The 72,089-nt window shown below is 40.4% G+C and overlaps 2 protein-coding genes across 2 annotated transcripts; both read right to left on the bottom strand.

The window, feature by feature from the left end:
* Window positions 1-39,317: 39,317 nt before the first annotated feature.
* Window positions 39,318-70,672, bottom strand: MRPS6 (mitochondrial ribosomal protein S6). Its single transcript, XM_075197218.1, has 3 exons — window positions 70,533-70,672; window positions 46,339-46,478; window positions 39,318-39,565 (listed from the first exon to the last, which is right to left on the bottom strand). The coding sequence occupies exons 1-3, from the start codon at window positions 70,575-70,577 to the stop codon at window positions 39,373-39,375; spliced, it is 378 nt and encodes a 125-aa protein (XP_075053319.1). The 5' UTR covers window positions 70,578-70,672; the 3' UTR covers window positions 39,318-39,372.
* Window positions 61,120-70,668, bottom strand: SLC5A3 (solute carrier family 5 member 3). The gene is made up of 2 exons (XM_075197217.1): window positions 70,533-70,668; window positions 61,120-64,146 (listed from the first exon to the last, which is right to left on the bottom strand). Exon 2 carries the CDS (start codon window positions 63,941-63,943, stop codon window positions 61,787-61,789), a length of 2,157 nt encoding a protein of 718 aa, XP_075053318.1. The 5' UTR covers window positions 63,944-64,146; window positions 70,533-70,668; the 3' UTR covers window positions 61,120-61,786.
* Window positions 70,673-72,089: the final 1,417 nt, after the last annotated feature.

Raw genomic sequence — 72,089 nt, 5'->3', positions numbered from 1 at the left:
CTAGAATTAAAAAAATAATGGTAAAAAAAATCTTAAATTCCGGAAGCGCCCTTCCCGGGACCCAGCACCTCAGCTGCAGCCTGATTAGCCTATAGGTTGATCCTGCCCTGGGACACCCCAGTAATAAATGCTCTTTAGGACAGTGCTCCGCAACCTTTTCTCTCCCTCGGCACACCAAAGCCCTTCCCAGAATTCTGCGGCCAAAACCAAAAATATACAAAAAAAGCAGGAATTGCAAAGCGCATACATGAAAGATTTAGGGGTATATTTACTAAACTGTGGGTTTGAAAAAGTGGAGATTTTGCCTATAGCAACCAATCAGATTCTAGTTTTCAATTCTTTAGTACATTCTACGAAATGACAGCTAGAATCTGATTGGTTGCAATAGGCAACATCTCCACTTTTTCAAACCCGCATTTAGTAAATATACCCCTTAATGATATTCTACAGCTAGCATAAATACAGTACCTTCCAATTAGCTGGACACCAGATTATTTGTGCAGTATGAAGTAAAGTAAGACATGGTTCCCAAAAACAATAATAATCTATTGGTAGTTGATTATCTTAAAAGTGCCTAAATGATGATGATGAACTTCAGGGTCTATTTCAAACCACCTGTTTATGTGAGCTCTGATAAGTGTGCCAGTTTCATTGCACAATATGAAACGTTCTATTGGAAGTGACTACAGACGTCCCTGTTCCAAAGAACAAGCACTTTAAGCCCGGGGACAGAGAGCAGCTGCTTGCTGACATTGTTGTGCTGTTTACAGTTAATGTGGGAGAGAAAGGAAGAGAGAAAGTTATATGAACATAAACTCACCAAAACGGGATAACCACAGGGAATAACAGGGAAGGTGCAGTGCTAGCTCCATACCCAGGGTTAGGATAACTAGGGAGGAGGGCAGGACTTCTGGGTACAGTGGGAGTGGAAGTTAGGAAAAAAGAACATATGTGGGAGAGAGGAGGGCAGAAATTTAGGGTTGCCTCAGACTCTCCGGCAGGACCTAAAGCAAAGGCGAGAGACCTGTGCTTGACACGCGTGTAACCCGCAGCCCAAGCAATTTGAAAAAAAAACCAAGCCCAATTCTGCTTGTTAAATGCAGAATTGGCAACTATGGCAGTGACAGCAGCAGAGAGATAAGGAACACGCTTGTGGGAACGTCACACGTGCGCGATACATTCATAAGTGTTACCCCCATAACGTAATAATTATAATGACTAAAATATTTTACAAAGAAAAAACATATGGAACAAATGGTGAAATTATTTCCTTAAGGCAAGGTTCCAGTTAACCATAGTATGATGCATGTACCTCCGTTAATCTTGTGCTTCTTCTCCTGTTGGAGGCATTGCGCCGTGGCACTTAGCAACATCTCATGGCCCACCAGTGGGCTGTGGCACACTGTTTGAGGAGCACTGCTTTAGGAGATATAAAGCCGTTAGATTGCACAGTCCCAGTCTTGTGTATTATTGAAGAATAAGGCACCACTACAGTTTTCTGAGCTCCTATTGTAGCCCAATACTGTACAACCTTTCCTAAGCCCAAAAACAAAACAGGCATTGTTTTTCCTAATACGTCTCCCAACTTGTTTTCGCCTGTGAAAAATGTAACAATTATAGAAATGAACTGCAGACCTCTAGCTTAAAAACATGTGGGTATAATGGAGTGATACAGTTTTGGCACAGAACAGGCTAAGGAGCCGGAGAACAATCCCGCTGATATTATTCATCTACAGGGAGCTGACTGCATGGTTTAAAGTTCTGCAGAATGGAAATAGACAAACACACGAACAATCTGTACATTTTATTAAATTCAACTTTTTCAGTTTCTAAAACACTGCTCGGTTTAGCTCTCACTTATGGCTTTGATTAATCATAAGAGGGCACATTGGGGCTGTCATTATTACATGTTGAAATTTCCTGTTTCTAAAGCTTATAATTACATTGAGCAAAGAGCTCCTATAAATGTATTTCTCTAGCAAAATGAAAGCTATTAAATGGGTCCTATTAAAAGTATAGGATGAAACGCAATCTCCATCAGGTCAGAGCTGGTGAGAAATTTAAGTGCTCTCTCCATTCCTTTGTCTCATTGCAGTAATCTCGCTCCACACAATGAAGTTTCGCTTTTGCACTTCTCAAGTACTTAAACTGGAGTCCCAAGATTCCACCTAACTCCTCTCATCCTCTATGCTCCTTTGAAAATATTGCCATTCTACTCCACATACCCATGCGCTCTGGTGGAAATGCAGGAGCACCTATGAAGATGTAGGTGTTCAGCACCACAAAGCAAGGTTTTGCACTGAGACTCGCATTCTGCACATTGGAATTGAGGATTAGTGGAGATATAACGGGGCGAATGGCTGGCACCCTAAAAGTAGTGTAAGGAAGGATTCTACAGGCCCGGTGGTATGGTAGAGAGGCGAAGGTCCCCCAGTAGTGTTGGAATAAAACAAGGAACACAGGGCTAAACTGCATAAACTCGAGGGTTTATTCTTTTTTGCTTGTGGCATAAGGCTTTACTACAGTAGCAGATAAGCAGCGGTAGTGCAGGGAATACCACAATACCAACCACAATGCAATGTTATTCAACATGTCTAAAAATAATTAACATTTTAGGAATCTTGGTTCAACAATATGCAAACATAAATCGACACAACACATAGGTGACTGAATAAATATATCCCACTTTAAATTAAGGCACTGTGCTTCAGTGAAATGGATTTTAATGGATAGATACTTTAGGAGACAACCGGCTGCTACAAGTTAATTAGACCATTACACTAAATGCTGCGGCAGCAGATAATATAGACCAATCAATCACAATACTTTTAGTGCAATTATACTTAACACACAAAAATCAGTAGAGATGCAACAAGGAGTAATCCAGCTAGTTCAGGTTAGATGCTTTAGAAGAAATGACTGTAGACTAGAGTCACTTTATGATATACAAAACCCAAAGGGGTAAATTATAATCCGCAGGTTTAAGCGAAGTTTCAGCTGACACATGAAGCTTATTTACTTGTACAAGATGAAATCAGTAATCAACTTGATGCATGCGTGACTCCTTAGCTCCATAAACAACAGCAATTCTGCACAATAAATGATTTCTAGGGTAAAGGACAGTGTCCACTTAGCCATCCATCTAAAGGAATAAGCAGATCTCTCCCACAACTTCTTTGTGGGAAGATCCTTCAATAGCTCAGCCAGCAGTCATAGCCAGTCCATTTTTGGGTCCTCCACTTTTCCCCAATAATCTTCTGAAACCTTCTAGTTCATTCGATGCAGTTTGCCCATCCCAAAATGGCAAACACAATTTGCATTTACCTTCCCAGAGGCACTCTGGGAAACTGTACTCTTCTTAATGATTGCATACAGTAATATAACTGTAATTTGCAGGGTATTACAGGGGCAACTATTTGGAGGGCTGAAACAATATTTATGAGAATACAGCCTATCAAGTTGCTAGGAACCAGTGACATCACTAAGGCATTAGGCTGTATCCAAGTTTTGTTTTTATATTATGTCCATTCAGTGCCCGGGGAAGTGCTTTGCTTGACCTGCCAATTGTTCCACCCTGAGCCACCAGGGTAATTCAGGGTATTCCAGGGGGAGTAGATTGTGAATTAGAAAGCGGGGGTGGGGGTGAATGAATAGCAAGTGATAGATCTTTAATTACATTCACAAACAAAGTTGTTGGGACAATGGCCCCTCTGGCCCATCCAATTCCAGTACCTATGAATTGTAGCTTAGGACATTTCATTACCCATAAATGCACCTATATGTTCACCTATCGCATACCTAGGTGCTCGTCCATATTCTGCTTTTGGAAACTTCTCGAGGAAATACTCTGTGCGGGATTATGGATCCATGTGGCAAATGCAAGTGAATGAAAGAGAACAAAACATATCTGCAAAGTCCCTTCTATTATCTGACAGTATAAGATTGTATTACATTGCTAGAATTGCATTTATCGTCATCAGCTATTTATATAGCGCCACTAATTCCGCAGCGCTGTACAGAGAACTCACTCACATCAGTCACTGCTCCATTGGAGCTTACAGTCTAAATTCCCTAACATACACACACAAAGACTAAAATCAATTTTGATAGTAGACAATTAACCTACTAGTATGTTTTTGGAGTGTGGGAGGAAACCGGAGCACCCGGAGGAAACCCACGCAAACAAAGGGTGAACATACAAACTCCACACGGGTCAGCCATGGTCGGGAATTGAACTCATGACCCCCAGAAGTGCTAACCACTAAGCCCCTGTGCTGCCAATTTATAAATGTGTTTTATCGTCTAAAGTGCATTAGGAAGGTACAAAAAATGAATCCACTCAATATATAGGCCAAAACCCAATCTGTGCCACCTCCAAGGATGTAATAAAATCAAGTGCCCCACAGCCCCCACACTAACATTGAAACAGCCCCCAAAATTTGTACTCTTCACCCCTTTAATCTCATTTAAACATCTTGTCCCACAACACAAAATTATTTTTTGTGTCTGGGTGCAATGCAATCCTGTGACAGATATCAGACCTGTGCCAAGCCTATAGCAGCCCTCTGAGCTATACACCTCTGGATTAATACAAGAATAACTTCATTGAAATGACTACTCAATGGAGGCTTTGTAACTCAGCAGCTAAAGTCAGACCAGAGATGAAACACATGGCTCTGTTTATCCTTAGAACAAGTACAAATGTTTTAATAATGGAAAGATAATGAACATATTTATCTCATTATCACTTAAACCATGTCTCAGATATATAAGTAGATCCATTGTGATATAAAAGGAGAAATGCCAGCAAAAACAAGTGAATTTATTACCAATGCCCTTGAGAGCCATAGTTTAAACAGAGTATAAGAGTTAGAGTTAAATTACTAAGGCCCTTAACATGTATCCTATAACCTTGTAAAAAAAAACTTTTCAATATGTTAAACTTAAAGGGGTTGTATTGCACAAACATGAAAATCAACTATATCAAAGTTTGGGCCAATTGATTGCATTGTAATCTCAATTTTCTGCACAGGGAATAGTTCAATAAAGGTAAATGGAACAACAGAAAGCCTAAATAATGGGCTAGAAGTGATCATTAATGATATTCTAGTGCATGGGGTAGCAAGGGCTAAATATGATGCAAACCTCTTAGAACGCAGACAAAAATACCCCCAGATATAATGCTAACAAAATGCAGATAGGAATACCGGTGTCATATTTTGTACACATAATAGGCAGTGAGGCTATAAAACTAGAGCCAAAGAAAATAGAAGGTCATGGAGGTGTCCACTCCAACAAACCTGAAGAACCTTGAGACTGTGGCAAATTCTATTATATGGTTAATTTGGCTCTGGGATTAGCACTGTAAAAAAAGTAAGGGTGTGCACCGGCCACTTTTAGTGTTTTGGGTTTTGGGTTTTGGATTCTGATTAGCTTGAGGTTTTGGGTTCTGATTTGTTTTGCCAAAACACCTGACGAAAGGTTTTGGTTCTGATTTAGGGTTTTGGGTTCTGATTTATTTTTAAAAAAGCATTAAAAGGGTTAAAATCAAGTTTTTTGTTTATTTTTCACTCCTACGCTATTATTAACCTCAATAACATTCAATAACAATCATTTCCACTAATTTCCAGTCTATTCGGAACACCTCACACCTCACACCTCACAATATTGATTTTAGGTACAATATTTGATTTTTTTGGTACAGCAGCAACAGTGAACGTATTTTGAAAAAGCAGTACCTATTTTTGGGTACAGCAGCAACAGAGAATGTAGTTTAATATCTGATACGCATCTATGTGGACTGCGTAGTGGAGTGGCCCCGGTACCCAATTTGGTACCGGGGCCACAATATATCACCCTCAACTGGTCTGAAGACACTGTCCCTTTGAAAACCTCTGGATATGGGATTTTAACAGATTATCAGAAACTTTTAACCAAGCAAACAGGAACAATATTAAGTTTATCTGAGGTCAAAAAGGTGAAGTGATTCAAGTGGATGCATAACAGACAGGGCTAGATGCGGCAATCGTTGATGGAGGGAAGTCAGTAGCCTATGTGTCATGGGCCAGGACACAAACACAAATTAACTATACACAGAGAACGAAATGTGGGCCATAGCAGTGGGATGTGAGAAATGCCATGATTAGATTTATGGTCACAGAACAATGGATGAAGCAGACCACAAATCCCTTGTCACAGTGCTGGCAGCTCTCAGGAAAAGAACCACCTGGCTGAGGTAGCTATCAGAGACACACCACGTCTAGCCTAGCCACTTAGTCCTGAGAGGAGTGGTAGTGAGGTACAAGCTGAAGTCAATGGATTGTAGAATGTACGATAGTGATGGACAAAGGCAAGGGATTGGAGAAGGTAGAATAGTGGGGCACAAAGTAGAGGTTGAAGACTTGGAGAAAGTAGAATAGTGGGAGACAAAGTCGAGGTCGAAGGATTGCAGAAGGTAGAATAGTGGCAGATGAAGCCGAGGTCAAAGGATTGGAGAAGGTAGAATAGTGTCGGATGAAGCAGAGGTCAAAGGATTGGAGAAGGTAGCATAGTGGGGGGACGAAGTTAAGGTCGAAGGATTGGAGAAAGTGGAATAGCACGGACAAATTTGAGGAAAAAGGATTGGATAAGCTAGAATCGTGATGTACAGTCCAACAAAACAAGTCTTCTTCAAAGCACAAACAGAGAGATCCAAAACAAAACTTTAATCCTGCAAAGGTTTGGTAGAATTAAGGGACTTATAAAGGCTGCAACAGGTGAGATAATTGTTCTAATTGACTTGACCTTTTAACTGAAGGGCTGATTGCAGAGTAGGTAAAGCTGTGCAGTAGTCCAGGTGAGGTGACTAGCTAGATTGCTGCTCTTAGCAGAGTGCTGATTACAGGAATTGAGAAAAGGTGTTTGTAGCTGTCATTGTGAAGTTAGTGATCTGACGGCTGTCATCTGGGGCTAGAGTTGTGAATCCTCACATCACTGAAATAAATACTTCAAAAACCCTTGATGGCAGCTACACCATGCCGGCAAAGAATGATGTTGGGATTACAAAAATGGTGATTATAATACAACTAAACCAAGATATCCTAATGGCAGACTAATTATCCAGGGCATCCCCACAGGAAATAATGATCAGAAGGAACCAGTACATGGTATTATACAGGAGCATACCTTCTAGTGACAAATGCTAAATGGAATGCCATACAAAAGGTAAAAATTGAGGATGAAATTTGTAAATAAAATCGTAGACAATGTGTGGGGTTCACCTGTAAAGGAAAACAAAGGGCATTTCATAATTAAGAACTTTTACCATGTGCAGAAATTGTGTCAGGGGCAAACAGGTACATTATTATTATTATTATTATTATTATTATTATTATTATTATTATTATTATTATTATTATTACCCTTTATTTATATAGTGCCAACATATTACTCAATGTGCAATCTTCAATTATCAGTCCCTGCCCCAGTGGAGCTTACAATCTAAATTCTCTATAATACAATCACACACAGTCATTAGGGTTAGTTTTGGCAAAGGCCAATGACCCTACCATTATATTTTGGGAAAAAGTGTGGGAAGAAGACAAACATATATTATGGTCACCTGGGAACAGTGTTGACCAAAAGATGTAACAGCAAAGTCAAACATTTTAGGACTTGACTCTGATATGTCTTTGTAAATGGGCGTGCAGCAAATTTTGTTTGATTTTGAAGGTAGATATGTTTTTGGAGGTTTTTTTATTAAGTAGCAAAATAAATATATGCCAGGAAGTTCAAACCAAAAACGAATTACATTATTTTCCCCATCGACCAAAAATCGATCGAACTGGCTAAAATAGTTTGAGTGTCTCTATATATCCCCATATCTGTTGCCCAGTTTGTCACTAATTGTAGTTCTATCAGTCTGAGTAGTACTGAAAACAGCAAATCAGAGTCAAGTCCTTGATCCGGATCAGAAAAAGGTCCTTAAATATTATTAGCAAAGCCTGAAAATAAAACAGTAAATATAACAATATAATTGCATAAATCAATAGGGAACTCACATCTTGAATTGCAAACAAGCTGTGATTGAGAAATGCCGGTCAAAACAAGGAGCACGGAGGCCAGATATGATTAAGATGTACTGAGAGGTGGGGATGGTATAGGAAAAGGGAACATTTAATTTCTTAAGGGATACCTGGATGGAAAAGAAGAAGTAAAGGGATTCTCCACCTAAAAATAAAACATAACCAATAACAGAGGGCAGTACATAGTAAAGAAGTAATAAACGCCACCATGGGTGATCTGGTGAATAGCCAATGCTTTTATAACATACAGCCGGATGTACAACGGTGAAAAGCTGCTGTTGCTCCACAGGCTCCCCACATATCCGGCGTTCAGTTATCTCCAATCGTTAACGACGACGCTTCATATTTGTTTTCATGAGTGGATTCGGCAGCTGACCAAGAGCTCCAGAGTGAATGGGCCACAGTAACCAGAGCAGGTTTGCCAACAGACCATAAGGAAAAACAATTAAGGTCAGTAAAAATTAGACAGCTCCCCCCCTTTAAAAAGTTTGGAGAATGACACAAATATTATTTTTCACAAAGTCTGCAGCCTCAGTTTTTATGATGACAATTTGCATATACTCCTGAATGTCATGAAGAGTGATCAGATGAATTGCAATTAATCTCTTTGCCATCACAATGAACTTTATCCCAAAAAGAACATTTCCACTGCATTTCAGTCCTGCCACAAAAGGACTAGCTGACATCAGGTAAGTGATTCTCTCGTTAACACAGGTGAGAGTGTTGACAAGGACAAGGCTGGAGATCACTCTGTTATGCTGATTGAGTTAAAATAACAGACTAGAACCTTTAAAGAAAGGGTGGTGCTTGAACTAATTGTCCTCCCTTCGTTAACCATAATTACCTGCAAGGAAACATGTGCAGTGAATCATTGCTTTGCACAAAAGGGCTTCACAGGCAAGGATATTGCTGCTAGTAAGATTGCACCTAAATCAACCATTTATCGGATCATCAAGAACTTCAAGGTGAGAGGTTCAATAGTTGTAAAGAAGGCTTAAGGGCACCCAAGAACGCCCAGCAAGAGCCAGGTCTGCTTCCTAAAGTTGATTCAGCTGTAGGATTGTGGCACCACCAGTGTAGAGCTTGCTCAGGAATGGCAGCAGCAGGTGTGAGTGCATCTGCACGCACAGTGAGGTGAAGACTTTTGGAGGATGCCCTGGTTAATCGAAATATTGGGTCCATGGCCAGGAAACTCCCCAGACCTTAATCCCATTGAGAACTTGCGGTCAATCCTCAAGAGGCGGGTGGACAAACAAAAACCAACAAATTCTGACAAACGCCAAGCATTGATTAGGCAAGAATTGGAGACCATCAGTCAGTATGTGGCCCAGAAGTTGATTGACAGCCAGCCAGGGCGAATTGCAGAGGTCTTCAAACAGAAGGGTCAACACTGCAAATATTGACTTTTTGCATAAACTTAATGTAATTGTCAATAAAAGCCTTTGACACTTATGAAATGCTTGTAATTTTACTTCACTATACCATAGCAACATCTGACAAAAATGTCTAAAAACACTGAAGCAGCAAACTTTGCAAAAACCAATACTTGTGTCATTCTCAAAAGTTTTGGCCATGACGGTACAGAACATCACACCAATGGTTTGTCAGTATATTTTATTAATATAGTTCTAAAACATTCTACAGAGCAGTACAATCACAGAACATTTTAGAAGCACCTAAGAACCTTCCCCTGTAGAGCCTACAGTGGGCAACACAAGAGAGTGTCAGTTTGGTCAAAAGGTAATTAACCTACCAGTATGTCTTTGGACCATCAGAGATTCCGGTGGTAATCGGTGTCCCAATGCTTGGGATACTGACACCGAATACACCTACAAAAGAAACCCGAAACCCTTAAATCAACGACCTAAGTAAAATCTACACTTACCTTCTCACCGACGGAGGACATTACCAGATCAACTAGTATGTGACTGCTACAAAATCCAAAGATGCTGGATGCCGGCGCTTCATTGTGACATCACTGAAGACAGCGACATCTACATTTAAACAGGTATGTTAACATTAAAGGTTAGGGTTAGGGTTAGGGGTTAGGAGTTAGGGTTAGGGTTAGGGTTAGGGTTAGGGTTAGGGGTTAGGGTTAGGAGTTAGGCTGCGGTTGCGGGAAACGTTGCTGTCGTCGGTGACGTCACAATGAAGCGCCGGATTCCAGCATCTTCGGATTTTACAGCAGTCGCATACCAGTTGTTTTGGTAATTTCCTCGGTCAGTAAGAAGGATTTTATTAGGTCGTTGATTTAAGGGTTAAGGTTTCTTTTGTAGGTGTATTGGGTGTCGGTATTCCAAGCATCGGGATATCGTACCCAACCCCTCTGATCAGAGGATCCTGGAGGGGCCAGAGGAAACCCCTGAAAACAAATCTGCAACTATCACAGGAGACTACTTTCAGAATTCTAGCTGTCATGTGTATTATGTACTGGGTTATCCTCAATGCAGACAGTGACATCCAAGTATATTATTCAAGTTATAAGAGAAGCGCATCCATTTAGTGCTTCATCAGCAGTGTTATCGGTGCTTGCGGAGGGAAATCGGAAGCCCTTGGGATTGATACCACCGCGATTAATATTTATGATGAAACAACAAGCGGAAGCACTGCTTCTATGACAAGCGTGGGTTAGCACGGTGCCATCAGACCGTCCTTAACGCAAAGGGGAACTAGCTGCCATTGTAGTAGTGATTGACAGTAGGGGGAGGACAGGAACGTCACTTACACACAAGCCAGCAATGAAATCAGTTCTGAACGGCAAACAACTTTTATATATCCTAAGACGTATTTTCAATTGTTTTACTTGAACCAGTACCAGGATGTGTAAAACGAGAGACGATTCTAAAAACAAACAAAACTTCCCATAAAGGACAAAAGAAAACACAAAAGGCAATTTATAGTTGAGGACAGTGGGGTAGGGGAGGTGGGGGTTTGTGTTAAACAGTTTTTAGCAGCATATAAAATTATTGGCAGAACCTTTGCGGGTGTCTGTAAAAGGTGTCAGCAGCCACACACGCTTTAAACCTAACCAAGGTGTTGGTTTTATTGAGCAGTTCTAACAAAAGATTTATGCAGATGTGACAGCAGTCAAGCAGTATAACATATGGTATATGGATTATATTCAGGTTATAAACGTTTGACACACTGTTAGTTTGTGTGGAATACTGTTGTGTACAGGCTCCGGCTTTAATACACCTATATAGTGAGAGCCTCAGGTCACTTTTATATTTGACAGGACACAGAAATGACGCAGCTATTACTAATACATCTTTTCTCCTCAGGGGTCTCGGAGGGGACAGTGCGAAAGTCAAACTTCCAGTCCGCGCATGCGCAGTAGCGCTATGCGGATGGCCAGACTGTGCATCACTTCCTGTCCTCACTAGACCACCGGGGATAATATACAACAAGGAGACAGAGTGTAGCGCTCATAGTTAACACCACTCTCACCTGGTGATGTCTCCGGTCACAAGAAAAAACACATAACACTTTATCAAATGCATTCTGTAATAAAGTCTCGTCTAGGAATACCTCTGTTACTTCTCACAGAACTCCTGCTCTTTGATTGGGTATCCTCAATAACACCTTCAGGTTCAGACACGCTTTCCGCTGCCTGCATATCCAGTGTTACAAACTTTTGCTGTGGTTCTTGTTTCACCATTCCACTAGATGATGACTTTTCGTGAAACACCACATCCCTGGATTTTATGAGTCATTTGTTTTTGTAATGTCCCATAGTCTGTACCCTTCACTCTCTTGGCAGTAGACAAGACACATTCCACTGACTCGGGATTTAACTTTCGTCTCTTTTCTTTTGGTATATGTGCAAACACCTTACTGCCGAAGACACGGAGATGACTGACACTTTTCCCGGACCATGCCTCTAGTGACATTTTGCCTTATACAGCTACTATGGGCGCACGGTTTTTAAGATATACTGCAGTGGACACTCTTTTCCAGGCTTCCATCACGTAACATAGTCCATCCTTGTTCAACAATTGTGCGGATTACTCGCTCACTCACACCATTTTGCTCTGGCATGTGGGCAATTATTAGTTGGTGCTGTATGTCCCATCTTCTCAAGAATTTAGCTCCTGTTGTCATACTCTCCACCATTGTCGGATCTTAAGACTTTTCATTTTAGACCCGTTTGAGTCTCCACCAGGCTCTTGTATTGCCCAATTTTGTTGACAACTTTGCTTTTAGCTTTCATGAAGTACACGTGTATCATCCTTGTAGTGTCATCAATGAGTGTCATGAAATATCTGTAGTCACTAATCGATTTCATGTCTGTATGTACTAGAGCTAACGGTACTTCTGCCCTAGTTGTTGACTCTGGAAAGGGACAACGGGTTTGCTTTGCTTACCCTTTACGCAGCTCTCACATGCCGGTCTATCAGAAATGCTCACAGTGGTTCCTGTCACCATCCCATCAATAAGTTTCTGGATGTTGTCTTAGCCCAGATGACCCGATCTCCCTCTCTCTATTGACTTGTAACAGAAGCCGCCAGGGCCGGACTGGCCATCTGGCACTTCTGGCAAATGCCAGAAGGGCCGATGGCTATATGGGCCGGCCCAACTCCCCCTGTCTTCTTGGTGGCTGGAGGAACCAGCCACCTCTGCTGCGCGCTCCCCAGCTCCCTCCACCGTTATGCTGTGCAGCCAGTTACACTGGTGAGTTTCCTGTCTTTTTTAATTTGTTTTTTTTTTTTACTGAAGACGGGGGCGGGGGGTGCCGCGATTTTCGGGGGGGGGGGGTGCCCGCGATTTTCTGGGGGGGGGGGGGCGCGGGGGTGCCGCGATTTTCGGGCGGGGGTGCCCGCGATTTTCAGGGGGGGGGGGTCGCGGGGGTGCCGCGATTTTCGGGCGGGGGTGCCCGCAATTTTCAGGTGGTGAGAGCCAGGGAGTGCTGGGAAAGGGGGTGAGAGCCAGGGAGTGCTGGGAAAGGGGGTGAGAGCCAGGGGGTGCTGGGAAAGGGGGTGAGAGCTAGGGGGTGCTTGGAGAGGGGGTGAGAGAGCCGTAAGGGGGTGCTGGGAAAGGGGATGAGAGCCAGGGGTGCTGGGAGAGGGGGTGAGAGAGCCGAAGGGGGTGCTGGGAAAGGAGGTGAGAGAGCCGAAGGGGGTGCTGGGAAAGGGGGTGAGAGAGCCGAAGGGGGTGCTGGGAAAGCGGGTGAGAGCCAGGGGGTGCTGGGAGAGGGGGTGAGAGAGCCGAAGGGGGTGCTGGGAAAGGGGGTGAGAGAGCGGAAGGGGGTGCTGGGAAAGGGGTTGAGAGCCAGGGGGTGCTGGGAGAGGGGGTGAGAGAGCCGAAGGGGGTGCTGGGAGAGGGGGTGAGAGAGCGGAAGGGGGTGCTGGGAAAGGGGGTGAGAGAGCGGAAGGGGGTGCTGGGAAAGGGGTTGAGAGCCAGGGGGTGCTGGGAGAGGGGGTGAGAGAGCCGAAGGGGGTGCTGGGAGAGGGGGTGAGAGAGCCGAAGGGGGTGCTGGGAGAGGGGGTGAGAGAGCCAGGGGGTGCTGGGAGAGGGGGTGAGAGCCGAAGGGGGTAAGAGAGCGGAAGGGGGTGCTGGGAAAGGGGGTGCTGGGAGAGGGGGTGAGAGAGCCAGGGGGTGCTGGGAGAGGGGGTGTGAGAGCCGAAGGGGGTGAGAGAGCGGAAGGGGGTGCTGGGAAAGGGGGTGAGAGAGCTGAAGGGGGTGCTGGGAGAGGGGGTGAGAGAGCTGAAGGGGGTGCTGGGAGAGGGGGTGAGAGAGCGGAAGGGGGTGCTGGGAAAAAGGGTGAGAGCCAGGGGGTGCTGGGAGAGGGGGTGAGAGAGCCGAAGGGGTGCTGGGAAAGGAGGTGAGAGAGCCGAAGGGGGTGAGAGAGCCAGGGTGGTAGGGGGTGCAGGAAGAGGAGTGAGAGAGCCGGGGGGTAGAGGGTGCAGGAAGACGTGTGAGAGAGCCAGGGGAGTAGGTGGTACAGGAAGATGTGTGAGAGCCAGCGGAGAAGGTGGTGCAGGGGGTTAAGTGAGAGGGACAAAGGAGAAGATGGTGCAGGGGCATAGGTAAAAGAAAGTGTAAAGAGAGAGACATCTTAAGAATGGGAATGTCAGGGATGCAGCCATCATAAAACACAAGTAGTAATGAAGAATGGAAATGCACAGAGGGGACAAGTGTTAAAAAAAATAAAAAATCAAGCCTTCATACTCCATTCACTTATATTTTCTATACCCCCACTCCTAAATTTCTGCTTTGACCACTGCCCTCTATTCCTGCTCCCGACTGCCTGTGTGAGCTGACAGCTGCTGATCCCTCCTCGCCCAGCGCGCCCACTAGGAGAACAGAACACAGGATGCCATAATCAGGTAAGTTCATATATTTTCTCGTGTGCAATATGTTTTTAACCATCCTTTCTTGAACTGGGGACACTACAGCGTATCCAATAATGTTTAACACTATGTATTGCTCATTATTGCGCTGTAATGTTTTTTGCATATTTATCTGTACAGAGATTTTTAATTAAGAGGAAAAAACATTGCTTGTCATAAATTTTATCTGTAATTGTGTCAATATATCTATTTTTGTTTGCATTGTAAATGATGTATTAAGCTGCTCTTGGGACTCGCACTCAGTATCTGATATGCTGTAGCAATTTTTATTTGTGAATCAGTTTTTATCTGAGCTTTACTAATGATTTGGGGGCACTACTATGCCATAATATGATTTGTGGGCACTTCTGCATGACCAAATATGAATTGAGGGTAATACTATGTGGCATAATATGACCTTGGGGCACTACGATGTGGCATAATATGAACTGGGCACACTACGGTGTGGCATCATATGAACTTCTGCCAAAGGCAAGTCTTTCATTGTTGAATATGATGGGAGCCCAAAGAAGTTGCTGTATCGGGGCCCAAAATTCCTCTTGTCAGCCCTGCCTGTGAGTCAAGGGGGTAGACGCCTCCAGGTAAATAATCTAAATGTTTCCTATCTAATCAAACTGATGGATCACATCCAATTACTTCTCACCCACCTCCTCTATCCCCCTTAATTTATATACTGTGTTATTTAAAATGAATAGAAAAGACGCATATCCAATTACTGTAGTAAAACAAAAATATTTTTCTCTGTCATTTTGCTGTAGATGGAAATACTTTTAAGGCGGCCGTGTGGATTCAACTGATCATTCAATAGTTATGTTTTTTTTAGATATATGTTAGTTTTATTTCATGTGGAATGATTCATGAAAATTCTGCCATTACTATTTAATTGAGGGAAAAGGGTACCTGTTACCTATGTGTGTAAGTACTCTGTTCGTTGTTGCTATTTTGTGGGAGATTTGAAAAAAGCAAAACATTGTTTCCTACAGTGGCGTCTGTATAATTGGTGGTATTGCTGTAGTATGGGGGGGTGTGCTGATGGCAGTGTTGTAGTGTGTTTGGTGCTTAGTATTGCTAATAAGTAGGAGAGGGTATTGCTATAATGTGGGGGTGATGCCGGTTGCTGTAATGTGGGGGGTGATGCCGGTTGCTGTAATGTGGGGAGTGATGCCGGTTGATGTAATGTGGGGGGTGATGCCAGTTGCTGTAATGTGGGGGTAATGCTGGACGCTGTAATGTGGGGGGTGATGCTGGTTGCTGTAATGTGGGGGGTGATGCCGGTTGCTGTAATGTGTGGGGTGATGCCGGTTGCTGTAATGTGGGGATGATTGATGTAGTATGAGTGTGTGTGGGGGGTTATTTATTGCTGTAATTTGGGTACTAATAATGTATTGTCATGGTGTTTATTGATGTAATTGGGGTGCTAATAATGTAATGTTGAGGGTCATTAGGAGAAATAAATACCCCCCCCCCCACACACACACACACTCATACTACATCATGTTGTACTGCGCCAGCATCAGTGTGCAACAATATAGTGCATGGAGCCCACAACACGTGGGCCTGTGTGCTTTAAATGCCAGGGCTGATTTTTAGTCCCAGTCCGGCCCTGGAAGCCGCCATCACACAACACTTCTCGGTGTGTCTAGGACATATAGTCGGTTGCACAGAGTTGCTGTTGCAATTACAGTCCCTCTTTGTTTTTGCGAATTGGACTTTGTAAACTTTTCTTTCAAGAATGCTTATGGCAATAAGGTTGATTCCCAGATTTTGGTACATACAGGACGTCTTGGATGTTTGTGATGACAATCTCACCTTTTATGTTTAGGTGAACTGTGATTGTCCAGACTTTTGTGGCCGTAAGCAATTTGTCTCCAATCCCTTTTATACATATGGGATCCGGAGGCGGAAGTAGCGAGCTGTGGGCCCCAATGCAGGGAAGCAAGGAGGAGGGAACCGTGGCACACAGCTCGCTAGTTCCTAGTACAGCGGGCCCCATTATCTCCAGGGGCCCAGATGCACCGCACCTGTTGCACCAATGGTAGTTCTGCCACTGATGGGTTCAAATGATAAAAATTTGATTGCAGCTGAAGTGTCTAGTGGCCCCCAAGTCCATATACCAGTAGTCCTTCTTGTAACTGTTTGCAACATTCAATGCTGATCCGTTTGGATTGTCACGCTTCCTATGCACACCCCTTGAACCTCTCAGCCTACATTCAGATGCCTTGTGTCCCATTTTGTGACATATGAAGCACTTATACTTGGGATTTTTAGACTTGGTACCTTTAGTGAGTTGTGCAGAACTCTTAACATTTGTATTGATGGAGATTCGCTGTTGTAACTGCAGCAGATTGGCCCTCACGGTTTCCATTGTCAGCTTTGTATCGTTGGATTCCAATGCTACCACCAGGAAATCTATCTCTGGCTATGAGTCACAACTTCCTCATCGTCCACCTGTGCTATCACAGATGCCACATTGCTGGGCTATTCACAGCATTTTGTCTATATATTCATTTAGGTTCTCACAGGCACTTCACTTAGTCTCGTACAATGTACGCCTCAAGTTTATTCTTCTGATCAGACCTTTGTCCCCATAAGCTGTTTGCTTGGGGGTCCACATGTCTTGTGCTGACACCTGTCCGTTAATGACAGAATAAACATTGTGTTCTACAGCTAAGCCTCGGGTCCCCATAGCTCTATCCACTTCATCAGTGTTTGAAATTTAAAACCAAACTTTATTTTAAAAAAAAATGGCTAAAAATCTTTATACAATACAAGAATAAAGCATTTAAAATGTTTTTTATCTTTTATCGCCATCCTGAGAAGACAATAAGAGAACAGGTATTGTGGCGGCACAAGCACCCAAACAATGCCAGTTAAATTGGCATGGGTAAGCTTACCCTGGCAGGGTTATTGCTGTATAGGGCAAAACCAAAAAGCCCTATTGCCGGAGGAAATTTTAATATTAAGGCTTTTTGCTCTTTGATATATCTGATAATTTAGCGCGTGGGGCTTAGAGCTTGATGAACAGGACCATAATGTAATAAAAGTTTACTATTCAGTCGCTGAGTAAATCTTATTAAAAATGAGAAGATTGTGCTTACCTACAGTTCTGATCGGCAGCCCCCCCGGACTCCATCGTAAACTGCAGCAGAAGATAAGGAGGAAGGTAAGTGGGGAAGCGGGGAGACGTGAAAGAAGAAAAAGTGAGATAGAAGAAGGAGCAGGACAAGAGGAAAAATGGGTTGTGATGGGCACCAAGGGAAATGTTGGAGGATCGGTGAGGGGAAAGGTAGAAGGCAATTGGGGGATAGATATGAAAAGAGGGGTAAAGGAAGACAGACAGACACACAAAGAGGGAGAAAGAAAAGACAGCAGGACCAATAGGCAATCCTAAGCGGAAGGGGAGAGAGGAGACAGAGATAGATCAAGGGAAGGGGGACAAAGAGAGACAAATGTTAGACAGAGGTGCCCATACAAAATTACAGCCCGCACCCACAACATTTGCTGTGCATGCTAGTATTTTAAAAACAAAATAGTGGCTAAAACAGTGGCGCTGAAGGAGTTACTATGATTTATCTATGATGCATATAAGGCGCCTGCACAGAAGATAGCAAAGCCGCACTGGTGCCTCGCTAACTTCATCCTTCTTTAGTTCATGCATGCCAACTTTCAAAACTTCTCGGGGAGAAGTCATGCGATAGGGGGGTAGGAGGGGCGTGGAGACGTCGTTGCGTCACCATAGACCAGTCCCCACTGTAAAATGCCAAAATACAAGGCATTGAATAGCGGGGGCGGGGCTTGATGATGAAATTATGCCCCCCCCCCCCCCCACCATTAAATGCCGTGAATTTCTGTGAATCTGGGAGGTTTGCCAACTCTTACGGGAGTCCAGGAGGACTTCCTGAAATTCGGGAGCCTCCCAGGAATTCCGGGAGAGTAGGCAAGTATGCTTTAGTTTATTCACCAAAATATCAAGGCACGGTGACAGTGGTGACGCCCTCTGCATGTTGTGCCCCCAGGTACCCATGCAGTCTGACCATGCCTTTAGACGTTACTAACCACAATCATATCCAATGCTCCATTGCTGTAGGACAATAATGTTACCCATTCTGCCTCCTTGTTTGAGCCAGAGCTGAGCTTATATTCTACTGTCCAAATGCTTCTCATCCACAGAGTTCTGATCTGTCTCTAATAGCCTGGCTCTGTGACTAACATGCCAGAGGTATAAAGGCAAATGTGCAGACTAGGGGCCTGATTCATTAAGGAACTTAAATTAATAAGTTTCTTATTTAAGTCTCCTGGACAAAACCATGTTACAATGCAAGGGGTGCAAATTAGTTTTCTGTTTTGCACATAAGTTAAATACTGACTGTTTATTCATGTAGCACACAAATATCAACTTTAAATTTCAGTGTACAAATAAGCTATCAAGTATTTGTGTGCTACATGAAAAAACAGACAGTATTTAACTTATGTGCAAAACAGAAAACTAATTTTCACCCCTTGCATTGTAACATGGTTTTGTCCAGGAGACTTAAATAAGAAACTTCTTAATTTAAGTTCCTTAATGAACCAGGCCTTTAGATGTGCAGGTCAACCAATATTCACCCAATTAGTTAACTAGAAACTGGAGACATCACTGATATATGATGCTCTCTGGTGTTTTCCCACACTGTGTGTCAGAGACAGGCACATTTTAATTAACCACATCAGAGCACACATGCTGTCATTGGTTAGCATTGCTGCCTCACAGTGTTGGGGTCATGGGTTCAATTCCGACCAGGGCCTATGTCTGTGGCATTTGTATGTTCTCCCCGTATTGTGAAGACTGCCCCTGATGGGCGTAGCTGCAATTACATGCGGCACTTTTGCCCAGTTAGCTGGTGGGTATGGGCAACCAATACCAGAGGACTCCCTCAAATACACGGGTGTTTCACACAGTCATCTGTGGGAAGACTGTAGTACAGTGGTGTGGTGCAATGCCAATGAAATTGGGCACCAGGCCATCGCAGTTCAAAAGCAAAGAGTAAACTTTATTTTAACTCCTCTTCCTCCAGCACAGAAAAATATAACGATTGCAAATTATATACAATTCAATTGCTATCTCCTTATTCAGTCTCACTCCTGCGCTTTACATATAAACTGACAGCACTTCACATACCAGCCACTGCTGGGAGCAGTAGTTCCACAGATACAAACCACAGGTGCATCACACTGGAAGATATTTTATCTCACCCAGTCTCAGGTATACAGACCGACAATTACAGATCCTCAGGTCCTCCATCCCACTCTCCAGGGACTAGCCTGTCATGCAGCCTCCTTCTCTATACCAGCCACACTTCCCAATTAGCTAAGCTGCATCGTGCAGCAACCCCCCCCCCCCCTCACGGAATTGGGGTCTTTCCAAGGGGGCTACTCCATATGGAACCTAGTGGAAGGCACTATCAGACTCTCACTGCCTTTCTCCCTGTAGTACCAACCTGAATCTGCTGTTACCTCTGGGGTACCCTTGAAGGTGGGGATACCCCTGCTGGTACCTTGCTGTGACCATTTACCCTGGCTCTTATTACTGCCAGTTTAACATGTTGGACCAGCCCCAAGATACACTTCTCTCTGCTCATACTTCTAGTGGGCATCTTTGGGGGTACCCGTGATGGTGGGGATCCCCCTCTTGTGTCTGCCCAATATGTTACTGCTCCTACATAATGGGGCTCTCCTTAAGTAATGTCTCTACCACGCATCTCCCTTCTGTGGGTGCCTCTGTCAGAAAGTGGGGGTCTTCAGACTCCCTAATGGAGTCACAATTAATTGCCCAATAGAACAAAGTGTACAGTGACTGCGCGATAAATAAAGGATTAAAAGGGCACCGTCCAATCGCTATAACTCCAGGAGCTGTATAGTAGCTCCGCCCCCTGGAGTTATAACAATAAACAGCGCTCTTTTTAGCAAACTGAGGTGAATCCAAACAGAGACTGTTTTATTTCTGAATATACCATCAGACCAGGTCATATTTACTGCACTCCATTCCAGTAATTAACACTTTATATGGTTCATGCAATTGTGTTTCTTTTATCACGGTTTTTAAATCGAAATTTATCTGTATATATAAATTTTTAAGAATAAATCATTTATGGTTTATTGTGAATGGGAATGTGACTATTTATACTTAATACTTATTACTATCGCAGTCACTATACACTTTATCCTATTTGTCTATTTATTGAGATATTACCACTATCCTATGTGACAGCTGCTTCCAATAGGTATTTTATTTTCAACCTGCTTAGCGCCTATAGGGGTATTGTCTATGGTGTATGTGTGAGCCTGGTCTGTCACTCTCCAGGTGACACATAGGGCTAGATTTACTAAGCTGCGAGTTTGATAAATTGTGGATGTTGCCTATAGCAACCAATCAGATTCTAGCTGTCATTTATTTAGTACTTTCTACAAAATGAAAGCTACAATCTGATAGGTTGCTATAGGCAACATCCCCGCTTTATCAAACTCGCAGCTTAGTAAATCTAGCCCATAGACACTCTGGTCCCCCACGTGAGGTTCACTTAGCAAGCAGTGGCACATGTGCACCACTTGGCTGTGCTCGCCCACTCTTGGGCGCCATGTAAGGTGAGACACACCCCCTCCTGGTGACCTCGACTACCGAGTTTCCTCCCGGTGCTCTGGTTTCCTCCACAGTCCGGAAACATACTGCTAAGTATGACGGAAATGGACCCTAATGTGTGCGGTATTATTATTGTTATTATTATTATTATTATCATTTATTTGTTAGGCGCCACAAGGTATCCGCAGCGCCGCACACAGTACTAACAGTAGACTATACAGGGTGAAACCATACAGAACAATGAACAAAAAGTACCAATACTTCAGAAACTCCGGCTAGTCATATGCAGTAAAAACGGAGCGGAAGAACAGGTATGGAGACAGGAGGGGAGGGGGCCCTGCTCATACGAGCTTACATCCTAAGGGTGGTAGGGAATTTAGACTGTAAGCTCCAATGTCACAATGTTACATATTCTCTGCACAGCATAATATGGTTGGTGTTATTTAGAGTGTGATAATAATGACACAACCCCATGGTGGGGTCATTCACACTACAAAATAGCTAATTCCTATTAAATACAAGGCACACTTAGTTTAGCATCGCTTTATAACAGTTTATTTCACAGAACTCTCTGACGGCCTTCTATTGTCGCAGTGTATATGTGTTAATGAGGATCTCAGTAATATACTGCTATAAATGTGTCCATTGTGTTGTCTTGCTGCCTCCGTTACTGTTTTCTGACAGTCTCTGAGACAGTGGAAAATTCCACAATCCTGATAAGGAGAGGAGGGGGTGTTAGGGGAAAAGCTGATTCGCTGTAACCTTCATCGGCTCTAAATCTCCCTGCTGCTTCGATATACACAAGTACACATTATATCAGAGGTAGCTCCCCAGTTATTACAGAAATACAAGGCCAGTGCTGGGACTTGTAGTTCCACAACACCTGGAGAGCAGGATGTTGCCTAAGCCTGCATTATACGCGCATTCATTCAAGATGACTTTCTGGAATTAGCCTCAATTCTATAATTAAATATCTAATACATATAATCTGACACTGGCTGGAATTTGTTCAATTTACATTCCCCATGTCCCTATAATAACCGTACAGTTGACAGGGATGAAAATACCCAGTGTTCCTGCTTCATGGAGGGGAGAAGGATATTTATACTGCCTGCCTGCCACAGACAGTGGTGTCACTGAAATGCAATGCAGTAATATTCCACTCAATGTCTCCCAAATTCTGCAAATAGTTCTGTGGACGGGTCCCATTACAAACACTGTAGAAACACTGACTGCTTCTTATTCCCTCGGAATATCTCATTAACGCTAAACTGATGCTGAAAGTTCCGAATGTTTATCCTTTGTTTAGCCCGATGGTAATCACAGTGAGCAGAAGGTATTGGAGCAGAAAATGATAACATGCTCGATGTTCCTGGGCCCTGACACTGGGGTCTAAGCCCCATGTTTTTTCAAGCAAATTTTTATGACTATTCTTTTTTGTTGATTTATAACAATTTATTTGAAATGCTTTAACTGGTGCCTGATCCAAAAACAAGTATGGACGTAATAATAAATATGGTATAATGTCTCCACTGTTGCAAATAATTCCTATATTAGAAGTCAACAAGGATTTCCATAAAGTAATGTGTTTTGTTAAAAAAGAAAAAAAAAACACACGTACATTAGGTATACGCAGGGCCGGATTAAGGGAGCAGAGGCCCCTGGGCTAAGGGGGCCTCCATTCCCCCGTGAGGGCCCCCCCCCCATGATCCGTGCTGCCCGCGCCCCCCCCTGTGATCCGAGCTGCCCTTACTGAGTGAGACTCACGAGATCTCCTCAGTAAGGAGACTACAGCGCGCTGGGGAAGGACAGCAGTGAAAGTGCTCAGCAGCACTGATCGCCCCGGTGGTGCCCCCGCCCCGACCAATCGAATACTGCTGCTGAGCACTTTCAAGTGCCCCCTGGATGCCATAGGCCTCTGGGCTGTAGCCCAGTTAGCCCTATGGTTAATCCGGCCCTGGGCATACGCATGTCCGTATTCAACAAGGAGCGGATCTGAAGACACGTCTGGTTACTGAGTATGGGTCTAGGTCCGCTCTGCTCTAACAAACAATACACTGCAGGTTATGTCCAATACATATGTGGAATAAAAAGTCACAAAAGAACACACAGAAAAAAAGTATAATAAAAAAAATTATATTAACCAATAAAAAAAAGTTGTTTTGTTGTCATTGTTTTTATTATTATTATTGTTATTCTAGATTTGTAAGGCGCCACAGTGCTCCACAGCGCCGTACAGTAAGGAAAACAGGGCGTACATAAAACAGGGACATACAAGGTAGACAAAATAAATGCAGACATGAAAACAAAGGGTATGGAGGACCATGCTCATCAGAGAGCTTACATTCTAAGGGGAAGAGGGCACAGCTGAAACAAGAAGAGCGAGTGTGGCTTAGAGAGGGGATTGGGACAGTTGTGAGGGTGCATTAGTGTGAATAGTGTTATCGGGGATAAGGTCACCTCTAAAAAAGATGGGTTTTCAAAGAGTGATTTGAAGGCTGTGGGAAAGCCTGATTGAGCATGGTAGGGAATTCCATAAGTTGGAAGCAGCACAGGAGAAGTCTTGTAGGTGGGAGTGAGAGGTGGTTACCAGAGATGAGACAAGGTGCAGGTCAGAGGTAGATTTAAGAGGGTGGGAGGGAGAGTATTTTGATATGGGCTAAGGGGGCCTCCATTCCCTCGTGAGGCCCCCCTGTGAGCTGTTTCCCCCCCCCATGGAGCCTCCCCTGTGAGACATCCGACAGCCCCTCCCCTTCCCCCCCCAGCACTTACCTCTTTCTGTTTTCCTTTCGCTGTTGTAGTCCTTCTGCGGCGTGCACCTTACTGAGGAGATAACCTCAGTAAGGAGATTACTGAACACGGCGGAAGGACTACAGTGACAGGCTCAGCAGCATTAATCAGGCCAGGGGCGCCCCCGCCCTGATCAATAATGCCGCTGAGTACTTTCAAGGGCCCCCTGGATGCTTGAGGCTCCTGGGCTGTAGCCCAGTTAGACCTTGGGTTAATCCTACCCTGCAGCCCTCCCCTGACAGGAAGCCAGTGTAGGGATTTGTAAAGTGGTGCAGCAGATGTGGAGCAGTGAGAGAGAAAGATCAGTCTTACAGAAGCATTTAGGGGGGATTGAAGTGTGGATATATGGGTGTCAGGAATGCCAGATAGCAGGAGGTTGCAATAGTCAAGACGGGAAATGATGAGAGAATGGATAAGAGTTTTGCTAATATGTTGAATATGAAAGGGACATCTTCTGGCAATGTTTTTAAGGGGGAGTCGACAGGACTGGGAGAGAGTCTGGATGTGAGGAATAAAGTAGAGGGTGGAATCAAGTGTGACACCAAGGCAGCAGGCTTGGGAGACTGAGGAAATTGTGGTGTTATTTGCAGGAGGGAGATTTGAGGGCAGGTGGTGATTCTGGCAGGAGGGAAGATAATAAGCTCTGTTTTAGCTTTAGGTAGTGTTGGACATCCATGTGGAGATAGTAGAAAGACAGTTGGTTACACGAGATAGTACAGAAAGAGAGAAGTCAGGGGAAGAGATATAGATTTGAGTGTCATCAGCCTAGAGTTCGTATTGGAGGCTGAATGAGCGAATTAGTGCCCCAAGAGAAGGTGTACAATGAAAAAAGTAAAGGGCCAAGAACAGAACCTTGTGGGACCCCAACAGATAGGGGAGGGGAGGATGTGCCAGAGGCAAAAACACTAAAGGAGTGGTTGGATGGTTGGATAAGTAAGAAGTGAACCAGGAAAGGACTGTGTCACAAAGGCCAATGGAGTGAAGCGTGTATAGGAGAAGAGGGTGATCAACAGTGTCAAAAGCAGCAGAGAGGTCCAGGAGTATGAGCATGTAGAAATGACCCTTCAACTTTGCAGTAAGCAGACATTGGTCACTATTGTGAGAGCAGTTTCACTGTAATGTTGGGGGCAGAAGCCTGATTGCAGAGAGTGGAGAATGGAATGAGAGGAGAGAGAGTGAGACAAGTGTTTGTACACTAATCGCTCAAGTAGTTTGGAGGCAAAAAGTAGGAGGGAAATAGGGCGATATTTGGAGAGAGAGGCTGGATCGAGAGATGGTTTCTTTAGAATAGGCGAGATGAGCGCATGTTTAAAGGGAATAGAGTTTCCTTAGAGAATCAGATCTGCATCCTTTGTTCCTGACTTTCTAAACAATTAGTAAAAAAGATCTGTTTAACAAGTAGACCTAAAATATATTTAAGTTTATACTAGCTGCCCTTTAAGTCATCTTGCATTTATGCAAGAATAGTATGGTGATCCAGTGCAGGCTATCATCCGGCTATAAACATCTCTATATAAATAATCAGAAACTAGTCTGTAGTTGGGTAACCTACTTTTTCAATCCGTAACTGTACATTTTTCTTCTATCAGTTCACTCTGCTTCAGCAAGTCCTTAACATATTCCTATACATTGAGATGGGCGTGGAATGGATGCCATACAAAACCTTCATACTTGCAGCAGTGGAGTCAGATCTGTATTTGCATTTAATGCCAATAAATGCCACTCCCAATATATATATATATATATATCTCCCCATCCCTCATCCAAATACTGCTTTTACTAATTGGCTATAAGCCTTCTGCATTGATTCCACTGTACTGTCTGAGTGTCGCCCTTCATCCTGTGTTACAAATTTCATTACTAAACAAACATGTCCATTAAGTGGACAATAAGATAACTGACGTCTTAACTAGTTTATAGAATTTATTTGTTAGAGGCCTGAAAAACAATTTGGGCTGTAACAGAGCTGGCTTAGTGCAGCTTGAAAAACCTGTACGTAATACTGGAATGATCGGAGGTTTGAAAAAAATAAAAGAAAAGAATATAATAACATGAGGTGTTACCTAATTGTATGCAACAAGCTAATATAAATCTGTCAGCGCAATGAAAAAAAGGTTTCTGGGACACATTTTGACAGCTGGGATATTACCAAATTTTAAAAGCAAACATTTATTGCTGTGAATAATCTTGAAACTGGGCAAGGTGTGCCAGGGACTAGCTTATAGTAGTTTCTTTAATCAAACCAAAAACCTGGGTCAGTCTTTACAAGGTGGGAGTTATCTGTTGAACAGTGGGACACAAAAAATGTGTGTAGACCTGTTATGTGCGTATTGTCGCTAACCAATAACGATTGTCGAACCTTGATTTGTGTTTCCAACGCACAAAGATTTATTCACAATAAGTAGAATAATATGCTCAAGCGAAGTAATAATAAATACAGCCGTTACTTATCGCAGGCGCTCTGGATCCAGTGCAGTCATTCAATCCTGAAGTCTGGGGACAAGATGTCTGCCCTCTGAATCACAAGCCGCTGCTTATATACACACAGAAATACAGTAATACAATGAAGGTGGTATAGCTTGCATCTATTGGTCCAGGTTTCAGGAAGGTCTCAGGGGTCGTCATCATTGGCTAGTTCATACAAAGGAATCCAAAGGAGGGGGTCATCTCTGCAGGGGGTATGCTCTGCTTTTCCCGCCAAGATTCCTTAGTCTTAAGTAGTTCATAATTCCCTATCATTCATAACTTGTGTATGCACTCTGCGATTCCCTCGCAGAGTGAACCAAACAGTAGGATATGTAACGAGGTTCATTATGATACCACTCATAATGTGATTCCTTCAACCTGTTCCGTGTATTTCACTAATATGCATGTAACTCTGATATAACATATAAATACTACTATATTTCGACATAACTGATTATGTGTTGCAACTACCATTAATGTGTACTATTTTATAAGTATGCGTGTTTGTGCGAATGTATGGTAAAAGACCAATAATTGTTGCTGCCACGTGTAGTGGATGCGCACGCCCTTTCACGCCGTAGCGTGCCCTTGTACGCTGAAGCGTACCGTACGCATCTATTCAGACAAAGACAACCAAGTTTGCTCGACTTTAATTGAAATGACTTTATCCAATTTGCTGACTTCGACAGACCAGTGTTGGCTAACCTGTGACACTCCAGGTGTTGTGAAACTACAAGTCCCAGCATGCTTTGCCAATATATAGCAGCGCATTGCTGGAAGGGTATGCTGGGACTTGTAGTTTCACAACACCTGGAGTGTCACTGGTTAGCCAACACTGGTGTAGACTGTAGTTCTCCAGCTTTAAAGCTCCTGAATGCCAGGATTAAAGAGCACCAGTACCTTATATACAAAATATTGGCCATAAAGTGCCTCGGTGATGTCATTAGTTCCTAGTAAAGTCATTGGCTGCATTCTGATGCATATTTGCCCACTATGTGCAGATGACTGGTGCTCCTAAAATACCCTGGAAGGTCACTGTAGGAGAACTCATTATTAGATGTCTATGTTCAATAAATAGTTACAGTTCTCAGCATTCAGACACTTTGAATTCATAGATAGGAATCTCAGTTTATGCCATTGGCCTGAATATATTTATTTGTCAGGTTTTCAAAAGAATGGGAAAAATAAACTAAAGGTATTGAAACTGCTGGTGTGAGAAACTTATGTGCTAACCTGCTCAATTCTTTACATTAAAACGTGTTTCTAATATATAATGGTCAATATGTCATATTTTGGCTGCAATCCATAGGACACCTGGGGGTATATTTACTAAACTGCGGGTTTGAAAAAGTGGAGATGTTGCCTATAGCAACCAATCAGATTCTAGTGATCATTTATTTAGCACATTCTACAACATGACAGATAGAATCTGATTGGTTGCTATAGGAAACATCTCCACTTTTTCAAACCCGCAGTTTAGTAAATAGACCCCATGATCTCATTCACTAATATTTGTTGTTTGGATATCTGTTTAGAGTCAATAAATTGGCTGCAACTCTCACCATAAAGACATTGTCTGACTTCAATTATATTTACTGAATGATTAAGTAAATATGGATGTATTATTTACAATAATAGATGAATTACCAAAACTAATACAGTTCAATAAAATATTAAGGCAAAAATACCTATACTAGCACCATTGTAACAGTGCTAAAATACTTACATTTTGGGCTACTTTGCCAAAGATTTGTATAGTAATACATAGTCCTTTAAATCACTGTCTTGGTCAATCAAGTGTCTTTTATTAGAGAGCCAACAAAGACATCACGGTAGCTCAGTGGTTAGCACTTCTGCCTTACAGCACTGGGGTCATGAGTTCAATTCCCGACCATGGCCTTATCAGTGTGGAGTTTGTATGTTCTCCCTGTGTTTGCATGGGATTCCTCCGGGTGCTCCGGTTTCCTCCCACACTCCAAAAACATACTAGTAGGTTAATTGGCTGCTATCAAAATTGACCCTAGTCTCTCTCTCTGTCTGTGTGTATGTTAGGGAATTTAGACTGTAAGCTCCAATGGGGCAGTGACTGATGTGAGTGAGTTCTCTGTACAGCGCTGCGGAATTAGTGGCGCTATATAAATAAATGGTGATGATGATGACATCTAAATAGACACATAGCAATAATGCAGCTAAATCCCTCTGGCTTCAATTTAAATGGAATGTAGATATATACAGACCTTTACTATGTGACAAGAAACACATTTTGTTCTGTGTTTAGAAATAAACAAATTAAATAGGAGATATATGTGTTTATATTCTATGTTAGCCTGACCCTTTTGTGTTTAGTCCAGTCCTTTCAATGTGCTTTTAGTTTGAGGGAAGAGATCATTGGGTAACACAGAGATACAATCATCATCATCATCATCAACATCTTCATCATCAACAATCAATTAGTGAATCAATGGTGTTGAGCTTGCTACTGTTGTTACTGCACTGTGTTTTACTAGAATAAATGTTCAAGTAACAAACGTGAACGTATAATATAGTATATACAGTTATATTTTCTGCCATTATTACCTGACTTCTATCCAATATGTATGAAAGTAATTACTAAATAAACACTGAACACAGTCTAACATTAACAAATTGCTTTATTATAGCCGTTTTGCGTCATTAAGACTGAAATCAAAGAAATATTTTGCAATCAATTCAACTCAACCAACGACGGTCTTTATTTATTCTGCTATTGCAAAACTTTCCAGATTTCCAAGTTATAAGACAATCTCTAGATGACGTAACTCTCCATTGTAATTTATTAACAGACAATCATTTACCCAATGAATCATACAAATAACCAAGAGCCACTTACATTTTTCTAAAAGTTAATATAGTTTTCCGTGGACTAAAATGATGTAAGTTTTAGATGCATACCACTCTCAGTCAGTGACCAGAGTGTAGTGTCAGAGGATGGATGATTATTTTACTTTTCCTTTGTGTATGCTCAAAACACACGTCTTTTCCTTCAGTGTGCATGCTCTGATCAATAACATCATGACATGTCTGTTACTATGGAGATGAATACAGCTGCATCAAACACAGTCCAATAATCACTACAATGTGATTGTGCAGTTGCACCAGTAGGAAATTTACTCTGAATATTTTTTTTAAAATTATTGCACTCTGTAAGGACAAACAAGGGCTGATTCATCAAGGAACGTAAATGCCGATACGTGTCGTATTTTGTGTAAAATCACTCTGCCCATACCCAGAATCGGACGATATACCAGTAAACGCAGCAATATTCAATTCATCTTTGAGCGCAATGGACCCTTACTGGAGCCTATGATTTAAAAAGAGGGGGGGAAAGGAGGGGAATGTTCGTCTGTACGTAGTCAATGTATAAACATACTTTATTGACATATCTAAATGACCATATTAAAACAATCCACATGTGTATGTATAATATGGCAATATAAGCAACAGGGGCCTGATTCATTAAGGATCTTAACTTAAGAAACTTCTTATTTCAGTCTCCTGGACAAAACCATGTTACAATGCAAGGGGTGCAAATTAGTATTCTGTTTTGCACATAAGTTAAATACTGACTGTTTTTTCTAGATTCCTAGACCACATCAAAAGAAATAGTGTTGCAATAGTTACCAACCAAGAAACTGTGTCTTTAGTGTTTGTATCAAAGAAAAAGTTTATAAGTTATCGTGGTATATATATCGTCAAGTATAGCCAATCATGTAAAGTGACGATATAAAGGTAATCAGCAGCCAACTTAGCCTGTATTCCATCAAGAGCCGCTGATGCGGTAAAGAGGCATGTGTGATTCCTTCTACCCCCGAGGCGGGTGAGTGCTTTTTGGACACTATTTATTCATATTGTCGGCTGCGGTTGCAGTCGAGTCTCTGAAGGCGTTCGGACCTCTTATTTCAAAAGAGTAACCACTGACTGCTGATTACCTTTATATCCTCACTTTACATGGACGATATTATTAGAGATGAGCGGGCTCGGATATCTGAAATCCGAGCCCACCCGAACGTTGCCGATCCGAACCGGATCCGAGACAGATCCGGGTATTCCCGCCAATTGCAAAACTGAAACCGAGGCTCTGAGTCATAATCCCGCTGTCGGATCTCGCGATACTCAGATCCTATAAATTCCCCGCTAGCCGCCGCCATCTTCACTCAGGCATTGATCAGGGTAGAGGGAGGTTGTGTTAGGTGGTCCTCTGTCCTGGTATATCTCGTGCTGTGCTGTGCTGTGCTGGGGAAATAACAATGCCCTTATAAGGGCACAGCACAGCACAGCACGAAAAATGTTAAAAAAAGTTCTAAAAAAAATAAAAAAAAAATAATTATAAAAAAAAGAAATTAAAAAAAAATATCCAAAAACAATCCTGCAGTATAAGTCCATTGGTACTGCAATATTACAAAGTTCACTGATTCTGCAGAATAGACTGGGAATTAGTGGAAATGATTGTTATTGAATGCTATTGAGGTTAATAATAGCGTAGGAGTGAAAATAAACCAAAAAACTTGATTTTAACACTTTTTATGTTTTTTTCAAAATAAATCCGAATCCAAAACCTTAAATCCGAACCAAAACCTTTCGTCAGGTGTTTTGCGAAACAAATCCGAATCCAAAACACAAAACACGAGACACCAAAAGTGGCCGCTGCACATCCCTAGATATTATACATACATATGTGGATTGTTTTAATATGGTCTTAGATGCGTTAATAAAGTATATTTATATTTTATGTATTCAGGCATCATTTGCGCATTCTTCCCCTTTTTTCTTTGTTTGTTATATATAGTGGAGGCTCAACATTGAATTGCTGCAATTGATACCTTATAGTAATTATTTAATCATTTAATAATTTTAGCGCCAGAGATTCAGTAGTGTTTTTGACGTAGTTAATGTATAGCAAGGGCGTGCCAAGCTCGTAGCACATGCAGCAACGTCCGATTCAAGCTTTGGGCATCTCAAATCTACGTGTTTTCCTGTTGTATCACTTGTACCAGCTACAGGTCGGGTGTAAGTGCCAATTACTGGTGATGCCGGAAGCGCATTTACGCTAAAACATGTGTTTGCAATCAGGAGCAACTATAAAAATGTATTTTATGTTCAGTAAACATTAGTAACATCCTGATAAATGTACTTTTTGTTTTGTTTTATGTTTTGTCATTAATAACTATGGGCCTGATTCATTAAGGTTCTTAACTTGAGAAACTTCTTATTTCAGTCTCCTGGACAAAACCATGTTACAATGCAAGGGGTGCAAATTAGTTTTCTGTTTTGCCCATAAGTGAAATACTGACTGTTTTTTCATGTAGCACACAAATACTTGATAGCTTATTTGTACACTGAAATTTAAAGTTGATATGTGTGTGTTACATGAAAAAATAGTCAGTATTTAACTTATGTGCAAAACAGAATACTAATTTGCACCCCTTGCATTGTAACATGGTTTTGTCCAGGAGACTGAAATAAGAAGTTTCTCAAGTTAAGATCCTTAATCAATCAGGCCCTATATTATTAAGAGGAGACATTAATTGAATTCTTTTTCTGTGTGTTATTTTGGGACTTTATATTCCACACATATATTGGACGTATGCGGCAATGTGTTGTCTGTTATCACAGAGCACACCAATACCCGTATTCAACAAGAGACCTATCTTTGATCTACTTCTTGTTGAAGACGGACTTGCGTATGCCCAATTTTCGTGCATTTACAGGAAAAAAAGCAATTTACATTCGTTTTGTTTGTCCTAATGAATCCGTCCAATAATCTGTACAGTAATGCTGCATGGGATACATTTAAAAAAATGTTTTTAAATAAATTAAAACTAGCAGTTTTGTAACACGTTTTTTTTTAGATTTAGTCGTAGCTGCTATAAAAATGTACTAATTAGCGCAATTAGAAAATCTGGTATAGTACCCATAGTTTCATTTTAGGGCACAAACAACAATAAAAATATTATTAATCCATTAGCATTCACATTACACAAAAATACGATACGGCACATGATGTCAAAACAATTACTTGAATATTTCCAACAAGGCACTTACATTATTAGGTGTTGTGGAATGAAATTGGCAGCATGCCCTGTCTACCCAGGCAGACGTTGAAATAACAAAAATATTGAAAAGAAACATGTGGAAAATTATTACAATGAACTTATCGGTCTCCCAAATCTTTGCTGGAGGTAGATTTCTGATTTGTTTTTTGTTCTTTTTAATAAACTTCATCCATTTTCCATTTCTTATCATACGAAGCGAAATTACAAACTTGATGCACACCAGCTATGGTGTCACAAGGGGGCTTTGAAAATAAAATTCTAAATGTGTTACCAATATAGCACCTTTATCCTGGTTGTTAACTCAGAAATTGCCCTGTTGTCACAGAAGGGCCATCAACCCTTTTCATCAGTTAAGAGTTTCTAAGACCCTAAAAGACTATCAAAATTTCCTTTGTTACTGGGTTGGACCCCCCTTTTGCACCCAGAACAGTTGGAATTCTTCATTACATAGATTCATCAAGGTACTGAAAATATTCCTTATAAATTCTGGTCCATGGTAATATAGTAGCATCACACAGTTGCTGTAGAATTGTAGGTTGTGAATCTCTCCTTCCAACATATCTCAAAGGAGCTCTATTGTATTGAGATCTGGAGAACGTGGGGCCCATTGTAGTACACTGAACTCATTGTCGTGCCTGTGGAACCAGCTTGAGATGACGTGTGCTGTGCGACGTGGCACGTTATCCTGCTGTAAGTAGCAATAGTTAGATGGATAGACAGCAGTCATAAATGGATGCACATGGTCAGCAATAATACTCAGGTAGGCTGTGGCATTTAAATAATAAGTAATTATACTACAAGACCTGTGTGCCAAGAAAACATTCCCCACACCACTACCACCAGCCTATACCATTGATACAAGGCAGGATGTAGAATCCATGGATTCATGTTGTTTACACCACATACTGTCTCTACCATCTGCATGTCGTAGCAGGAATCCAGATTTTTCCGACCAGGCAAGATTTTTCCAATCGGCATCTATCCACTGTTGGTGAGCCTGTGCCCACTGTAACCTATTTCCTGTTCTTAGCTGACAGAAGTGAAACCTGGTATGGTCTTCTGCTGCTGTAGCCCATCCACTTCATGATTCGCTGATTAGATATTTCCATCAACAAGCAGGTGTATACGTGAATCTAACAAAGTAGCCACTGAGTGTATATTCCTTATAGGAAACATAAATGACCAAAGCAATTCTTCCCTCTATACATTTGTAACCTCTGAAAACAACAAAATAACCTGTGTCAATGACATATGAAGGACCCATAAAGCATCTATAGAGATGATGTATCTGCCCCAGAAATCAGTCTTTGTGTAAACAAAAAAATCTACATGTCAGATAGGATTGACTGAAAATTACATTTATGTATGGAATGGTTTGGTTTACAGTAACTCAGATTAAACTAGGAGCGCATTTTGGGTAAATCAGTCTGCTCTTAGTGGCGGGACATAGTGTTTAACAGCAGGTGTGACATAGATATTTTTTTTTGGGGGGGGGGTAGTCATTTTTAGACAGACCAGGTGGTTTTGTGCCGATTAGTCTGTTCATACCCACATTTCACGTATGCCAAGGTGGGTCTTGTTATGACATATAGTAATATAGTATTTCCCATATACTGATCTACATGTTTCTATTCAGCATTTATTTTATTAGAAAGTCAATGTGTTTATAGGTATCATGCTAGGCAAATTACTCCCACAACAGCTGAAGAGTAACTTTTAATAGTGTTTGTAGATTATTGAAAAAGTTTCGAAATCATATCCCATATTTTATTTTTCAATAGTGTAAATTTGTGTAGTTTATTGGATTATTTTTACTTTTGAACTTATACTTAATAGATCTAGTTACTAATGTGATAGTTAAGAACTCCAGTTCTATAAATATCCACACTAAGGGGCATATTCAGTTAGCTCTGTGATCACGGTAGCGCGGAGTGTGTATTACCGACGGTAATATGGTACCACAATAACGCAGATTTTTCTTTGCAACCCTATGGATAAAGGAAATGTGTTCAAACCCATACTCTAGGGATAAGAAACAGAACAGCAAGTTACCATAACAAGCTGGTAGCTTAGTAATTATAATACCAAAACCTACGGAGCTATGTTAAACAATTGGTAAGTGCTGTTATTATTGATACATGCTATTAGAATTCACTATAACATAATTGGCAATAACTTTTCTTAAATTTATAATATTATGATCTAATTTACTTTTGCATTTGTGTTGGTGATATACCTGGTACCACTGCAGGTTCTGTGCGTTGGTGAGATACCTGGTACCACTGCTCTGGTTCTGTGCATTGGTGATATACCTGGTACCACTGCTCTGGTTCTGTGTGTTGGTGATACACCTGGTACCACTGCTCTGGTTCTCTGGGTTGGTGATACACCTGGTACCAGTGCTCTGGCTCTCTGGGTTGGAGATACACCTGGTACCACTGCTCTGGTTCTGTGTGTTGGTGATATACCTGGTACCACTGCTCTGGTTCTCTGGGTTGGTGATACACCTGGTACCAGTGCTCTGGCTCTCTGGGTTGGAGATACACCTGGTACCACTGCTCTGGTTCTGTGTGTTGGTGATATACCTGGTACCACTGCTCTGGTTCTCTGGGTTGGTGATATACTTGGTACCATTGCTCTGGTTCTGTGCGTTGGTGATATACCTGGTACCACTGCTCTGGTTCTCTGGGTTGGTGATATACCTGGTACCATTGCTCTGGTTCTGTGTGTTGGTGATATACCTGGTACCATTGCTCTGGTTCTGTGTGTTGGTGATACACCTGGTACCATTGCTCTGGTTCTGTGCGTTGGTGATATACCTGGTACCATTGCTCTGGGTCTGTGTGTTGGTGATATACCTGGTACCACTGCTCTGGTTCTGTGTGTTGGTGATACACCTGGTACCATTGCTCTGGTTCTGTGTGTTGGTGATATACCTGGTACCACTGCTCTGGTTCTTTGGGTTGGTGATATACCTGGTACCATTGCTCTGGTTCTGTGTGTTGGTTCACTCTCTGGTACCACTGATCTGTCTCTGTGTGTTGGTAATGGTCACTGTACAGCGCTGCGGAATTGGTGGCGCTATATAAATAAATGATGAATGTTAGGACTTTCCAAATTGAACGCTGGCTAAATCTTTAATACTTGTCATGAGAACGGACTTGCTAAACTTCATAATTTATTTAAGGGGTTGAATTTATTGTATTTATTAACCTGATTAAGATGGTGAGGATAACGTTGAAGGAGAGCTCTGATCAACAGCGGTTAACATCAAGTAGACATCTCAGGGGTTGATTGTCATAACCTGTGTTACAGGTAATCAATTACATTCCATTGGATGCTAAACCTCCTAGACATCACTCATCTGCCCTCTCAAGTCCCTCCGGGGATGAGATGGTGTTACAGCAGTTCGCTACTGAAAGGGTCAGTTGGGGCTAACAAATTAAGTAAAGTCCAGAGCCAAAAGTTTTGAGAATGGCATAAATATTATTTTTCACTAAGTCTGCTGCCTCAGTTTTTATGATGTCAATTTGCATATACTCCAGAATGTCATGAACAATGATCAGATGAATTGCAATTCATTTTAAAGTCCCTCTTTGCCATGACAATGAACTTTATCTCAAAAACAATATTTACACTGCATTTCAGGCTGCCACAAAAGGACCAGCTGACATCAGGTCAGTGATTCTCTCGTTAACACAGGTGAGTGTTGACGAGGACAAGGCTGGAGATCACTCTGTCATGCTGTTGAGTGAGAATAACAAACTTAAAGCTTTAAAAGGAGGGTGGTGCTTGAAATCATTGTTCTTCCTCTGTTAACCATGGTTAGCTGCAAAGGAAAGAAGTGCAGTCATCATTGCTTTGCACAAAAAGGGCTTCACAAGCATGAATATTGCTGCTAGTAACATTGCACCTAAATCAACCATTTATCGGATCATCAAGAATTTCAAGGAGAGAGATTCAATAGTTGTGAAGAAGGCTTCAGGGCACCCAAGAATGTCCAGCAAGCACCAGGACTGTCTCCTAAAGTTGGATGAGCTGCCGGATCTGGGCACCACCAGTGCAGATCTTGCTCAGGAATGGCAGCAGGCAGGTGTGAGTGCATCTACACGCACAGTGAGGCGAAGACTTTTGGAGAATGGCCTGGTGTCAAGAAAACCAGCAAAGAAGCCACTTCTCTCCAGGAAAAACATCAGGGACAGAATGATATTCTGCAAAAGGTACAGGGATTGGACTGATGAGGACTGGGGTAAAGTCATTTTTTCTGATGAATCCCCTTTCAGATTGTTTGGGGCATCTGAAAAAACGCTTGTCCGGAGAAGGAAAGGTGAGCGCTACCATCAGTCCTGTATCATGCCAACAGTAAAGCACCCTGAGACCATTCATGTGTGGGGTTGCTTCTCAGCCAAGGGAGTGGGCTCACTCACAATTTTGCCTAAGAACACAGCCATGAATAAAGAATGGTATTAAAACATCCTCCAAGAGCAACTTCTCCCAACCCTCCAAGAACAGTTTGGTGATGAACAATGCCTTTTCCAGCATGATGGAGCACCTTGCCATAAGGCAAAAGTGATAACTAAGTGGCTTGGGGATCAAAACATCTAAATTTTGGGTCCATGGCCTTGAAACTCCCAAGACCTTACTCCCATTGAGAACTTGTGGTCAATCCTAAAGAGGGGGGGGGCGTCTACAAACAAAAACCCACAAATTCTAACAAACTCCAAGCATTGATTAGACAAGAATGGGCGGCCATCAGTCTGTATGTGGCCCAGAAGCTGATTGACACCATGCCAGGGCGAATTGCAGAAGTCTTCAAAAAGAAAGGTCAACACTGCAAATATTGACTCTTTGCCTAAACTTAATGTAATTGTCAATAAAAGCCTTTGACCCTTATGAAATGCTTGTAATTTTACTTCAGTATACCATCGCAACATCTGACAAAAAGGTCTAAAAACATTGAAGCAGCAAACTTTGTGAAAACCAATATTTGTGTCATTCTCAAAACTGTTGGCCATGAGTGTACTTCTCTAACATAGGGCTAGCAAAATATGTAAAATATACCATTTAATAAAATAATGTTCAAAATGATTTTATGTTCCACTCAATTTGGCTGATTTTTGTTTAGAAAATAAAAATATAATTAAACTTCCATTCACTGTTATCACATTTAAGGGCAAGGCTACATAAGACTACCAAATCTCTACCATTAACCTATACAGTGTTTTGTACAGTTAACCGCTAAGTATTAATACAGTTTATTTAGACTCTAATGTTCCACCCAGACAAAACAGAGCTCAATTATAAGTAAATATAACTTTGTGTTCCATGACATTTGTTGCTGAGATTTTGTCTGGTCACTAATGAAAACTAAAGCTAAAAAATGTCACAAAATTATAAGACTAAAAAGGACAGTGCTGTGTCTTACTACTAGAAAACATTAATGCAGATTATCTTCCTAAAGTTCAAACTACTTATTTATTATTTTAAAGTGAAACCAAATTCATTTTACAAAATTAATATATTGTTTGCAGTATAAATGTATTCTGGGTTTAGAAATTAACAAGCCCATTGTTTATCTTGCTCCCAGGGATTCATCATCATCATCATCACCATTTATTTATATAGCGCCATTTATTCCGCAGCGCTGTACAGAGAACTCCCTCACATCAGTCCCTGCCCCATTGGAGCTTACAGTCTAAATTCCCTAACATACACACACAGACAGACAGACAGGGTCAATTTGTTAGCAGCCAATTAACCTACCAGTATGTTTTTGGAGTGTGGGAGGAAACCGGAGCAACCGGAGGAAACCCATGCAAACACGGGGAGAACATACAAACTCCTCACAGATAAGGCCATGGTTGGGAATTGAACTCAAGACCCCAATGCTGTGAGGCAGAAGTGCTAACCACTTAGCCATCATGCTGCTACATATTTGAAATGACCCTGAAGGGGTAGTCATGTTGTTGCGTTCACGGGAGATTTCGGTCAGTGTTAGCACTGGCAATCTTAAAGTGGAGTCTAACGAACGCCCCGGTCTTCACCAAACATTTTTTTTAAAAAATGTACAGTGTACAAGGGGTACCCCAATCTAAAATACAGTGCATAGAGAGGAGGAATCCTGCATGGACAGTAAGCTAGTCTTGCTTGGGGAAATGGTGATATCTTTCCTCCCTTAAGCCCCCAAACTTCTACAATGTCAATGAAAAAGCAAACATAACATGCAAACACTCCTAGTCACCAATTTCATAGGTGTCACATCGGTCACCTCATGGGAGAAAGACACGGCTGGTGACGGGGGAGGAACTACCTACCGCCATTACAACCGTTATCTTTGTAGCATCTACCCTGCAATAAAACCGCACATCAGAGAGTGTCTGAAAGTGTAGAATCCATCCAATAATTCCTTGTTGGTCCCAAATAAGACGAGATATATTCCAGCTTGTCCTATTCATTTTGGGAGTTTAAATGATTTTTTTGGGGGGGTTGTAAGTTAAATATTTTGGGTTGGGGAGAAGTAAAGCAAGAGAAAACTATGACACATGGGAGCGCTAATAAAAATACATTTAAAATAGCATTTTAAGCATAAGTAATAGAACAAAAAAAAACATGGCTGCTACAAACACAGAAATAAAAACCTCATGGAAGTCACCGTCTCTGCATCTTCCAGGATTTCTGGTTTTTAGAACCTGTTCAGGATCGTGGTTCTACCCACAGACAGGGCTTCCTCAGAGACCTCTCCGGCTCCTAAAGACTTGATGGGCTACATTACCATTTATACTGATTCAGCTTAGATTACATAAAGTGTTCGGATTAAATCCCACAATTGAAGTCTGGAATGTCAGGGTAACACTTAATGTATTCTACCTCCATGGTTTATATCGGGAAATGTCATTTCAGGGTATAGTGTAAAATTGACTACATTGTAAAATCAAATGACTTTTAAACGGTTTTCAAAATGTTTTATTATTTTATAGCAAACTGTTACATTTATGTCATTTCTTCTTCCGCCGGCTGAATTTGGCCTCAATATTGGTATCTGGAAGTATTCCCTGACAAGGTCTCTCGGGTTTCTTTTCTTCCTCGTGTTTCAGAATAGTCTGTCTGACAACATCAATATCACGGCTTAAATGGTCGGTCATACGTGTAACGATTGTGGGTGGAGCATAAAAGTCAACCAAAAAGTACCTGGAAAAACAAACAAAATATTTAGAGACTTCCAGAATACAGTTTTACATTAAACAAAAAACATGTTCTAAGAAAAACATCCTTTGTGTGGCCCTCATATTTGGGTGTCATCATGTAGACTAGTCACCAATATTTTTGGTGTGCACACCACTGTTCTTGTACTACTTAGAAGAGCTACTGTTGTTTGCAACAATCCTCCAGTCCATATGGTGTAACCCCCCCCAACATCCTCTAGACTCTCTGACGAGCAGACGACCCTTTGTCTTATGTCTGCACCTCCTTTGCCAAACTCGTCTGTACTTGTTCTCTTTTTATGTGTGATAGTGTTTTGTATGATCTGTACCGCTATCTGGCACCGTGTCGTTTTGTGGCACTTTATAAATAAACAATGATGATGATGATGATGATGATGATGATATTTACCAAGTGTTTGCGTCTCCAAAACACTCAACATGGTAATTTATTCGGCAAAGTTTGTATGTTACATTCATATAAAAAGCTAGACATTTATAAACACCCATCCTGAAAAGCAAACATCTCCTAAAGGCCTTTTTTAATTGTCCACTAAAGATAGGGACCACATTTCCGCTAGCACACCATAATCGCCAGAATTGAAGCCAGAAACGAAACAAACGCCATGTGCTTCTAATGTGGAGAGCACAAAACTTGCATATGGGAAAGGGAACCAGGCCACTAATAGATAAAGACAAACTGGATATAAAAATGGCTAGCTTGTCAGTTACCATAAGCTCCAGTTACACTGAATCTATAAGTGTTGACAATGAACTACCATAGCCAAAACAACACAAGAAATCAACTAATAAAAAAATAGAAAAGAAAAGGAAAAATAAAAATCCATATCCCCTTTTTCCAGCAGATATGTATAAAACTACATATATGACACCCTTTTACTCTGGAAAATTACAATTTGTGTTAAATTATTGGCGTCTCCAAATGTTGACATTTCCCTATTTTCATGAAAGTAATCTTCAGCGGAATTAGAAAGCATGTTTTTGTCCCTATTTTTCTTCTGCATTTTATTATTAAAATGGAAACAAATATTTATTCAAATTATGTTTCCAAAAGAAAAAAAAAAAAAGGAAGTTATTTTCTATGTAGCCAACATTCCTCAAGATCACAACAATGGGTACAAAATACTACCATCATCAAGGGGTTAAAGAAGGATAGTAAGTCACTTATGCATTTTCCACGTCTGTAAATTGGGTATCCTAAGCTTCTCAATCCATGTACAAGACCTCAGCTTGATGTAAGCGGAAGTCAGAGATTGCAATTGAGTGCGACATTGTATAGACGCTCAGAAGCTTTCATCCAGACTGCAGACTATTCCTTTCAAAAATACTTCTTTACAGAGAGACCATTTAAATGCAACATACAGTCGCTGCTGCTTGCTTACAAACTAACTGCAAAGCAACTTTTCCGTAACGTCCAATTCATGTATCATAAGTAAATAGCAGAAGACGGATGAGACAGGTTCAACAAGCAGGCTAGCAGTTAAAAATTGTGCCTGCCACTGTTGCTGGGGTGTGGAAGGAAACAATTAGCCTAGTTACTATTGCAATGACAGGAGCATTTTAGGCAAGAAATTTAAGCAGAACAATCGAGAAAGGAGAAATGTATTTCAACAATGCCTCTTAAATTTATATTTGAATTCCTAATCTTAACAAGGCAGAGATCTTGAACTGTTTAGGAGTGGGGTCATTTACAAATTATGGATGATAAAACAGCAAGTGGGGGCTCGTGTGGTAGGTGGTAACGCTTGCACACATAGCAGAACTCAGCCCAGAGCTGCGTAAGATAGAATCAGAGACAGTGGAAATTTCCACTATGCAGAGAGCTGTATGAGGGAGGGTGGGAGTAAGCTGGTCCCTGTACTGAATCTCCCGCCCCGCTTCTGTGCAAGCTATTAGCTTCATCCAACAGATGCATAGGCAGAAAGGATCGTGGCTAGTGGGTATGAAAATATAGGACTCCATTGCAGGAATGTGTGAGATAACAAAGAGAAAGAGCAATAATAATAATAACAATAACAATAATATATATATATATATATATATATATATATATATATATATATATATATATATAAATATACATACATACATACATACACACTACACTTATGCATGCCACTAGCAAGTAGGATAGACAGATAGACTATAAAAAACACATTGTGTGCATTAAAAGCACATTTTATTTATGTATTTAATGTTTTTTAAAAAGCCACATTTTTAATAATGATCATAATGTTAAGAATTGTTCATTTAATAATGAATATATTTTTTTTATGCGTTCCAATGTGACGTTGTGTTGCACATACGCTTGAGCGTGTACCGCAGTTTGTAGCGTGTATTTAAATACAGCAAGTAACTTTTAGGCAGAGCGAACTTACACCCAGATTAAAATCGAAATGCACCTTCCGATACGTTTGGATTTGAATACTGTCAGAATTGTGCACAAGTTCCGTGCTCTTCTGTAAACCTCAAGCTGCATTAGAACATGAATCAGGCCCAAAGTGATAAATTAGTTGCTGTGGGTTCCATCACATCTGTGCCATTAGGGTCACTAAATACAAACTTGTATCCATTACAAAGGAGTACACCGATCAGCCACAACATTAAAACCACTGACAAGTGAAGTGAATAACATTGATTATCTTGTTACAAGGGCACCTGTCATGGGGAGGGATATATTAGACAGCAAGTGATCAGTCATTTCTTGAAGATGATGTGTTGGAAGCAGGAAAAATGGCCAAGTAAGAATCTGAGCGACTTTGACAAGGGCCAAATTGTGATGGCTAGATGACTGGGTCAGAGCATCTCCAAAATGGGAGTTCTCGTGGGGAGTTCCCGTTATGCAGTGGTTAGTACCTACCAAAAGTGGTCCAAGGAAGGACAACCAGTGAACTGTTGATAGGGTCATGGGCGCCCAAGGCTCACTGATACACATGAGGAGCGAAGAGTAGCCCATCTGGTCCAATCCCAAAGAAGAGCTACTGTAGCACAAATTGCTGGAAAAGTTAATGGTAGCTATGATAGAAAGGTGTCAGAAACTCAGTGCATGTGGACGGCCAAGTGCCTGTGTGTCCTTTACCTGGGGAAGAGATAGCACCAGGATGCACTACGGGAAGAAGGCAAGCCAGCGGAGACAATGTGATGCTCTGGGCATTGTTCTGCTGGGAAACTTTGGATCCTGGCATTCATGTGGGTATTACTTTGACACACATACCACCAACCTAAACATTATTTCAGATCAAGTACACCCCTTCATAGCAACGGTATCCCCTGACAGCAGTGGTCTCTTCCAGCAGGATAATGCGCCCTGCTGCACTGCAAAAAATGTTCAGGCCCCACCTGGCAACTTACAGGCCTTAAAATATCTGGTGCTAACGTCTTGGTGCCAGATACCACAGGACACCTTCAGAGCCAGGCCGGGCTTCAATAGGAAAGACAACACTAGGTGCCCTCACTCAGATACAAAGTAAATAGGCAGGGCCCCACCCCTCCTTAAACACTACCCCTCCTGCCCACCCCGGTTCAGTGGGTGAAGAGGTGTAGTGTGTAACTGTGGTACCTGAAGCAACAACATGCACCCAAGACCTCTTCACATGACCTTTAATTTACAATCAAATGATTTCCTCACATGCCCCTTATGTGCCCATACAACCTTCCAAATGCCCCTTATTACCTCCCACATGCCAATTACAAGCCCATCAGACCTCCCCATATGCCATCAGTCCTGTTGACAATGAAAATTATAATCCACATATCACTAGACCCTCACCCAAAGTAAATTGTCTCTCAGTCTCTATAGCGATTCCCTCACACAAAACACTGAACCCTCGTATTACACTGTGATTCTGACTCTGCATATCGGGCATGTCTATCTGTAATCACACTGATGCCATGTCTCATATAGAGGGCCACCCTCAATGTAATATCAATAGGGTGTGGGGCACATAAAATTGGAATTCCTGTATACAATAATATCCCTGAATACTACTAAACTCCACGTTTCACTGTGCTCCCTACTCTCCCCACTAAAGACTATCACGCACACCACTTAACCCCCAATTATTAGACTACGCCTCCCCCTCTATGTGGTAATATCTGTACTTACCTTGTCGTTCTTGATACGACGGGGCAGCTCCGAGTCATTGATAGACTGGGAGCGCACCGCGCAGTGATGAGATCATCGCGCAGCGCACATCCAGCCTATCAGTGTCTGCCACATCACGAGGTACAAATTTAATATAAAAATACATTTTAAAACAGTTTAATTCAAGGGGGCAGGAGGGACAGACAGGCAATCCTGTTTAGTTTGTGTCTCCATAATCTTTGTGTACATTCAATGTATACTACTAACCAATAATATTAAATTATGAATACAAATAAATCACTCTGTACAGATCCTCAAAAGTCTTATCTGTTATCAATATATTAATTGAAAATCGCTGCTGTAAAACTCCATCTAATGTGTCGGAAGGTTTGGAAAGCCTTTGGCGGGGGTGACGCTGCACAGAGTTAACTGTCCCGCTACAGGCAGTGTTGTGTGTTAATGGTACAGGAATTATCCAAATACTTAGCAGACACACCCTGTAAACTTCAGACTTTACTGGTAGCTTGTTAAATTAAAAAGGAGACATCTACTCCAATTTTATTTTTATAAAAAATAAAATTGATAGTCCTCAGTTGACAAAAAAGATGAGATTTTAATTATATTAGTTATTTTATTTTGTCGACTCAAATACCCACTCTCCCTCCCTCTTCTCCCTACGCAGCAGACTTTAAACCGGTAGTATCGGAATGTTCCCAATTGCTCGTTAATGTAATAGTTCCATCCTCCTAGAGCACAAGGGTTAACCGAGAACAGGTAACCCTTGCACAGTTTCCACCGGCTACACAAGACTGGTGATTAGCCAGCTTAGTGCCATCACTTGTTGCCTAGCAGCCCTCCAGGACACCCACCGAGATGCTGTTACATCCCAGCACTCACAAAGAATTTAACAAACCAACAAAAAGCCAATGGACATCTTACAAAATAGGGGATAAAAAATGACTTATTAAAACAGTTTGCTTGGACAATGGCACCATTTACATGTCTCCCAGAGCTTTTACTTCAAAGAGCATCAAAGTGTATAACTGTGTCGTGGGTTTCAACTACAGTCCTGCTAAGTAGTAAAATAAAAACCATGAAAAAAAATTGAAAGACTAAAATACTGTATTAAAGTTCGATATTAATTACCTCACTGATTTTTAAAATGAGGTGCAGAGGAATTTTACATTCCCATTCATACTTACGAAAGCCATATAAACCCTTAATTTAAAACCTACAAATAGCACTTTAATTGCAGATTAGAAAACACATGCCAAACACTGATGATCCCTGATAAGGGTGAAACCGTCTGTAGGTAGGATTCTATCTCAGCACTGTTGGTCTGAATAGCTGGAGGGTTAAAGCACTGACTCAGGGTTGCTATACAATTGTCCCTTCCCAGAAGACACTTTTGCTAAAAAGGAATCGCCCCAGGTTTGGTTTTCTTGTACCATGGTAATGCTATACCATTTTCCATAACCAGCAAAGCACTTGTTGCTATGGAATTATAAAACATTTGTTAATTCTGTTCAAACACCATTAAATGAGCTATAACAGAATGGGGTTGGGTACGTTATTTCGGTTGCGATTAGAGCGACACTGATTATAGTGACATAAATATATCGAAGACTATGAGGCCGATGTCAGTGTTAAAGTGGCAATGGCAGTACCCAGCGCCTTACCCTCATGTGAATAGTTATACGGCAGCATGGTGGCCAAGTGGTTAGCACTTCTGCCTCACAGCACTGGGGTCATGAGTTCAATTCCCGACCATGGCCTTATCTCTGAGGAGTTTGTATGTTCTCCCCGTGTTTGCGTGGGATTCCTCTGGGTGCTCCAGTTTTCTCCCACACTCCAAAAACATACTGGTAGGTTAATTGTCTGCTATCAAAATTGACCCTAGTCTCTGTGTGTGTGTGTGTGTGTGTGTGTTAAGGGATTTAGATTGTAAGCCCCAATGGGGCAGGGGCTGATGTGAAGGAGTTCTCTGTACAGAGCTGCGGAATTAGTGGCGCTATATAAATAACATGATGATGATGATAGTAACCGTAATCCTAACCCTGACCTTAACCCTAAACCTAACCCATAGTTAGTATTATCAGTGCGCCGGGTCCTGGGTCCTTTAAAAGCGGAAAACTGAGTATCGCCGTTTTATGTGACGTCAATTTCTGTAGTCGCCAATGATAGGACACCCATCGGGAATGGTCTGTGTCACCTTCATGGTAAGTCTATTTTTTTTTATTAATGTTGGCCTCATAGTCTTTTATATATCTATGTCGATGTAGTCAGTGTCATGTATAGTCACTCGGAATGGTGACTACAATCAATCAGAATGTTACTGTACAAGAATCTCTGGTCCACTTTTATAAAGCTCCACGAAAGGTAACCACTTATACACTTACATGAACATTATCCAAATATATGTTTGATAGAGTTGTCATAACTAATGAAAAAGAGGTCACTTACATGTGTAAAGAACTATCTGCAACTACAGCTTTACAGTAACACAGCGACTTAAAACCTACAGTTACGTAATACACATACTTCATGGCTGCACTGCAAGTGGACCACAAGTCATTTAAAAATGACTTGCCCAACACTTGTCTTTAAAATTGTTTTAAAAAAAATACAAAAAAAAAACAAAAAAAAAAAAAACATACCCTCCTCGAATGTGACGCTGGCTGTGCTTGAACACTTTGTAAGGCAGAGCCTTTTCCCCAAGGTTTTCCAGATTCCGTACGATGGCCCCCTTTTCCATCAGCGTCTCTATTGTACGCTTGAGGGTAGCCACGGTCTCAGGCTGAAACAAAACAGAAAGAAAAAAAATCATTTGAGCTTTCCAATACGTGTCGCCTGCCTGACAGACCAGGTACTGTGACACAACAAATAACAGTTCATTTGCGTGTCTGTAATTGACCCCATATGGAGCATGTTACCTGATCAAACAGCATCAGTCTTCCAGTTTTTCCTTCAGATACACATATTGCTGTTATATTGATATTAATCACTGTCACAACGCAAAGGATGCTCAAAAGCCAGATGAAGGAAAATATTAGAACTAGCTACATTCCTCATGCATTTACAACTCAGTGACAACGGAGGCAGACATTTTGTAGGCTGAACCAAGTTTCCTAGGGGGTGGAGTCAGGCTGCAGGCTCATGAATATATTGGTTCATCCCACAATATGGCTTCTGCTCTGCTGTGTGTGGGTGAGAAGTGAACTTTCATTGCCTTATTGCTATAACAGACGTACTAATAAAAATGTAAAGAAAAAAATGTGACATCAGGCCTTTTAGAGAAGAGAGAAAATGGTTATTAATTCATTCTGATGGACTAATATTATATTTCCAAAATATCGACTCATCCAATGGCTTTTAAACATACACAATGGTTAACCCTGCTACCATAAGGAGCTTCTCAGACATTGATCCTTACTAATTTAGCAATACCTCACAAATAAAATCCAAGTATTATATAAAAAGAAGAAAAAAAGCCATTTGTGAAATGATCGCTAATACTTTTCAGAGCACTGCACAGCTTTTTGCCAACAGCAATAAAAATGTATTTCATATAGATTTTTATCCGGATAAAGAAATCAGCCGGAGCTTTGGAACGCACCAGCAGTTGTTACATTCAGCTTCGTATTTTTGATTTTAATACAATATTTGGATTCTGTTGTCTAGACTTTATCTGCCTGGAACTAATCAAATATGGATGGATGGAACACACTATTGTACAGTCAAGCTCATAAATATTGGGACATTGACACAATTCTCATATTTTGGGCTCTATACACCACCACAATGGATTTGAAATGAAACAAACAAGATGTGCTTTAACTGCAGACTTTGAGCTTTAATTTGAGGGTATTTACATCCAAATCAGGTGAACGATGTAGGAATTACTATGGTTTCTACATGTGCCTATAAACCACCGCACGTTAATATGGCAGCAATATGATCTTCAAATGGTCTAGTGCAGACTGTTCAAACATCAAATGTTCAAAAGTTACTTTTAAAGCTTGGAAAATCTGTCGAAAAAACTGTGCCGGAACTCGGTGTTCGTTGAGTTCTATGGCAAAAAAGCACTATATATAAATATATATATTTACATTAGCTGACACACACAATAACATATTTATATAATAACAGCTATGCTATCCCATCTATACTAATAGAGTAATCGAAACCTGTTGAGTTTGTATAATATACTCTGTTTACTGTTTTATATTATATGAGTGTTACAACTAGAATGTTAATTGAGAATACAAAACATTCTAAATGAAGCTACATCTTGTGACCAGTCTTTCTTGAAAATATAACCATAACTTTACTATATAAAATATTGGTCCTGTGGATAGGAATTATATTTCTTAGGTTAGACCAGAACTGCCTTTGCAAGGAGTTTGCGATGGTAATGATCATAAATGTTATTAAATTGCTGTCACCAAACTAGTGACAAGAGTCTCATGTTAGTGGAAAACCTGGATCATTCCACCTGGTGCTCAGCCTATGGCTTCACACTGGCCTCAATTACCCCCTCACATTATGACCCTGCCCCTATCACATGTAGCTCTGTCCTCATTAACATAAACAAATGAGTAGTTGGACATATAAAGAACCTAAAGGGAGCACAAAGACACGTGGAAGGTTGCAGACAGTAATCTTGTTCTACAGTGCAGCCTTTGCCAATGGTGTGTGGACTGAACCAATCCTCCCAACAATGCAGCCTAGTAATCCAGTAGGAACTGAGGTCATCACCAAGTCCTCTTTTATTGTACATAAATGGCAAGTGCCCTTTAAAATTAATCTGAAAAAAGCCCATGTACACGGCTACGTTCCAACAACTAGATAAGCGATAATTCTACACATGACAATCATATGGGGGAATCCAAAAATAAAGACACCCCATATCAGCTGAATCAAGCCTCCCCAAAGAGATTCCTTCTTGGTATGGTCCAAATGTTGGTGGATCCTCAGCTAGGTCTATTTATGAGAACAACCTCTCTCTCCTGTGTGCGCTAAAGACGCCCACCCCTCTCCTTCCTGCAAGTACCCGAAATTTGTTTAATGAGGAAGGAAAGAGAAGTCAGAGAAAAGAGTTAAGGAAAGAGAGGGATGGAGAAGGGGAAGGCAGAGCACTAACAATTACCATTGATGGCCGACTTATACACTGTTTCCCTCTGGTCCAAAAACAGTAAAGAAAAATAAAGATTTGGTGGTATATTTACTGAACTGCGGGTTTGAAAAAGTGGAGATGTTATCTATAGCAACCAATCATATTCTAGATGTCATTTTGTAGAATGTACTAAATAAATCATCTCCAGTTGTCAAACCCGCAGTTTAGTAAATAGTGCCTTTAACAAAATAGGTTTCAGGTCATGTCAGAAGTAATCAAGTGCTGCGACAACGCACATTACTGGTTGAGGTTAGGGTACATCTAAAAAGAGCTAAATATAACAAGTGGTTTATTCACAGACTAACGGAGAAGTGAGTTTCATTTTTGTGCAAGGAAACCAATCCTTCTGGGCTGGGTGCGATGTCCACGAAAAGGTGAAATTCAATGTTAATTAATCTCCCAGATTAACAATATTCATGGCAAAAATGAAATAACCGTTAGAGGATTATTTTTTTTTTCTCTCCAACAATGAAACACTTATTAACTTTAACCGTTGGTTCCACAATGCAGACTTTCTTCTACCCAGCAGCGAGAGCTTAGGGCACAGCAAGAGGTACGTCTGCTTGGCAAGATACTGAACTGGTCCTGTGACTTGTGCTCTACGGCCTGTGCTCTCAGCCACCGGACGTACAAAGGACTAATTAGCTTCAGAAGAGGCTTTCCTACTTGTACAACAACAGACTGGAGAACGGGGCTTTCCTGGTGCAGAAAGTTGGCAAAGGTCCAATGACAAATGACCCCCTGCATCACAGGAGTCCGTTCAGAAATGTGGTCTGTGAAGCAGAGCCCCCCTTGAAGGTCCCTAGAACCCTTGCATCCTCAGATACACCAACCACAGTTATCACTGTGTCAGTAGAGATAACAAGGCAAGATGTAGCAGACCCATTTTGACAGCATCTATACCGTTCCTGTCCAGCAGGCGGCCCTCTGAGCATTCACCTGTGGCCCCCAGCTCCTTCCTGTTGTATCGTTAGAGGTGTTCGCTATAGCATATTTTTACATACAAGAAATGCACACTTTGTGTATTGGTGTAGTTAATGCAATACAGAGAAGGATGAAGTCTGGAGAAATCCCAGGAGGCCAATGGACCTAAAACCATTACTATTGGTCTCTAAGTTTTGGAAGTCATTCCTATTGATTTAACGAATGGACATCTTTCCTGGTTCCCAGATTTCACCGTTTGGCTCCTGACACAGGATTAAGGGCTGAAACTCTCTCTCAGCACTGTACATACATTTTCAGCTGTGACTCTTATTACTGCATGCAGATAATAGTATAGGTTCCCTAAAAGCACACTCTTTCTTGGATATAGGTGGCCTCTGTAAGCCAAGGACACAACCAGTCATGTATTTTTATTGCTAAAGTTCCACCCCTGTGTAAGGCCTCACCCGGCAGATTGTCCACAAGATTAACCATTGCTATCTACCTTATACGTAGAGTTTCCAGTGTTCGTCTCTTTGGGGTTCAGCGTTTATTATTATTCGGGGTAGGGAAGAAAGATGCTCACATGACAGCCCCTTCTCTTACCATGATCTGATCTACTTACCCCAGCGGTACCCTACACTGCACCAAAACAGTTGACTGTCCCAAGACATTTAAGGGTATATTTACCAAACTGCGGGTTTGAAAAAGTGGAGATGTTGCCTATAGCAACCAATCAGATTCTAGCTGTCATTTTGTAGAATGCACTAAATAAATGACAGCCAGAATTTGATTGGTTGCTATAGGCAACATCTCCACTTTCGGTTGGCCTGCCAATCAGAAACAAGCTTAAAAGGAAAATACACCCTATTTGCACGTGATACAGAAGATTTCCTATGTGCGTTATTCATTTATAGTTCTTCTGCATCTACAAATGATGCATCATCAGAATCCTGGATGAGGTTACATTACAGATATATTAATACAGCTATGCTAAGTGGTTAGTGAAGAAGTTACCCATCCATCATGCCCTCCGGGGTAAAAATGTATCTTCTGTTAGGGTGCAAAGGAGAACAGACACCTAACAAACTTCAATTAATTATTCTGGTGCTACAGGTAACCTACAGACAGGTTAGTAGGTTACCAATGTCACCAGCAATCCATTATCTGTGCATGTTTGGATCACCCATACATCCACTTATACCGTAGAACTGGCTGAGAACACATTGGGCCTGAATCATTAAGGAAAGCAAAGCAAAAAAAAAAAAAAAAAAAAAAAAAAGAGTAACTTTGCACCTGGACAAACCATTTTACAATGCAAGGTCTGCAAATTAGTTTATTATTTTGCACATAAGTTAAATACTGGCTTTTTTTTCATCTAGCACACAAATAATTGATGGCTTTATTCTTACACTGAAATTTAAAGTTGATCTAGGACATGCCCTACCCAACTATAAATCTGTCCCCACATTTTAAATTTACCTCCCCCTCAAATACAACATGGTTTTGCCAAGGGGCAAAGTTACTCTTTTTTTTCCCCTTTCTTAATGAATCAGGCCCCAAGGGTCAAAGCCCAAGAGAAATGTTTAAGTTTCTCCTCACGTTTCTATGAATGTTCTGTGACACACATTGGTATGGCTAATTGTATACAAGGAACTTACAATAAGTAATGGCAGACATCCCAGCCTATGTAATAGCATGTAAACACATGTTCTAACATTATTGGAACATTGACAGAGATGCTCTGGGTCTTAGTAGAACCACCATCTTGTTCATACATGTCACAGCATAGTCATGAGAATGACGTTAAAGGATCTTTGGCTAGAAGGTTTTCCTGGAGGATGCCCATGGTTTAAAGTCCTAAAGCTGCGCCAGCCACAGGTCAAGACACTAAGGTAATGAGTGCCAGGCTCTGTAGGATGGCACTGAAAGACTTGAATGAACTGTCCATCATAGTACAATGCTCTATATGAGTGGTCACCTTGTGCCATCTGCACGACAATGCACCCGGAATGTTGCGTTTTGTTTTCATACAGCGGATATGGAAATCAATTATCTCTATGGCCATATGTCTTATTAGTTGTCTTTGAGGTTATCCCAAAGGAAACATAAGTGATAGCTGTCTCTTCCCACCCCCCATGCACAAAAAAAAGTTTAACAATTTTTCTTTAAAGTTTTCACATGTACACACTGCATGACATCAATCTTTAAAGGTTACATAAAGCCACTATTTGACATTCTATAGATCAAAAGGTAGTGTGTAAGTAGCTGAATCACATGCATAAAAGAACGGCAGAGTTACTAAATACTTATAACAGGGTAGATATATTTAGTTGTTTCACCACTAGGCAGCAGGTTATCATGCTCGGAGGGAGGTGTAGACACAGAGTGATTGACAGCCCGTCAGTCTTGTTTGCAGAAATGCGGTGTATGGATTGTGTTTGAGGCAGAGTGAGTAATATCACAGTAATTCAGAGGACTACCAGCTTTTTTGACCAGCATCAAGTTCAGCTCTCCAATGGGAAGGAAAGTGATATATAAGTGTTAACCAGACAATTAATGTATTTTATCTCCAGATTTCCTTTCTTAAACATTTTGGGACTTGGCGGTCGGTAAGAATTGATTAGCACAATCATGGCCATCACTACCTAATATTTCCTCTATCACAGCATATATCGGTTACCAAGATTTGTGAATGAAAATTGGGGGAGGGAGAGGGAGAGACTCCTGGCTTCAGCAAAATAAACACACACACATAAAACAAAGAAATTAAACAAAAGTTTAGCAGCAGTCGACCACCAATCATAAACAGGTCTATAAACTGTGCAAATCTGCATAATGAACGGAATACACTATTCCCCAGGTACTTACAAGTGTCTTTTACAACAGTCATTGGTTTCTGAAACTCACACATGGCAACCTTTAGAGTGCAATGAGTCTATACAACAATCATATTAATTATTTGCAAGCTGCTACTGTTTTGCACTACATTTGGAGTATAAACCTAGGACTTGTGAAAAGAATGAATTATGACCATCATTTCCTATACTACTGTATTTAGTGTACTCATGTCAACTGCAGGCTGAAGTCAGCCCTCTGTGGGCTGCATCCATCCCCATTACCATGTGAACTATCACAATGAACGAGCGCTGCATAATCACAGAAGGTGTAGGGGTCTTTGCCGACTATAAATACATCAAGGTTTCATTTATTGTCCAGTCCAACACTAAATATTTTTAAAATAGTCTTTTTGTGGTTAAAAAAAAAATCTGTATAAATTGTTTGGTAATATCTATATGCATACATTGTACACTACTTGATGCAATCAAATTACCCAATACTACATTGTAATATTTAATTAAAGGGCTACTAACCCCCCCCCCCCCCCTCCCTCTGCCAAAATGTATGAGGCCACTATGTAAAGCCATCATATATTACTTCAAAAAATATTTGTGGGGTTGACAGTCGTCTGTTGTGTTATATACACACGCACACACTTTTCATAGAAGCGGAGGGTCCGTTCATTGGGAACTGGGTTTGGGAAGGAGTGTGGATGAGTTTGAGACATCTTCATGAGGTTTTGGCTTCATACTGGGATGTCCGGCTCCCCCTGTTCCAGCGAGCGATTTGTTTAACTAGTAAAAAATTTTAAAAACAAGAGGGGGCAAGGCGAGCTCCTGCAGATCATAACCACACCCCAACCCATATTAAAAAAACAAAAAACATGCAACTTGATTATTAACGCAGGATACACTTGTCTGATAGACGACTGGTCGATGTAGGGGGCAGAGTTGCAAATAGTTATACAGTATAAATGATGGAACAGAACATGATGTTATGAATGGTTATGAGGTAAAAGTAAAATAGCTGTGATCTTTCTTCACCAAATATTAAATTGCTAAGAAATGTTTTTAGTTTTTTTTTACAAAACATACCAACTCCATTCCCCATGTAAACCCTTCATTGCAATGAAAGGACTGTATATGTGCTTGTGTGTGTCAATACAGTCCCAGCTGCTTTCAGTCCTTAGTCTTAGTTGGACATTAATTCCCAATTCCTCCAGATGAAAAAAATTGTTTTTTTGTTTAAACATGACGGTGGAACCTATAAACTGCACCAACAACAAAGCTGCCTGTTATCTATAGTAACCTTTCTCTGCATGACAATCCCTGCCCTCTTCTCGATGGAGCTTCGAGTACGGACAGATCTGAGCGAAAACAGATGAAAGGTTGTAGGAGCAAATGGAAAAATAAATGTCAAAGCTATTACAGCACAGCAAAACAACGTGTGGCTTTAAACGATTGGGACTCCCGAAAGACAGACTTCAGAATAAAAAGTAATGTAAATCACTAAATAATAGCTCACGTCATGTCACACCCCCCTGTAGCTTCAGCGTTTTGCTGATTTTGTTAAGTATGTGAGTACAAAGATCTCTTACTTTTACAGCTCTGTCCGTCCTACACATTTAAAATAAAAAAAAAAACTAAAACACCTTTAAAATTGGCATGTTCTGAGTTTAAGGGGCATATTCAATTGTCGGCGGAAACGGCGAAAATCTCGCGCTTGTTGCACTATTACCGTTATTACGGTAATAGTGCGCATAAAACCAGTTAATACGGTAATTTTCTCGCTGGATTTCAGCTCGCAGCTCCCTGAGCCGCGAGCTGAAATCCGGCTAACTATTACCGTATTAACTGTACTAGTTTTAACGCCGCAGGACTTTCGGACAATTGAATATGCCCCTATGGGGCATATTCAATTGACGGTTGGATCGCCGAAAATCCCGCGCTCCAAAAATATTACCGTTAATACGGTAATATCTCGCTGGATTTCAGCTCGCAGCTCCCTAAACTGCAAGCTGAAATCCAGCGAGTAAATGATGGTATTAACGGTTTTCCCGCGCAGGATTACCGTAATAACCCATCCCGCCGTCAATTGAATATGCCCTTAAATGTCAATTTAAAGTATGAGAGACATTCCAACATTGTAAATATTTTGACTTGCTATATACTAGGCAGGACAAGTTTATCTATTCAATTGGGAATGTTTAGAGCCCAAAAATAGAAGGACATTTAAGTAAAATGGTACTTAAAAAAAAATAAATAAATAATAATAATAATAATAATAATAATAATAATAAAAAAAAAATGACATTATGATTGGCTGTATGGAACATCATCATTTTCTTTTTGTGAAAGTATTCATAAATAGCCCCAGTTGTATATTTGGGTTGAACCTGTTCTTGAGTATGCAAGGGCAGACACCAAATACAACAGGTGTTTATTTTGCAGTTACTAATAAAAATACTGTCTAAAAAAAAAAAAAATTAAATAGTTTCACAGTCATTACCTGTTTCTAGTAAAGTGAATTATGGTGGGTGCTGCTTTGTTCTCAGTGTGCATCCCCCCCCCCCCCCCCCCATGCGCTGGCCTGGTCTACACAGTACCCTAGAAAACAAGCAGCATTTAGAAGTGTAGTATAACAAACATTTCTCTGCCTCTTTCAGTCAAACCATTATCACTAATGTTATTGATGAATGAAATAAAAGCACGCAGGTTTTTATTGACCTTTACAAAAATACTACACCCAAATCCATACAGTATTTGTTTTATCGCTACTTCTCTGTCCCTTCAGTCATCACATCTAATTCCCGCCAACTGGAACAAAGTGAATGTATGCTTAAGAATGAATCACCCTGTAAATGCTAGATACACCTGGCTCGGCCTGATGGGAGCAGAGCCCTTAAATCGGGACAGTTGGGAGGTATGGTAGCTGAAAGGTACTCCTTAAAAAAAAAAAGAAAAAAAAAAAGTTCATATATCCAATATTCTATTCATGAATAAATGTAGCCGCAGTAATTAAGTGTTCTGTGGATAATGACCCATGCAAATAATAAAGGCTTGCAGAAAAATGTAAATCTACCTAAACCACGTGAAATATAAATTAAAGAAATAATTAGGCGCTATCCATCTTTCAGAAAACTCATAAGGTGTCTTATGGTTAAAATATTTATTGAAGTGACTCACTCTCTCTTGTGGGTCAACTTACAAGAAATTTCAAAATTTAAAGTACGGTAAGTTTTCATGTAAGTCCACCCACAAGAGGGGGTGAATCACATCAAAAGAATATTTTAACCACAAGACACCTTATTTATATAATCTGAATTGCACATTTTGGGCCTGATTCATTAAGAAAAGTAAAGCAAAATAAATGAGTAACTTTGAATTTTGGCAAAACCATGTTGCATTGGAGGGGGAGACAAGATAAAAATGTGGAGAAGGATTTATATAGTTGTGTAGGGCATGTTCTAGATCAACTTTAAATTTCAGTGTACAAATAAAGCCATCATGTATTTGTGTGCTACATGAAAAAGCAGCCAGTATTTATCTTATATGCAAAACTAAATTTGCATCCCTGGTATTGTAACATGGTTTTGTCCAGGAGAGAACTTACTCATTTTTTTGCCTTACTTTCCTTAATAAAATCAGGGCCTTTGTGTTTATTTTAAACAATATTGCACTATTCTTGTTTGTTTCCCTATTATAGATAGTGGAGCCCTGTTTAGAACCCATATATTTATTTAGCCTACTTAAACCATGATAAAGAGGTTTCCTTTTAATGGCTCTAGCTGACAGGAGACAGCAATTGTGTGCTCCGAACCAATAAGCCTTAAAGGAGCAACCCTACATAAAAATGTATTTTTTTATTATTATTTAAATAGCAAGTTAAGCATCTTTTAAACATGTATTTTTCTTAGCTATCCTCCTACAAATCTTTATCTCCTTTTCAAAAATTCTGGTTGGCAAACAAAAATATCTGCCCGACATGGGCTACACAGACATGTCATGTGATGGCAGAGGGGGGAGAAGAAGGATGTCACAGTGCAGACAGAGCTCAGATGGGCATTCCAAAGCTTTCCTGCTCACTAAATCATGTGCCATGTGACTGTGGTTGCCATGGTAGTCCAGAATAATAAATCATTAATAGCATACTGAAGAAAGAAAACAAGGACATGGTAAATTCAAAACATTCTTATTGCCTGCCAGAGATGTCAAAATAAAAAACACACCCAATTTTCTCATGGGAATGCTGCTTGACAAAAGATGTTATTTAAATCCCTGAGGTAAAACTATAACATGAGTAAAGTAAAGTATGTCACAAGATCATTAAAAAGTTTGCTTTAATTTGGCACTTAAGGAAACAAAGATATTTCTTACTCAGCATTACCAACAATACAAATTATTCATGTTTATGTTAACGGTTTCACAAAAAAAGTCCAGCGTTAAAATGGACATAAAATATTGTTAACAATTCCATTGTATTAAATAGGCAACAATAAAAAACAAACATGTACACATACAAACAACTTTTGTATATCCAAAAGGAAAAAAAAAATATATATATATTTATAGGTTTTCCAGTACAGTACTCAATCCCTATAAAACATTACTATGTATGTCTTGATGCCACAACACAAAAACACATGGCTTCGTTGGGAAAGCATTTTGATGGTGAAAAATGTGAGACCTCCCATGAAAGTCACGTCCAAGGTACAACGGGGGAAACAGTTTCCTAAAATACATTTTATATTGCAATGGGAAGTATCAGCTCTTCAAAACAACTTTAGAGAAAACTGCCATTAGCATCATCAAGATGACATGTTTTATTTCAATAAAATTGAATTATTAAAAAAAGAAATGGTCCAAAAGAGCAAAAATGTGAGGTAAACTATAACAACCAATCGGATTTCGGCTTGAATTACTCTTGATTACACAAAATGGCTAAAAGATACTATCTGATTGGATGTGCATGTCATACTTAGAAGCCATGCTCAGTACACAAGCTAATGATATAAATAATGGTACCAGGCACAACATCTGCCGTTTATGCAATTTGATCTGCAGCTCAGGAAGAGGATTAAGATTCTTCTGCAAACTAGGAGGTGGTCTTATAAACACTTTTTTTAAAAAAAAAGGTGATACTTCCCCTTTAAGATTTGAGTGCATTTAAAAAAAAAACAAAAAAAAACTATTCCCCTGTATACACACACACACACACACACGTATAGTAAAACCATTTACTACACACAGTGGATATAGTCATTTTGTGAGCTGAACCACTAATGAAGGAAATGCAGCATGTCCCCGCTGGGTGTAAATGAAAGGTCATTTTAATTTGATGTAGTGTTCATACACATTCAAGTTAAATGGTAAGAAAAACAGATTTCTAACCAGGTATGGTCTTTATATGGTTCCAGATCTGCAATTTGAATCCAGATACATATGAATTACACATGCTACATAGGGGTAGACTTCTCAAACCTTAAAAAAAAAAAAAGGAAAAGGGGAGGTGTTGCCCATAACATTCAGAATTCCAGTTATAATTTATCCATTACATTCCAGAAAATGATAGCTAGAATCAGATTGGTTGCTATGGGCAACACCTCCACTGGTTTTTTTTTTTTTTTAAAGAAGGTTTGATAAAACTATCCCATTGTTTCATTGCAATTAGTTTCCATGCATACTGCATGCCATAGTTGTGACCTGTCCTTAATCCGCAGAGACAGATTTGAAAGATTTATCCCTATAATTCATTTCAGTTAAATTCCTCTAATTCTGAACCGTGGCTTCCATTCTCTGCATCTCCTTTTTATCGGAGCCCTGTCAGTTAGGATTTATTGACGATTTAAAATACAAACTATATATAATAAAAATCATATTTGAACCAAGTTCAGCAAATATAGCACGATGGGGGCTCCAACGAACCAAGATCTACCTAGACAGTATAGCATGCGATGGATATATACAGCATGCATATGAGCTACTCACAATTAACGCATGCAGTATGTGTATTTCATATGTGGCTGGATTTACACGGCCAAGTCTGAAACTGCATCACAAGCGCTTGAGATGAAAAAAAGAGAAATTCACCTAGAGGCTGCGCTATATACAATTCCCAATTACCACAAACAGTTCATTGAAGTGGAATCAGACTACAGCTATACACTTTGTAATACCAGGGCTAGATTTACTAAACTGCGGGTCTGGAAAAGTGGAGATGTTGCCTATAGCAACCAATCAGATTCTAGCTTTCATTTATTTAGTGCAGTCTACAAAATGACAGCTAGAATGTGATTGGTTGCTATAGGCAACATCTCCACTTTTTCAAACCCGCTGTTTAGTAAATACACCCCCCACCCCCCCCCCCCCCCCCCCCAGTGTGCTTTACCCAATATATCTACGGAACCTACCTTTAAATGGTCTTTTATAGGCAACTTTTCAAAAGAATGAATAGCACTTAGATGGAACCACTGTCGCTCACAATTAAATATTTGAAGACCACAAAACCTAAAAGTACAAGTTGTCTTATACTAGTACTTATGATCATTAACAAATATATATATATATATATATATATATGTAAAGGTCCCCAAACTTTGCCAGAACTTGAGTATTTAGCTATACAGAATAGTACACACTATTACCGTTTTATAAGCCACTTTCTGCTAGAAAGGATATTATAGTGTCTGCTAATGGGAGTATTGACTGCTGTGTATCTCTCCCGGAGATCAAAAATTATATCTCAAATATATTCAGTTCTGATAAACCCCTGAAATGTTTTCATATATATTTGTGAATGATCGTAATAGTTCTTTTATAGACGATAACTTGCATATTAGGTGTAGAGGATTTCATTTGGTTTTCGTACAAGTGCATTTCTTAACTGTGTTCCATAAAACACATATTGTATAACCCATAGCGTCCAGTCAGAAAATAGCTTTGATCAGTTTTATTGTCAGATAGGACTAATAGAAGAAACTGTAAGTAACAGTAGTTATTGGTCACAGTAGGATTATCATCAGCCAAGTAAATCTGCACACACATAAAATGCACATTTGGAAGCCAGTGTGCTTCATTTACTTGGCTGATCTGTAAACCTGGTTACAACTGTATATTTGAGTCTAATACTCCATTACATAAACCTTTGCCTCATTTTCTTAGCGGCTTCAGTAGAAGGGATAAGCGAGGGTAGTCCCGATAATTAACAACAAGGACTAATGAATATTTAGGAGTATAAGGGCTTGTTCAAATGAGGGTATACAGAAAACCTGCCCACAAAGCTCCAAACGGGGCTCCATGGGCCTGCTTCATGTTCGGATGCAAGTTCGCCCGCGCGCCGTATCTCGCGTGAAATTGCTCTTCTCGCAAATGACTGTCTACGCGTGTCTGCGTGGGTTTCCTCCGGGTGCTCCGGTTTCCTCCCACATTCCAAAAATATACTGGTAGGTTAATTGACTGCTATCAAATTGACCCTAGTATCCGTCTGTGTGTGTATGTTAGGGAATTTAGATTGTAATCTCCTATGGGGCAGGGACTGATGTGAGTTTTCTGTACAGCGCTGCGGAATTAGTAGCGCTATATAAATAGCCGATGATGAGAGGTGAAATGGGGGGGGGGGGGGACTACGCTGTGCGCCACTAGCTAGTATAGACCATGTATGTAAGGAAGATAGACCATAAAAATGCTTTTTATGTAAAGTACACATTAAAATAATCTAATTTATGTACTTAATGTAAAACAATAATCCATTTTAATGAATGATTATAAGTTATGAACTGGTTTTTTTAACACGTAAAACAGCAGACGCTTGGGCTTATCCTGCAGTCTGTTTTGTGTCTGTCTACATATGATAGTAACGCTTAGGTAGATCGTATTTGCACCCAGATTCAAATCGAAACGTATTGAAAGATAGATTTGGCTTTGAATACGGTCGTCAGTACGCAAAACTTCTGTTCTCTATTTTAAAATGCAAGTTGCATCCGAGCATACATTGTACCCCATATGTGACCATTAAAATTTAAAATATGATATATATATATATATATATATATATATATATACACACACACACACCTCCAGAGAGGTGTCAAGCTCTTTTCTACACATATTCCGCTCCCTCACACACTCCATTACTCATATTGATAGCAGTTTTAAAGCTTGACCACAGAGGGGTAGCTATATAAAACCTTTAAAATGGAAAAGAGGAGGTGTTGCCCATAGCGGCCAATCAGGTTCTAGCTTTCATTTTATAGAATGTACTATATAAATGACAGCTAGAATCTGATTGGTTGCTACATGAAACATGAAACACTTCAACTTTTATAGAAGGTTTGACAAGTCTACCCCTGAGAGTTCTATACAGACATAGGAGAAGATGTGGACCATGACCTCGTTTCTGACCAGCCCAATAGGTCAGACCTGCAGTAAAAGTCCAGATCCTGCCACACAAACTAAACACATGACTAGGAGAAAGGGTGTTTTAGAAAAAAATCCTGGAAGTCTTGAACACTTGACATATTTTAATAAAGGCACATTAAAAAATGATCAATGTAATGATATTCTTTAGGACTGGAGCATAGAGTCGCACAGTAGAAAATAATGATAAGTGCTTTGCTTTTCTTAACAAACAAAACAAAAAAAAACACAAGTAAATATTAAGACAAACAGATAAAAGTTGCCTATACAGCAAGGACCAGGACTTTCGATAAAAACAAAAAAACAAATTGTGGTTATAAAATGTACAAATAAGGTTTGTGATTAAAGACTAAGGCAAAGTCACCGTAATGTGCATTACATATATGTTACACACACTTATATACACGTGTGTGTATATAATCCTGCAATTTGGTATGCCAAATGCCTCCTCTTTTGGACCAAGTACAGAAGCCTGCTTTATTTAACTTATCTGCCTGTCTGTAAACGTTCCTTTTAAATAATAAATTACATATTTGGTAGAAATAAGCATTGGACAAGATCCTTAAGGGATTTCACATGTAGAAGAGCTCAATGTGGTCACTACTGAGCTGCTAAAAGGCCTTTTTTTTTTTTAGAGTAAACAACGCCTGGGAATATGGAACAGCCCCATATCTTATTCATTACTTCAAAGGCTTTGCTCTCGTAATAGTCATGGATGTCTTGCCTTGCCCCGCAGAAGGTGGATTTCATAACTTACAAAGAGAAGTAAATGAACATGAACACCCCAACAGAGCATACACAGACCAGTCCAGTGTTGAGAAGTCGTTTGATTGCGGGTTTCTCTTCCAGCATTTTTAAACAAGCGGCTTCATCCTCCTCTTCCTCTTCCTCCTTGGTGGCTCGGTTAATACCGGTGCCACTTTTATAGCCACAGAACCAGTCTAAGAACTTTGAGCATTTGCTCTTGTCTTCCGTATCCAGTTCTGTAGGAAGCTGTCCCATAAGAGCTGCTTGTCCATTGGAATAAGAATCCACCGGTGTCTCAGCTTCCGAGACACTTAATGAGCTCAGCGGGTTAGAGTCATCTTTGTAAATCATTAGAAGATTTAAGTCCTCGTTTTGGACAGTCTTAATGTGATCCTCCGACTTCCCATTTGGAAGAACCTGTTTCAGGTTATCATCCGTGCATGGGGTGTCACTTTTCTCATGTGCTTTATAGGAATCCTCTTTGTCCGTCTTTTCTTTGATGGTCTTGTATTTAAGTGCCCAGAAAGTAGTGGTCCTGATCTGCTCTTTCTTCGGTGGTGGCGTCAAAAGGCTGACTACGATTGTAATAATACTGGTGATCCAAAACAGGGCGGTCGCAATGTACATGTAGTGGATATTTTTAATGAAGCTGGGTCTGTCATCTGGCAGGTTGCACTCGGGGACACGATAGATGAAGGCTAGAATAAGACGGGTGAACCCCAATACAAAACCCACCATCCCACCATAAAATGCCCCTTGTTCGTTGCAGCGCTTCCAAAATATGCCGAGCAAGAACAAAGCAGCAACAGGCGGCGTTAGGTAGTCTGCCACCTCTTGAATGTACAGGTACATTTGGCCTCCTTGCATTTCCACAATGATTGGAACCCAGGCAATACTAATGACCACCATGAATGCTACAAATACTCTCCCAACCAGCATGAGCTCTCGAGATGTTGCGCTTTTCCGGATAAATTTGTAGATGTCGAGAGTGAAGATGGTGCTTGCGCTGTTGAATATAGAGTCTAGATCACTCATGAGGGCTGCAATCATTACAGCCATCATGAGGCCACGCAAACCAACGGGGAGGACCTTCATGACTAATCGGGGATAGGCAATATTGGAACAACCAGCTCTGCTGCCACAAACTTCCATGCAGTGCTCGGGGTTAATGCAAGCAATGTCATCCACAAACATGATTCTGGATATCATCCCTGGAATTACTATTAAAAACATTGGCAAAATCTTTAAGAAGCCAGCCATGAGAGTTGCTCCTTTGGCGTGGGATATATTTTTTGCGGCCAAGACCCTCTGCACGATGACTTGGTCTGCACACCAATACCACACTGAGGCTGGAGTTTGACCCAGGAGAAATCCAGGCCAAGGAATATCTTCATCACTGGCTTCTCGGAGCATTTTGAGAGAATCCGGCTTGGGTGAGACATGGCATGAGTTAGTATTGGTAAAGTTATAATTCAGCAAAATAGATGTGATGTTGGGCGTTGCCAGCATATATTTCCTTTTCACTTCCTCAAACCCACCGATTTCCTTAAAGCTTATTATGGTCAAAGTCAGAGCCCCGATAATCATGAGAAAGGCCTGGAGAGTGTCTGTATAAATTACCGCAACCAAACCTCCCGTGACGGTGAGGAGAGCAGTCATCCCAATTAGTAAAATGACGGACAAATAAAGATTCCATCCTAGAGATTCTTGGATAAACAGAGCTCCTGAATATAAGTCTACAGACAGTTTGGTGAATATGTACAAAATCAAGGACAGTATTGCAAAATACACTTGGATTCTATGTCCTCCATAACGTTTGGATAAGTATTCAGGCATAGTATATACTCCAGAACGTATATAGACTGGAATGAAGACCCATCCGAGCAGCTGCAAAAGCAACAAGGCATTTAATTCCCAAGCCCCCACTGCGAATCCACTGGCTGCTCCGGATCCCGATAGGCCAATGAAATGTTCGCTACCAATATTGCTTACAAACAGAGAGGCACCAATAGCCGCCCAGGTCATAGAACGACCCGCCAGGAAGTATCCGCTTACAGTACTCCTGTTCGATTTCCACATGGCAAAGAATCCGAAGCATAACACCAGTACAAAGTATAATGCCACTATGACGATATCAGCTGCCTCCAAAGAAGCCCTCATCATTAGAAGCTTCAGTGTGTTCAAAAACCACAGGTGCTTAGTTCAAAACAATGCAAAAAACTATAAGTCTTTGTCCTTTACTTTGCTTTCTCGATGTTGGTTCCTGCAATATCCGATGCTTAGCATGCACTTTTTTTTTTTTACATCGATAATTTCCAAAGCCATCGGCTATTTAACCATGGAGTGAGGATCTATGGTAAAGAACCCTGCAAGGCAGCAAAAACAAAAGACAAAGACACAATTAGAAAAAGGTAGTCGTATAAAAAAAAAGAAAAAAAGAAAAAAAAAAAAAAAAAAAAAGGTAAAAAAAAAACAATGACACTCTAATTTAAAGAAAAAATTAAAAATTGTACAACGGAGCTCTCGGCAGCTACTAAGAATCTGGAGATTTAATGACAAATTGTGTTTCGGAACATAGCTAGTTAGACATTAGTAACCGACAGTAGGATTTAAGTCACTTAGTACCAGATGAGAACTTTAATCACAATGGGCCTGATTCATTAAGGAACTTAAAATTAAGAAGTTTCTTATTTCCAATATAAAATTCTTCTACTAACATACAAGGACATCAACAAAATTGCACTGACATACATTTCCTCACTTGTCTCGAAATATCTCCCTACTCGACACCTCCGTTCTGCACAAGATCTACGTCTCTCCTCCACTCTCATCACATCCTCCCATTCTCGGTTACAGGATTTTTTCCGGGCTGCACCTACTTTGTGGAATTCCCTCCCACGCACAGTAAGACTTTCCTCTAGTCTTCAAACCTTCAAGCGTTCACTGAAAACCCACCTCTTCAGACAAGGTTATGATATTCCTCAACCATCATCCTAATTTCCCTAGATTACCCTATTGCCATCCTCTACACTGCTAACACAAGACAACGACCTTCTGACCAACATTGCAACACACATAGCCCACTCAGTACTTTTACCTTTGCAGTCTGGCTAGTCTATTGTGCAATATGATGTAGCACATGCCCTTGTGTTCCTAACTCCCATTGTCCTATAGATTGTAAGCTTTCGAGCAGGGTTCTCTTACCTCTCTGTCTGTATGTATTACCCAGTATTGTCTTATTAATGTTTGTTCCCAATTGTAAAGCGCTACGGAATTTGCTGGCGCTATGTAAATAAATGTTGATGATGATATTTCAGTCTCCTGGACAAAACCATGTTACTATGCAAGGAGTGCAAACTAGTTTTCTGTTTTGCACATAAGTTAAATACTGACTGTTTTGTCATGTAGCACACACATATCAACTTTAAATTTCAGTGTACAAATAAGCTATCAAGTATTTGTGTGCTACATGAAAAACAGTCATTATTTAACTTATGTTCAAAACAGAAAACTAGTTTGCACCCCTTGCATTGTAACATGGTTTTGTCCAGGAGACTGAAATAAGAAACGTCTTAATTTAAGTTCTTTAATGAATCAGGCCCAATGAGTGTACAGAGTGTTCTAGTGACAATCTGAATAAAGATTAGTTAATCTTTAATTATGAAAGCAGCACACTAGGATGTAAAGATAGTTATCCTTTCTGAACATGTAAATATATTTGTATAAAGTATACATGTCGTATTGACAGCAAACACGTGTTTGCTTTGCCCTAATGCTAATGGTTATTGTCAGTTACATGATAACTTGTGCAAAACATTTTTCCTAAAGAATAATGAAATTATTGTTACCTATATGGCTCACAATTAGACAAATGGAATTGAATGCAAATAAATGCATCCAATCCAGTTCTCTATGATCCCCCCTGTCCAAGACAGGATGTTTTTACTCCATATAAACCAGAGAATAAAACTTTTAATTTAGGGCCAACCTAAATAATGAATCTTAGGACATGAATCGTAAATATACTGCTCAGATAACATCCACAGTTGTGTTCAAAAATGTTTTTAATGTTGACTTCCTAATTTATGGAAGTGGTTAAATTGTGCCGAACTAGCACGATATTAAAAAAAAATAATAATAATCTCGCAGCAACCTCCTGCTGTGGCTTACAATACCAGGTAGGATATTTAAATACACAGCAGAAGTTTGCACTTTGTACCAAGAAAAAAATACACTGCATTTGTATTCCTATACTAAATCATTTTGTTTTTTTTAAATCAGAATCCTTCTAAATATCCTCTTTGCTGAACGAAGAGTCCAGTGAGTACAGATTGATTTCTGCATTAGTCACAAGACCATTTTCATAAATACTTTGGTTTGTTTCAATCGTTTTTTACAATATACATCTTTGTCTAGTTCTCTGCTGACAGACACTCCCTGCAAAAGATAATGGCTTATCCTTTACCCGCTAAATTATGCTGCTGAATTAACCTTAAATAGGTCAATGTGCAAAGTGGACATCTCAAAACTACACATGGGTATGTGCAAATAGTTAGCGCTCGTCAAGATAACGCCAGCCTGCTCCATAACTGGCAACATTAACATGGGATAATGCACACCCTACTATAAATTATATGAATATTAGAAACTATGAGGAGTACTGTGACCATGGAAACGCGTCAACTGTATATAGAGCGCATTTATACAGGTAACAGATCCAAGAAGTCTATCAATATCCATAACTTGCATTATTCCATATAAACACACAAGTTTTCCTAGTGAACACTGAAGGGATTACATCAGAAGTCAGAGTCTAGATAATATTTATAAGAGTTTATACATATAGCTACCACTTTATAATGACTAATATATTTTGAAGCACTTCTGCACACAGAAAATGCAAGGTGCTAATCAAGATTGGCATTATAAAAAGGTTTTTTTAAACAAAATAAACAATTAAGGGGCACTGTACATTATCTCTGGCCTTTATGCGGTATTGTTAGGTAGTATTTCATGAAACAAAGGGAAAAATCAGACACGTTATTTTAGTTAACCATTCCAGATGAGAGCTACTATTAGCTGTGTGATACTGGTAAAGATAATTCGCCCTAGCGTTAAACTGTTGATTCATGTTTCTTAGTAGCAGTTGTATGGAAAGTCATGATATACTGGTCATCACATTCAAGGTCTATCCAGATATTTCATGGTTTCAAGAACACTTGAAGCTGCAGCTCAAACTTGGGCCACCTGTGATGCTTCAGATTATGTGGAACTAAAAGTCCCAGTATGTCTTGCCAGAGCGGTCAACCTTCCTGTTTTTGTATGTAACAGATTACTAGGAATTATATATATTACTGCAAATAGAATGTTACAGTCATTGCTGGACGATTCGCTGGTATATTAATAAGAGATAGCACACAAAATTTTCACAATGGATTTTCTTAAAGGGGTAGGACACCCATAGCGGTTTATTACGACTGAGCCGATCCCGTGGCAATGCCTTGCACAAGATACGCCTTGTTAAGCACCTGGTCAATTGCAATAACTATTATGATGCCACTAGCGAATTCTTACCCCTTTAAAAGAAACAGGGCATTAGCTTCCTTTAGGTGGTGCATATTTTTTGCTTTTTAAAAAGCCAAGAGAATATAAAATATTTTTCTCAGTTTCTTATTTGTTTTTAAAACATGCAAAGTAACAGAAGTTACCCAGGTACAAGTTCAATTATAAAAACAAAACAAACAAAACAAAAACAGCCAACACGCAACAAGTTTAGATAAGAGCCTAGCAAGAACATTCTGCAGACTGCAACTAACTTGCAATAAGTAGACCACCATTGTTATTCGTCCCATCCTGTAGCTATTAGCTGTGATTGCAATAAAGTTAAAACCTGCAAAATATAATCTGTACTTATGAGCTAAAACCTCTTTTCAGGACTTTAATAAGAACACACAAAAAAAAGAACATGAAATAAGGATTAAGACCTACCCCTGCAGGGGGAATTATTGCAAAACCTTGTGCCAAAGTTTTATTAAAATGTACTTGTAGTTTGAAAATATAGCAGTCAGAGTTCTCAGCCAAATCCCCTTGTTTTCAAACTTAAGGGAGCAAAATTATTAACAAAAAGCTGTTTGAAAATCAGGTTATCCATTCTAGGACGCAAATGATAAAAAGTTAATTTTGCTTAATCTAGATTTTACTCATTATATACATTAGTATACAGAAGGTATACTAGAATTGTAGTGGTGCGGCAGGTGAAAAGTCCCCATGAATTAACTTGGTTGTGTGACAAGGGCATAGGATATAGGCAAATCTACTCATGTGACCTTGAAATGTAGAGGTCAGTATTTAAATATAATTATTTTTTTTATATAAAACTAAAGGTACCTTAGCTTCAAAACAAGACCAACATGACAGATCTACCACAATTAGAAGCAAAGTTCTGATTTGTTTTAGTTGACCTTGCAAGCATAAATTTTACATTTTTTGCCATGTTTGCAATCCTGTTGCATGAACACCATCACTGAGGGCTAAAATTTTTACATATGAAAGTTACTTTAAGTCATCTACAATCCTACCAAATTTCACGAAAATCTGAGATGGTCGGGTTGGAAGTTGTGATGATTTGGCACGGAATGACCCCTCTACTCAGTACCTGGTTGCTCCCTTTAGCACAGGTCTGGCTAATCTGTGGTTCTCCAGGAGTTGCAAAACTACAAGTCCCAGCATACACTGACAACTACCAGCTGGCTATCTACTGGGGAAGAATGCTGGGACTTGTAGTTTCACATCAACTGGAGAGCCACAGATTGGCCAGGCATGCCCTTAAAGAAAAATATATTACCCAGTAGTTATAAAACCCTAGTTATGGAATAGATGCTACAGGCACCAAGTGGTGTAGCTCTCAATGCATTCAACATCATCCATTGATGACCATGATCTGTACAGACCCTGCCTGTGGGCAAATATTTCTAATGCCCCATAAGTAAATTATCAACAAATGGAAAATATATTTGAAATGAATTCCAAAAATAGTCAAATGACAACTGTGTTCAGGAGGAACAAACATGCTTTTTACTGATGACAAAGAGGTGCTTATATCGCATGCATAAAAATGGTACTGCCAAAGATGGCAAGTTTGTTAAAGACATAATATAGTTAAATATTTATATACAAAACATATGAACGAGGGGAAGTTACAAATCTGGAACCAAAATATAAACTCAGACTTGGTACTTGTCACGTTTACAAACTTTGCGAATGTCTTAACAACTCTGATGCAGAAGTAATAGAATCTTCTTGACCTTAACTTACATTAACAAATGTGGCACAATGGACTCTCTGTCCTACTATTATTATGTATGTCTTTTATATGTTGTGAGGTTTCCAAGTATGGACATGCTTCATTTACGGACGTAGAAGGACGTAGAATTTGTGTCCTAAAACATGAAAATATTCCAACTTATCGCTAAGACGCACTTACAACGACTAGTGATAACTTTAGCAGCTTCAGAAATCATGCACCAATAAACATTTCATTATTTTGTTAACTGGGTTTGTCATATCTGCCCAGGCAACAATGAACAAAGCAATCTAGCTTCGCCTGTAGTTAATATTAGCCTCATATATTTACTGGAGCATAATAACAGACACCAGCATGGTGGGTAGAAATTTCGAGCATGAGCAGATAGGACTAGGTCATTGTTCCACATTTATACGGGAACTATTTATTTCTAGACATGGGGAAAAACTCAAGACACTCTTTAAATTTACAGCATGCCAATTACATGCAACACTACCATCAAAATCATGTACCTTTCATTCATCGTCCTATGTAACAACGCAGCTACCCTAGGATATCATACAAATGATATTTATTTCTGAAGCTTGACAATAAAATATTGCTATTCATCCTTTTGAAGTGGTCACTGAATTTTATTTCATAATCCAGACGTCTAAGGGCCGCATATCCTTTCCTATAGTAAATAGCCAACATAAAAAGTTTACTTACTATAAAAAAAATCCCTCCCCCCCAACTATCACCCTTAAATCTGCATCACTAATGTTGGATAATAGACAATTTCACACTTCCCTTACAAAAAAATAAATAAATAGTGTATGGTGTTCAAATCAGCCTCACATTCCCATACTGTATAGATTTTTTTTATGCTATACAATACATTCTCCTTTTGAATCTGTCACTTTTCCTATTCTAGTAGACACACAAAAATAAATATAAAAATAGTCACATTATAAAGTGCCATTTAAAAAGACATATGGAATTCACAAGAATTTACATTTATTACTCCACATTCAGGAGACGTTTTGCCTGTTGCATACTGGATATAATAAATATACCTCAAATGCAGAAGTGCATGTAGCATATTATAGGTGTTACTGAGCACCAGGCACATTATAACACCGTGTGGCCGGATTATAATGCACAGTGCAGCGTCAGACACAGAAAACCCTGCGCACAATGACATTTACTATTCATCCTGATCACTCTGGTGTTACCCCTCTCACTGCAGCTCTCAGACATGTGTCTGGGTGAAGGGGTGCCCTCAGGATTTGGGGTGCAGGGGAGCCCTCAGGATTTGGGGTGTATGGGGCAGGGGAGGGGGCCCTTCCTGGATACTTACCTCGGAGCACGTGGGGGCCACAGACCCCGGGACACAGAGCTGTGCCAATCAGGGCTGAACACGTTTTGCACAAGAAATAAGGAAGGAGGCACAATGACAGCAGCACTCACCCTCTGCATGGCCTTGAGGATCAGAGCCAGCTCGTATCTGGGCATGGTCCGGCTGTGTGCGGGGTGACTGCAGCCTGCTCCGGTCTGTGCTCAGGGCGGGAGGTGTCCGCTCAGCCCAGATACAAGTGAATGAAATCCCGTGTTTTAGCTTAAAGGAAGAACAGAGCTGACAGTCAGTGGTCCGCCTTCTCCAGCACCTCCTCCCCTTCCTCCATGTACAGGCCCTTCCCTCTGTCTGCACACTCCCACTGTACTACACTGTACTACAGGGCATATATATTATATATACTGTATATATCCATCCTTCTCTCTGCCTACACTGTACTACACTGTACTACACTGTACTACAGGGCATAAATATTATATATACTATATATATCCATCTCTCTCTCTGCCTACACTGTACTACACTGTACTACAGGGCATATATATTATATATACTGTATATATCCATCCCTCTCTCTGCCTACACTGTACTACACTGTACTACAGGGCATATATATTATATATACTGTATATACCCATCCCTCTCTCTGCCTACACTGTACTACACTGTACTACAGGGCATATATATTATATATACTGTATATATCCGTCCCTCTGTCTGCACACTCCCACTGTACTACACTGTACTACAGGGCATATATATTATATATATTGTATATATCCATCCTTCTCTCTGCCTACACTGTACTACAGGGCATATATATTATATATACTGTATATATCCATCCCTCTCTCTGCCTACACTGTACTACAGGGCATATATATTATATATAATGTATATATCCATCCCTCTGTCTGCCTACACTGTACTACAGGGCATATATATATTATATATACTATATATATCCATCCCTCTATCTGACTACACTGTACTACACTGTACTACAGGGCATATATATTATATATACTATATATATCCATCCCTCTCTCTGCCTACACTGTACTACACTGTACTACAGGGCATATATATTATATATAATGTATATATCCATCCCTCTCTCTGCCTACACTGTACTACACTGTACTACAGGGCATATATATTATATATACTGTATATATCCATCCCTCTCTCTGCCTACACTGTACTACAGGGCATATATATTATATATACTGTATATATCCATCCCTCTCTCTGCCTACACTGTACTACAGGGCATATATATTATATATACTGTATATATCCATCCCTCTCTCTGCCTACACTGTACTACACTGTACTATACTGTACTACAGGGCATATATATTATATATACTATATATATCCATCCCTCTCTCTGCCTACACTGTACTACAGGGCATATATATTATATATACTATATATATCCATCCCTCTCTGTGCCTACACTGTACTACAGGGCATATATATTATATATACTGTATATATCCATCCCTCCCTCTGCCTACACTGTACTACACTGTACTACAGGGCATATATATTATATATACTGTATATATCCGTCCCTCTGTCTGCCTACACTGTACTACACTGTACTACAGGGCATATATATTATATATACTGTATATATCCGTCCCTCTGTCTGCACACTCCCA

The sequence above is a fragment of the Mixophyes fleayi genome, chromosome 2 (genome assembly GCF_038048845.1).
Source record: "Mixophyes fleayi isolate aMixFle1 chromosome 2, aMixFle1.hap1, whole genome shotgun sequence".
Taxonomy (NCBI): Eukaryota; Metazoa; Chordata; class Amphibia; order Anura; family Limnodynastidae; genus Mixophyes; species Mixophyes fleayi.
Note: the sequence above shows the minus strand (reverse complement) of the source record. Positions and strands in the feature narration are given on the sequence as shown.

What these genes read in the sequence shown, in the direction of transcription:
- SLC5A3 (XM_075197217.1), bottom strand. Translation starts at nt 63,943, where the DNA reads ATGATGAGGGCTTCTTTGGAGGCAGCTGATATCGTCATAGTGGCATTA.
- MRPS6 (XM_075197218.1), bottom strand. Translation starts at nt 70,577, where the DNA reads ATGCCCAGATACGAGCTGGCTCTGATCCTCAAGGCCATGCAGAGG. An exon ending in TCCTCAAGGCCATGCAGAGG is followed by an intron (nt 46,479 to 70,532) that starts GTGAGTGCTGCT and finishes GTTTTGTTTCAG; the next exon opens with CCTGAGACCGTGGCTACCCT. An exon ending in CAGCGTCACATTCGAGGAGG is followed by an intron (nt 39,566 to 46,338) that starts GTATGTTTTTTT and finishes TTGTTTTTCCAG; the next exon opens with GTACTTTTTGGTTGACTTTT.